The sequence below is a fragment of the Cervus canadensis genome, chromosome 12, assembly GCF_019320065.1.
Source record: "Cervus canadensis isolate Bull #8, Minnesota chromosome 12, ASM1932006v1, whole genome shotgun sequence".
Taxonomy (NCBI): Eukaryota; Metazoa; Chordata; class Mammalia; order Artiodactyla; family Cervidae; genus Cervus; species Cervus canadensis.
In genome coordinates this window covers 23,519,470-23,584,262 of record NC_057397.1, presented here as the reverse complement: position 1 = coordinate 23,584,262, position 64,793 = coordinate 23,519,470, and the positions used below count along the sequence as shown (strand labels likewise).

At 40.3% G+C, this 64,793-nt stretch overlaps 1 protein-coding gene and 1 non-coding gene across 2 annotated transcripts; both read right to left on the bottom strand.

The window, feature by feature from the left end:
- Positions 1-4,563: 4,563 nt before the first annotated feature.
- UBXN2B (UBX domain protein 2B) lies at positions 4,564-32,089 on the bottom strand. Its single transcript, XM_043483810.1, has 8 exons — positions 32,005-32,089; positions 25,228-25,331; positions 17,754-17,904; positions 16,873-16,956; positions 15,444-15,553; positions 12,943-13,080; positions 9,602-9,763; positions 4,564-8,486 (listed from the first exon to the last, which is right to left on the bottom strand). Exons 1-8 carry the CDS (start codon positions 32,086-32,088, stop codon positions 8,324-8,326), a joined length of 996 nt encoding a protein of 331 aa, XP_043339745.1. The 5' UTR covers position 32,089; the 3' UTR covers positions 4,564-8,323.
- A 22,442-nt stretch (positions 32,090-54,531) lies between these two features.
- TRNAW-CCA lies at positions 54,532-54,603 on the bottom strand. Its single transcript has one exon. It is a non-coding gene; the product is annotated as a tRNA-Trp (tRNA).
- Between the last annotated feature and the right edge of the window lie 10,190 nt (positions 54,604-64,793).

Sequence of the window (64,793 nt, the reverse complement as noted above, 5' to 3'; positions counted from 1 at the left end):
AGTTAACTCATTCAGGGAGACCCATGAAATGGAGGCCACCCCAGGGATAGCCAATGTCACACATCTAAACCTCAACCAGCTTGCTTTTATGGAAAACACTTGAGAAGGAATCTTGCCGTACACCAACCACAATCCTCAATTCAGCTTCAATGAGCTCACCTCACCCTAGAAAATGGGATCTGCCAGCCTTGTAAGGAAGCCCCCAGCTCCTAACCAGCCAGGCCCTGCTTCTGGGTGGCATCTCCTAAACTTTGTAAACTCGTTTGCCCCAATTCCCCCTCACTGTTTGTGGGGCCCTGTACTCCCCAACATGGATCGTTTTCTCTTGGATAACAGACATCACACTCATCACTAAGTTGTTTTGGTTTTATAATTTGATAGAGGGAATGAACAGGAAAGATTGTCTGAATCTTAGAAGTTGGGGGTAAAAATCAAATAAATGGACACAAATCACTGGTATTGGCTTCTCAGGTGGTACTGTAGTAAAGAATCCACCTGCCAAGGCAGGGGGCACATAAGCCTCAGGTTCGATCCCAGGAGGAGATGGCAGCCCACTCCAGTATTCCTGCCTGGAGAATCCCATGGACAGAGGAGCCTGGTGGGCTACAGTCCATGGAATTGCAAAGAGTTGGATTCGACTGAGGATGAGCAGACACAATGCTAATAGTAACAGGGCAGTGGGAGTGAGAGAGACAAGGGGATGATTTTAGGTTGAAGCTGAAGTGGGGGTGTGGGGCTCGCTGGAGAAAAATCATATTTAAGCTTAAGTCTGAGTCCATATAGTCAAAGTTATGGTTTTTCCAGTAGTCATGTACGGATGTGAGAGTTGGACCATAAAGGCTGAAGGCCAAAGAATTGATGCCTTTGAACTGTGGTGCTGGTGAAGACTCTTGAGAGTCTCTTGGATTGCAAGGAGATCAAAGCAGTCAATCCTGAAGGGAGTCAACCCTGAATATTCATTGGAAAGGCTGATGCTGAAGCTCCAGTACTTTGGCCACCTGATGGGAAGCGTTGACGCACTGGAAAACACCCTGATGCTGGGAAAGATCGAGGGCAAAAGGAGAAGGGGGTGGCAGATGATGAGATGGTTAGAGAGCATGAATTTAAGCAAAATTCAGGAGATAGTGGCATGCTGCACTCTATGAGGCTGCCAACAGTCGGACATGACTTAGTGACTGAGCAACAACTGAGGGACACTGTAATAGAGTGACACTGACAGACCATAAGTAGCATGCCGCCTTCCAAGCACAGAATTCTGCTCTGAGTGAGCCCTCAGTAAGTGTTACACCCAAGTAGTTATCTCCCACATATGCAGACTTATCGCCAATGACTCACACACACGCTTCATGTTAAAGAACATAAAATCAGGGACTTCCCTAGTGGCCCAGTGGCTAAGACTCTGCGCTGCCAATGCACGGGGCCTGGGTTCGATCCCTGGTCAGGGAACTTGATCCCATATGCTGCAACTAAGAGCTCACATGCTGCAACTAAGACCCAATGCAGTCAAATTTTAAAAAAAAGACTATAAAATCAGATTAGTCATAGGACACCGATGGACACAATACTTCAAACAGTAACATTTACTGATTTACTGACATTATCAACATTTATGATAGGTCTTCAAAGGAAAAAAAGCCTCTCAGCCTTGGTGTTTTTATCATGTATTTACAACATGCCAATATAAAACTTTTATTTGAATATAATTTCACTACATGAATAAAAGTGACCACTTCACCTCAGGCAATGTTAAATCTGATTCATAGGAATGATGAACATTTCTTTCTAAAGAATGTTACTTCACCCTGCTCCCTCCTGGGTTCAAAAGCCCAGACTCAGTTAAAAATTCCAGGCTGGGGGCAGGACTCCCACTTGTATTTACTATGTTCATGTTTTCACTTCCAAGCCTACCGATGTTGTGAATATTTGTAGTATTCGTAGTTGCTACTTCCTAATCAACATAGACTCTGATAGGAAACTAAAACATACTTCCTACCATTCTTGATTCTATGATTAAAAATGATAAAATCTGTTAACAATATAAGAAACTAGCCTTTCCTACAGATGAAAAAATGAAAAACAAAGCAGCAAAGACATTAAATACACAAACTACCATGTAGAAACTTTTATAATTAACAAAGTTCTGAAAAGGACATTGAAAGATGCCCTGTGCGGACAAAGAAAATACAAACCAAAAAGCAGACATGAAGGCATAAAGTCAAAGGACATTCACTCATTTTAAGAACTCTTGTATCCCCAACGTTCAGTAAGGAAAGTCACTGATGCAGATACAATGGTGGACATCTACACAGATAAACAGCAGGGCTGAGCAAATTTACACCCAAGGAAGGAACAGGCAGAAGAGAATTTCCGGAGGAAAAAAAACCCAGCTGCCCCACATCTTTAATCTCGTGGGCCTCTTTTATTGTTGCCTAACTCACACACATACCTTCACTCAAGAGAAGTGCCAACTAAAAACTGTCGCTGGCTACCTGGTTTTACAAGGATGAAGTCAATGGTCACTGCAGCCACTGACCTTTAGCAGCCACTGAAAGGAGTTAGGGAGATCAGGATTGAGGCATCTGCAGTCCAGGAAAAACTGGCAGAAAGGCCTTCGGATAGTTCTTTTCAAAATAACATTTTAGGAGCCCAAAGGCTCGCATCTCTTCCTATCTGGAAAAGCACTAAAATTCATAAACTGTGACACCTGCCCATGACTAGCAGCAAGCCTCTGCCAAAATGCATGCTTCACTGTACATAACCCCCAAAACCATACACACACTGACCTTAAGCCCCTCCACTAAAACCATACATACACTCACCTTAAGCCCCTCCACTAAAACCATACATACACTGACTTTAAGTCTACCTGCTAAAACCATACACACAGACCTTAACCCCCTCCACTAAAACCATATACAGACCTTAACCCCCTTCACCAAAATCACATATACACTGACCTTACATATACACAGACCTTACGTATACACCATATATATACACCAAATATACACCAGAATCACATGGACACATTCCTCAGAGCTGAGGTGCTGCCTCCCAGCTACAGTCATTTTGCCCAAAGCATGTAACTCTCATGTTGTGTGTTTTTTTTCAGTTGACAGAAGTCAACTGAAAGCCTATCACATTGCCGACTGTGATGTCTCTTGTGTGGGTGCCCAGTCGTGTCTGACTCTTGCGACCCCATCAACAGTAGCCCACCAGACTCCTATGTCCATGGGATTCTCCAAGCAAACTTACTGGAGTGGGTTACCATTTCCTCCTCCAGGGGTTCTTCCTGACCCAGGGATTGAACCCGTATCTCCTGCATCTTCTGCATTGCATGCGGATTCTTTACTTACTGAGCCATCAAGGAAGCCCCTGTGATGTCTCTTAAGTCCATGCTAATAAGTTGGTTATTTCCAAAGAAAGCAAGAAATGCTGTGATCCACACTTACTTCCATCTTTCCTGTAGCTCTCCTCTGAGTGGCCTAAGAAGTCATCTGAAACCACCTAGTCAGGACTCAGGAAATTTTAAGGTTGTAGCTCTTCAGAATGACTCTGAAGGTCTCTGCTACACATTTTGTGAAAAAACAAAAATTCAAACGAATAATTTCAAAAATCTTGTAGGTTTTACTAAACAATTCACGAATGGGCACCATCTAATCTAGCAAACAGAAAGGAGCTCCTAGAAGCTGTTGAAACTGACAGACATTTTTTAGGCAGAAGAGGGAGGGAACAGGAAGCTAACACTAGGCAAAAAAAGTTATGGCAAGGTCACTTTCTTGAGGGGCCAGCAGGGTTTATCAGACAGATGACCCATTTAGTGTTGATCAGATTATCGAAAGACTCATTGAAGATTCCATTTCTGGGATGGCCTCTGCTGTAATTAAGTCAACATTTGGTGACATTAGCATTTAGGGGTTCCATTATGGACTATACTCTTGTTTTTAACATGGAAATACTTGTCTCAAAGAAAATAAACCATCAAGTTCAAACTTTCTAAAAAAAGCCATCCTCCCCTTTCTTCAGAGCTATCACAGCTATAAATTCTAAAGAGGCCCAATTGTTAAGCATAAGTAAATTATAACTAGTTGTTACTTATGGGCTACATGAGTAATTTACACGTGCTGTACACACACATACACACACGTATGCAACAGGACTCCTTTTACGTAATGTTTACTTGGAGTTAAAAGATACTTTAAAATTAGAGGATTACAGAAAATGTTTCTTAGCCTTTGTGACAACATTGGACACATTTATTTGCATCACTGGCCAGGGATAAAAACTCTTAAGGAGAAATCCTGAGGCACTTTATCAACAACACATATCATGACAATGTTTTCAGAGGTCCACTGTGGTGAAAGTGAAGAAAAATCTGCACTTTTTTTTGGTGGAATGAAAACTGAATCTGTGATGGGACACAGAGATAACACTGCTACAACTCAGAACCTCCTGCTCATCAAAAAGATGCATGTGGAAACGTTACTGACATTTAAAATACTCCATTAAGTCACCTGAACAAAACTGTACATCAAGGAAATTATGAAAAGGCTTCTCAATGACTTCCAGTGAAAACATTCTTTATTGGTAAGCACACACTTGAAACTTTCTTGATTACACACATCATGCAAAACTGACGTCACACATGGTTGTTTGTTTATTGTAACAATCTCTTCTGATGGGATTATAAATTTTAAAAAGTTACAGTGACCGCAACAGTAAAAAGAATTCAGGAGAACTCTGAAGGAATCAAACACTTCGTAGAACACGTGAAAGTAATGTTCATCCCTCTGGCTGTTTAATTCTCCCTCCCAACGAGAATCTATTTTGGAAAACTGTTATATACAAGAACGGCAGTCATTCATGTATGTGCATCTATAGGCACTCCACCTGATTAAAAAGGAACTACAAGAATAAAACTTCAAATAATTTTACAGGTTTTCTCCATTTTGTTAATCCCAAACAGGGCAATGCCCTTATTTAAAATGTTCACCTGTTTCAGGAGATTATTTCCATATGGATATGACTCTGCTCCTTGAAAACATAGCTTATACCTGGTAATCCTTCTGTACGGAGACTGACTTTTTGAACTGTCACTTCTGCATTTTCCAGGTTGTTTTCAACCAGCGGGAAGGAACAGAGCTTCCTATTCTGAGAAGTCTCAGGAATATGCTGCTTCTTTTATGACACTGAGCACAAGTTTTCTCTGCGGTGGTGAGGCCAACACTTGCAGGTGGGTGGGTGTGGGAGCCCTCCCACTGTCCGCCTCACATAGGCAAATTCAGCTCCTTGAAGAGCCCCCAGTGAAACGTGACATCCAAAGCTCCTACTGGCACATTCTGGTCAACTGGCAGAGTGCAGTTTTCCATAGACCAAGAAGTGAGTGCTGCCGTTAACAAAGACACAGAAGTGCACGAGTGGCCTTGGAAAGAGGCTGGAAGAATTCAAAGGAGTGTGGCGGAGAGCCAAAGCAGTGGGGCCATGGATGGGAGTGGCAGCGAGGGCTCCAAGGAGGTGAGGGGTGTGGCAGAGAACAGCTATGTGGCTGTGATGACATGGTTCCTGGATAAAAGGACCTTTAAAAAAGTTCAAGAGGAAATGAGGCCTGTGCTGAGGGAAAGTGAAGGGAGAGAGATTCCAGCAAATCAGTGGCAGGAAGCTTAGCACTGTGACCGCTGTGTAGAAAGAAAGGGGCGTGACAGAAACTCAAGACTCTCAGCTGAAGAGATTTCTAAGTGGTGTGGCAGGGGCAGCCTGCTTTCTTCTTACTGATTATAGTCTAATGTGAGAAAAAATAAATAAGTTGAGGGAAGGACTGTTAAAAAAAAAAAAAGGAAACAGGACTTGATGACTTGGAAATCTTTAGCTTGTGGCAAAGATATTAAAATTCCAAGATTTACTGTCAAGTAGGCCTGCTCTAGGGAGAGATGAGACTGTGGCCTACTACCTTCTGCTTATACCTGAGAAAGATAGAGAAGGTCACAGAGAGCCAGAAACCGCTGGGTTACCTAGGAAAGCTCTGGAAGGAGCCTGTGGTCTAATGGAGTGAATCTCTGTAACACACAGAAGATCCACAGGAGTCTCAAGAATGTTCCATCAGTAGACACTGCTTTCTTAAAGGGGACAGAGACAACATGAAATGAAAAAAGATGGCTGAGCCTCCTACAATTACACAGACATTACAAGCCGATAGAACTACTCGGCTGCAAATACCTGCTGCCTTTCATGAGAAAGGAAAAAAAAGTCTCTGAGAGAAAGTCACACACCTAGAAAGGCTGCTGTGAGTCACAGAAGGCTGTTTCCAGGCCTTCAAGCCGAGAGTAGCTGGCTGATTTTATAAAGTGCTTGGCACTGGCAGCTCCTGTTTCCACCCCATTTTCTAATTTTCTTAAACAGGAATGTTTTTTAACAGTTATTCTATGCCTGTTGTGATTATATAACTGGTTTTCTAGGTTCACAGATGGAGAGAAACTGTGTCCCAGGAATCACTCATACCAGATGTTCACTCATACTTGGTTTACATAATTTAAATGAGATTCGGGACATCTGAGTTCATGAGATCCAGGTAAAACTTTGCACTTTCAAGCTGCTGCTGCAGTGGGTTGAAGCTCTTGAGCACCTTTCAGGGTGGAATGTGGATCTTCGGGACAGGAGTGGACTGCAATAGACAGAATGACCTCCCAAAATGTTCATGTTCTAATCCCGAAGCCAATGAATTTGTCAGCCTATATAGTAGAAGAGATCCTGCAGATGGGGTTAAGTCACACATCTGAGGCGAGGAGATTATCCTAGAGTATCCAGGTGAAGCAAATGTAATCGCCAGGGCCCTTAGAAGAAGAAATGAGAATCAAAGCTGGAGGCAAAGGCCGTAAGGATGACAAGATGAGGGGCTTGGCCACAGTGAAGGGATGGATGCCAGCTGAAGAGGCATGAGATGAGCCCTGGTGCACTGGAAGGAACCTGTGATCCACCACCTTTCACGATCAAAGGGACCTCAAGGATCCAGTTACTATGGACCTTACGTGGGGAGAGTATCCAGGATCACCTGGTAGACCCAACAAACAGAATCTTTCCCGGCTGTCTTCCAAGAGATGTGATGACAGAGGAGTCAGAGGGATAGTGTTGCTGGTTATGGAGACACAGAGAGGAGGTCACAGGCCCAGGCATACAGCATACAGGCTGCTCGAAGCTGGAGGCAAGGACACACATCTCCCCGAGAACCTCCCAAGAGGAACGGTGCCCTGCTGACACCTGACTGTAGCCCAGCGAGGCCCATTTGAGACCCAGAGAAGCACAAGAAACCTGGGCTACTGTGAGCCACCATGTCTGTAGTGATTTGTAACAGCAGTGATAAAAGACGAGCCGGGAGAGGTGACCAAAGGTGAAATGGTGTTGGGGAAGAAGAATAAGCTTTTCTCTCACTCCTGCTGCACCTTCCCTCACTCAGCAAACATCTGGCTCCAGCAGAAACACGGACATTTACGCTGGTGACTCTTCCAGTTCAGTCTCTCTGATGGAATTCACGCTTCCATTCCTACCCTTGTTTGGTCTTGCAGTACAATACATTCTGGGTTGAGCACTTACAACAGTGTTTAGTTTACATAGTGGGTCCCCCAGAAACACTTGCTGAATGAATAAATGGGGGTGATCAAGACAGGCGCTGCCAGGGACTGTAGTTACTCTCCTTTAAAGTGCAGTTGAACACACTCCTCAAGAACTGCTGACCTTTATGTCTTTGCTTCTGGTTTATGATGGTCATAAAACACAAGGCAAAACCGTATTTTCTGACATGACTAAAATAGCTAAATCAGCAAGTAAAAAGGAGTTTTGTATCTTAATAGGAGAAATGACTATTATATGATCCAATATTTAAATATCAGAATACAGACACACTTCCCAGTATACATTACAGAAAAAATTTCAAAGTGTTTGATCAGAAGATTTCTTAATGGCTGCTGATCAATGCAGCATCAAGAAACTTTAGTGCAAATTTTACCAAATGCATTTGTCAAAAATGGGATTTTGTTCATTTTCTCTGCAAACAAGTGCTGTTACATTAACTCTGAGCATGTATCAAATTGGTTTGTCTGAATATTTAAAAGCTATCAATGGAAGCCAGCCCTTTTGGCTAAAACTTCAAACATATGTTACCTTAAGATCTATTCCTAGTCCAAATTTGTCTATCCTAAAGCTGGAAGATTGAAGAATTAAACCAAAATTTATCTGTATAAATAATAAAAATAATTTTTTACATTCTTAAGTATTTTCCTCACTAATATGGCACATTACCGTTCCTACATGCTACTGCATGGGTAGGACAGTATCATTTTAGCTGCTGGAGTATCACAGTGTTAAGAATATCTGCTTCTTGTAGTGTCAGGCTTTCATCTGTTAACACTTTGTTTGGAAACGAAGTCACGAGAATAAAGTCAAGAGTTGCAAATTCAGGACGAGACTGTACGATAAAGTCCCGGACATCCAGGATCCTGAAGAAGTAAGATGAAAATAATTTGTGATATGAAAGTTTTGTCGTCATTTAAGCTTTTTAGCTAAGATTAGATAATAATTGAAATAAATCACATAGTCTAATCCTTATTTAAATGTGCTACAACCTTCTTTAGTTTCAATGGATGGATTTATCTTGACTTTCAGGTAAAATGTGAGGATTAACTCTGAAGAGTACATAACAGTTACTTTCACTGTAAATACACACAATCTCCAGGTGAGTCATTCTATCAGAGAAACATTAACAATGCTACTACACTGAACTACAGGGCTGATTTTTTCAGAGTATGAAATATCTTAGTAGCACATGATCCAGAAAAAGGTACCTCAGATGAGCCTATGTCAACATGAGTCTGTACCTAAGAAAAGTGTTAAAAAAATTACTTTCATGTAGACACAGTAACTCAACTAAGATCATAAATGTATCTCTTAGTGGGACACAGTGAACAATAAAAATAGTATCTTATTAGCATAACAAATGAATGCTAAAATGACATTTAAAACTGTTTATTTGAAATACTTGATAACAGCACAATTAAACTTTATTTACACTACAAATCTCTATGTAGATTATTAATCCTACAGGGTTAGGGCTTCCCTGATAGCTCAGTTGGTAAAGAATCCGCCTGCAATGCAGGAGACATGGATTTGATCCCTAGGTTGGCAAGATCCCCTGGAGAAGGGAAAGGTTATCCACTCCAGCATTCTGGCCTGGAAAAGTCCATGGACTTCTGTATAGTCAATGGGTCGCAAAGAATCTGACACGACTGCGACTTTCACTTCCAATCAGGGTTATCATAAATTTTTAACGGAGTAAAGTCCAAATAAGGTTTTACTAAAGTAAATCAAATCTGATTAAACTTTTCCTGGTTTTAGCAACAGCGCAAAATGACAGCTTTTAACAATTTTCTTTATTTCTAAGTAGTATCTGCATTAGTATTTGGACAGTTTACGGAGGATGTTTAAGTACTAATTGTTTGACTTATTTCAAGTTCTTCTGTCAAAAAATTACTTCAAAAGGAAACCTAAGCAATTTCATAATTTTCCTGACTCAAGCTGCACCCAGATTTACAAAGATAAGTCACCCTGAGCTTACCTGTGTGTACTGTTGAATCTCTGTATCAAACGGCTCCCGTCTGCTAACCTGATCTGGATTTTGGTGGTTGGCATGGAATCGTCAATAAGAACCACTGCACTGAATAGTGACTTCTCCTCCTCTTCTGGGGAGGAAGGTGTACTGACTATTTCAGGTGTGAGGCTAAGAAAGAAGAATTAAAGAGTCAGAACGTAAATATGAACACGTAAGGTGCAGGACACACTGCAGACAGTAGAAGCACCACTCAGACCTACAGCTGACTCTCTAGGCGTCCTGCCATCACATCTGCACCAGCAAGAACACAGCTTCCTTTGGGATATCCTATTTTTCTTGCAAACTCTTTTATTAAAATTATTCTGGGTCCTACAATTCTAATTTAGTTTATCCAACTTCTTTTGAAAGCCTAACTCTGGATTTCTTCCTCCTTCATCCCTTTGAAATTTCATGAAACTGTTGGGCACAACAGTCTTTAGTTGGAAACCCAAGCAACTTGGAGTTTATGTCCAAGACTGACCATGAGCACAGACAGATTTCAGATCCCAGCTTTGTCAATTTGTGTGAACTCGAGTATGTAAATTAATCTTTGAATCCCAGTTCTATCATTTATAAAATGGAAATAATAATGTTATGAAAGTCTGTTCTAGTAATACAGTGCTTGAAACAGTGTTTCAAGAGGTTATCAGCTATATGTGTACATATCATCAATACTAAGCTATTAATTTAAACTTAGTTGATACTACTTTAAACATCTGATTTAAGTAGTTACTGTTTTACAAAAAAGAGGTAATGAGAAATTTAATATATGGTGATGACAGTGATACATAAACAGACTCTGTATGATTTCAATACCTTTAGACCATGAAATTTTTGCATCTTGTTTTATACCCCTGGATATATGTTCCAGTGTCTCCTAGTTTACAGTCTATGGGGAACCTGAATAAAATTTGTATCCTACTGTTATATGAAAACTGTATAAAACTTAATTACATTGAGTTGGTTCATAGTGCTTTTCAGGTCTACTATATAATTCTCCTTCTCTGTATATTCTTTCTATTAATTTTTGAGAGTTTGTTATTGAAACTTTAACTAAAGATCTTACTTTATCAACTTAATATATGGTGATGAGTATATAATGAGCCTTGTGTGATATGATCTCTTACCGGTGGACCATGGTTACAAGTGACCACAGTGCCTTCTAATGCTAGCAGGATGACCCGTAACTGTAAGCTGAGAGTGAACGTCAAAAACAGAGTGCTCTTTTTGGTTAAGCAATTAAAACAAATGCAGCCAAGTTCGTTAAAGACATCACATCTTAATCTTATCTCAGTTATCTTTTAAGGGATCTTTTGACAATCTTGATGTTTATTCTTTCAAATATTCAGACTTAGATGGGTCCCTATCTTACTTTTGGAAAGAAAAAAGAAAAACAACCCATATATCTGTTAGTATAGAGGCCCCATGAGCATTTGTGCTTTATTCTAGTACAAATCGAGCTCATTATGGCTCTTCTTCCCACCCAAAAGCTTTCTCAACCTATACATCCAAGCGGGACAAGTAATTGGCACTTCCTGCTACAGTTTGCCTTTCCTTAGCTACCTCCTGACACATATTACAGAACCAATTTCAGAATGTATATGATAAAGATATGGAAAAGGAGAAAATGATGATCTGCAGTCACTGCTTAGGTAGTATTAAGGAATTTCCTGTCAAGTTTGTAATTCAGGGTTGAAAGAGCTGTACCACCAAGGTGGGTTACTGTGCCCACAGGAGGACGGGAGGCAATGAACCAAGGGGCCTCTTCCCTCTCCCTCTGCGTCCCTATTCCCAGGTCTCCACGCTGTCTTCACCACCAGTAGCACATTCAATTTCTGGAGTGAGGGAGGCGCCGTGGCTAACAGCATGGATCCAGGAGCCTGACTCCAGGGCTGATTTTGCCACCTGTCAGACATGTGACTGGCAGCAAGTCGCTTCACCTCTCTGTGCCCAAGTTCCCTCAGTTGTAAAACAGAAACAGCTGCACTACTGCAAAGATGAAATTAATTAGATCTTTAAGCACGTCAGTGCTTCTATATAGTTGGCTATTAATATGTTTTAACTACTGTCCTAACAACAACCAGGGGAAGAAAAGGTGCCTGTCACCCCACGGGCAGACGGGTCTGGGCTTCTCTCCATGATGCCAAGCTGCCTCGCAGTGCTCCTTCTGTGCTTTAATGCTTTCTGTTTAGAAAGATTCAGACCAGCTAAGCTACTTCCCAAAACACGAGAATATAAAGTGCAGGGTGGGAACTCTAAGAAGAAAAGCTTTCATGCATTTCTTTGTATGATGTGTGTGTGTGTGTCAAAGTGAAATTACATGGAATAACAGTGAAAGACAGGTATAAGGAACTGACACTGAATTCTTCCCTATGCTGAGAAACGAAAGGGGAAGAGAGAACCACTGTGCACAAGGCAACTGAGAAGAACTTGGAAAGGAAGGAGGCACATGGACAGGAACACAGGGCACCCTAGAGGGCGTGGTGGCGACACAGCCAAGGCCCAACTCAACATACCACCTGCAACGACGCGTGGACAATGGAAGGTCACGTTTACCAGGACACATTATTACGTTTACGAACAGTCCAGTCATAGCTACTATAAAGGAGTTCATCATACACCATGCCATACTCACTGGTTTCTAAACTGTGCTCAGCAAAGTCCTGGGGTTCACTGTCTGGAGATATCCAAGACAATCCCCTCTTTCTGAAATCAGAGTTCTATATGTGTTTCCATAACCTGAAGAGTTTGGCTGCTTAAAATATACTGAAAATAACCAACTTAAGGACACTGCTTTGGCTGTTAAGAGCTTAAGAATTACTTACAGCAGAGAGATGCTTAAAGCTATGATCTAAGACATTTACTGTTTTATCTAATCAATAATTTCCCCCTGTGAACCCACATAATCATAATCATAAACAGGCAGGATGGAACAGTGGTAAAAATCATGCACTCTGGAGACAGAGTGCCTGGTCTGAACCTCACACTCTAACCACTTCCTGGCTTAACTACTCTGAAAGAACTACTGCACTTGCAAATGGAGTGGTGACAGGCGCTATGTCAAGGAGTTGCTGTGAAGACGAAACGGGTTCATGTCTGTAAAGGTGCTGACAGAGTCAGGGATATGCAGATAACTGCTGTCTAAGTATTACCTACTAACACTGTCACCAGAATTGCACATCTGATTCCATCAGCGAGGAGTCTTCACAATTCGTATCTTAGTTTTTACTTTCTAGGTTATTTTGCTCTCATTCTCAAAGAAAATTCATGTTGAACAAAGACAAGTGTCTTTCTCACTATGATTTTACCTTCCAAGTTTCTGTCCTTCTCCACTAAAAGCCTTGAACCTCAACCGAGGCTTTACGTATTCTTGATCCTGATGGTCCTCCATGTCCAAATTCAAGTGTCCTCCATGAACCAGTCGCTGAAGCTCCAGGGGAATCTCTCTTAAAAAAAGAAAATCCACAATGAGATATGACCGCACATCTGTCAGAATGGCGTTCATCAAATAGAGCACAAATAACAAGTGCTGGCAAGGGTGTAGAGAACAGAAAACCTGTATCCTGTTGGTGGAGTGCTTCTGACAGTTAGAGCACTAAACTGTGGGATGGCATTTATACCTCAGTCAGCAACAGAAAATCCCCATGAGGACCTAACAGGTAATGTGGTATTTCTTTCTAACACCCTGGTGTAAGGCTGGAAGTTTGACAGGGGTGGTTTTGATTATCGTCTGATTCGTGTGTGCCACCCTCCTGTAGGCAACTGTTGTTTTTTTTGTATTGTATTAATATACTTTGAACTTCTCAGGAACTCACCTGCCATATAAACCAAAGAAAGATTGTACTTTGTTTTGTCTGGAACTTAGTCTAGTCTAGTCTAGTATAGTATATAGTATAGTATATAATATATAGTATAGTATAGAGTACACACATATACGATAGTATATGTATAGTAATTAAGTTGCTAACTTCACACACTGCACTACTCCATTATTCTCATTTGTCATATCTACATGATAAGTACGAGGCTGCAAACAGGTGTGCAGTCTGTGTGTATGCGTGCTCAGTTCCTCAGTCGTATCCAACTCTTTGAAACCCCATAGACTGTAGCTCACCTGGCTCCTCTGTCCATGGGATTTTCCAGGCAAAAATACTAGAGTCGGTTGCCATTTCCTTCTCCAAGGGATCTTCCCAACCCAGGGATCTAACCCGAGTCTCCTGCATTGACAAGTGGATTCTTCACCACTGAGCTACCTGGGAACCAAGCTATCTACTTTGTTATATTTTGGTTATGTTATGAAATATGTGTAATTTCATGATAAATTACCTTCCTTTACTTTTTCACCATATTTAAGATAAATGTTACATGAAACTTGTAAACATAATATGCATAGACTGATTATTTTATCTATAAACACTTCCTTGAGGATAGTGAAGATGGTGTTTAAAATATGTCATAAAGCAGGGGGCAATGATTATACAGCTGACAAACACTATCTGACCATCAATCATTTTTTTCAAGGCACCTTTTCTAAAATTGTTCTTGATCATAATTTGAACTTGAGGATACAGTGTGGCTCAAATGAAAACATTCCCTTGGTATTCCAAGACTGAATGTTAGCCTACAAAGTTCATGGAGTATTTTCATTTAATAATAAATTAGTTTGGATCTTTATGACAGCACACTCATCACTGACATGGTCCTTCCTTCTCCCATCCTGAAGTAAGCGTTATTTCAACAGTCCTGTTGATCTGCACCAGGCAGAAGAGCACTCCCCCAGCCCCAGCTGCTCCCAGCCTGCTCACTGACTCTGCAAGCTCCCAAGCCCATGGCCCTGACCTCACCTCTTGACCTTGCATTTACCACCAGCACACACTGCCTGCTGTAACAGCCTCCCATCTTTCTCAACAACTTCCTTACCAATTACAGCGTGTCTTACGAAACCTTTTTCGGTATTCTGACATCATCTGGGAGAATTCAACTTCAAAATCCAAGCAAATTAATGTCCTAAAATGCCTTTCCTTCAGAGTTCCACCTCCACTCCCCTCCTACCACTCTGCTAGGATAAATTTCACCGCCTGGAAAAGCCCCACCTTCAACTCCTGGAGGGAGAGTAGCCTCTTGTTCTGGGCCCTTCACTGCTACTCACATTACCCAGCTCATAACCAGCCTGATGTCTTTCTTTCGCTGCATTCCTACTTAGGGGTGATCACTTATCAGCTAGTGAAAATAAACAGCTCCTGTAGCAAAATCACTCGAGTCCTTGTCCTTCAGCCACAAGGGCTGGTGAGTTACAACGTTCTTTAGATGGGTCAGGGCACTGTAAATCTGGTTTCAAAAATTTTAACTTCAAACTAACCTTCTGAATTCTTCTGCCAGCAGTAATGCCATTTAAAAAGATTTCTAATATAAGCGGCTTTCAGGCATACATGCAGTGAGTCACCCTGTCAACAGTAAGCAGGACAGTGGCTTAGCAGATGGGCAGACACCTACTGATCAATTCACAAATTTATGACACTACGATGCTGCTTCTCAGAACTGGGACCATGGCTTCATCAGATTTTAAAAGGAACCAACGTCTACTGCTCCCCCCACCAAGTTAAGAACCAGTGACTTACAGATAGAAATGTGTCCTTTATATACTTAAAAACACCCTTCCCCCCAGCAACCACTTACAGAATATATTCCCATATTTCACTCTTAAAAACAAGTGGAGCACTACTGACTGGTGGCCTGTTTAAAAAAACAAACAAACAAACAAAAAACTTCTACCCTCAATAACAGACAAAATCTAAGTAACATATCTTACCCTCTCTTAACAGACTCCAGAAACTGGGCATTTGTTGGGTCACTGTAAGGTCTCAATTCTCCATCATCCAAGCTGAAACCATTGCTCCACAGTTTAAGCAAAATTTGAACCTTTTGAGCATAGAAAAAAGAAATACAAGAATGTGTCTGCATTAAACAATTTTAATTTTCAAACACATTATTTACTACTTATTTACAGTATGAAGTACATACTTCCCTGGTGGTCCAGCGGTTAAGAATCTGCCTGCCAATGCTGAGGAAATGGGTTCGATCTCAGGTTGGGGAGCTAAGATCCCATGTGCTGTGGGGCAATTAAGTCCATGTGCCACAACTACCGAGTCCAAGCTCTAAAGCCTGTGTTTCACAACAAGAGAATCCACTGCAATGAGAAGCCTGAACACCGAAACTAGAGAGTAGCCCCCATTTGCTTCAACTACAGAAAGCCCGTGCAGCAATGAAGACCAGTGCAGCCAAAAATAAATTAACAACAACAACAACAAAAAACAACCAAATATTTAAAAAATATACAAAGCTTTTTGTACTATCCTTTACTTTTTTCAGGTCAAATGAGGACATAAATGGAACCACGCGTGCTTCCTGAGATTTGTATTTGGCTTAACAAACTGACAATGGCTAAAATATCAAAGGTGCCACTGCTGGAGCCTGGCCTTGAAGTACAATTATTTCTAATTCACTGAGAAGACCAAAGTTGTGAGAAGCCACTGCCACTCCACATCCACTCTTCCCCTTCATCTGTACTCATATTCTTCTCTGCTTCAAGCCAGGGAGCACAATGGAATCTCCAGTGACCCTCCAAAGTAAAACTATTCCTCATGTTGAAAATGAGACGGTTAACTCCAAAATTTCAAAAAGCAAAAACAAAGACCGACTTTAGGCATTTCTATGTTTGTGCGTGTGTGTTGTGTCCAACTCTTTCTGACCATGTGGACTGTAGCCTGCCAGGTTCCTCTGTCCATGGGATTCTCTAGGCAACAACACTGGAGCGGACTGCCATTTCCGTCTCCAGGGGATCTTCCCAATCCAGGGATCGAACCCACGTCTCTTGTGTCTTGTATTGGCAGGTGATTGTTTATGACTTGGGCCACCTGGGAAGCCCAATGTTTCTATGTATATAACTCAGCTAATTCTATACCATGATGGTATGCCATTTATAATAATTATTATGACATTTATGTAACTCATTTTGACAGTGAATGATACATTCTTTCACAAATGGTCATAAATCTCTAAGTGCAAGGCACACCTGAGATACAAAACACAAAATCTGAACCTGAAAACTTACACATTAGTCTTTTTAATCAATACTTCAAAAATAACAGAAAAAGAGGTTTTCAATTTTTAATTTTATAACAAACAGTAGTAACTAGCGGCAAAAATGGACAATTTCTCATTTTTATTATTGTACCTACATCTTGCAACTGATTTTCTCCATAGATGTATTCAGACTGCTTACAAAAGGAATTACCCAATCTGTATCCTCCACCTGTAAAAGACTAAAAGCACACAGCAAGTGGGTTAAAAATTCAGTCTTATTAAAGCAAAATGTATGATAATGTATGATATGTATTTTAAAACTAGATCAATTATAATTAGCCACACTGGTTTATACTTTCCAGGAAATTTTTACATTAAAATAAACGTTCTATGTTACAGAGATGTATACTCTAGTAAATTGCTTTCTTCCCATAAAAACATTAGTGACTCAAAAGCTGAAATAACTTATGCCAATCTTAAATTAGGAAATATATTCATACACTGAAATAATATTTTTAAGTAGAAACAGACTTTTAAAACTCACCATTAATATTTTATAACAAGTCTTATAATAAAATTATAATTCTTGAATCATATTTGACAAAGCATTAAGAGCTTCATAGAGAAAGGAAGAATTTAATAAAGTGAGTATAAATTACCCTGAAGAAAAGCTCCATACTTATTTTATAAGCAGCTTTGATTCAACTATAACGAATCAACTGAACTGCACTTTTTATTTTGTTACACTAATTACAAGCTCTTCTATTTTTCAGGTGAGGTAGCTTATGAAATAAAAACGCCATTCCTTTTAATTATTATTCACATCATATATGGGTTTTTAATCACCACATTCACAGAAATGTTAAGAAACTGCTTTAACTTTTGATTAATAGAAAGATTATAGACTTTGAAAAATAATGGAAATATCTGAAACAGAAATATACAGTTAGAGAAACAGTGTTTGCAAATAATATAAAAATCTACAGCAGATCAAGTATACTGATAGCATATTTAGTTTTAAAGCTTCAGTCCTTACCTTAGATTTGTCATCACCCGAGGCTCTTGTGGCTTCATTTAGAGGGACGGCCCCATGTTCCCTTGCCTCTCTGAAAAGTTCATTCACAATTTTCCCAGTTGAAGGTTGAACTATATGTAATCCACTGCATTCATGTTCACTTGAATAGAACCTTTAAACATTGTAAAGTTCATGAATAAAAACAGAATGTAAGCATACACTACTTTAAAGCAAAAGACTACACAGTCTTAGGAAATGACTTTTATTTAAAAAGAGCCATTTCTGTGGCTTTTGTGGAAGTACTTAATTTTAAAGTCAGGATCAAGGAATTAAGAAGTAAAGAGTTCATTCATCTACTTTCTCATGGAGTTTGCAGAAATGCTGGTAGCAGGCTCAGCATCCCACCTGAGAACTAGCTTGCTTCTTCCTCCCTCCTCCTTTGTGACTGCTGATCTGTCAGTGTGAACCTGGGAAAGCACTGCTGACAGCCAGAAGCTAAGTCTCTTCCCCAGAGGAACCCACATTTCATAGGACTTGGTTAGTGAAGAACCCTCTAGATTTAGACAATGTGAACATCTAAATTCACAGGTCTACACATAGGTTATTCCTCAGGGAGCTCTGACTGAAAAATTAACCTCCCCCTCATGTTAAAGGTTGTAATTTCCCAGTGTTAAAGGGTTTCCTTGGTGGCTCGATGATAAAGAACATGCTTGCAATGCAGGAAGCCTGGGTTAGATCCCTGAAGAAGGGCATGGCAACCCACTCCAGTATTCTTGCCTGGAGAATTCCATGGACAGAGGCACCTGATGAGCTACAGTCCATGGGGTCACAAAGAGTCGGACGTGACTGAATGACTAACACTTTCACACTTTTTCACTATGTTAAAGGTAAATAATTCAGACCACAATTTTCTCAATGTGTTAACTATGCAGTGAATCATTTCTCCTCTCTTCAATCTCCCCCTAAAAGCTTCCTTCACATAAATTAGCACACTATTTTATCTTTCAAGATTTCTTCCAACCAAGAATGTCAGAAAATATAACCAATGAAATATAAACATGGCGACTTTCAGAATAAGATGAAAATCAAAGCTCATTTCCTGAACTACCCATACCCTCCAGTCCAGTTCCCCATCTACACTGAACTCAGACTCAGAAAATGAAATAGAGGGGGGAAATTCTATCAGCACTGAAGACCAGGGACAGAATCACCTTCAAGGCTTTCTCCAAATGAATACATGCAAAACGAAACAGGAAAAGGAAGGGAGGCTCTGCTCTCAACTCACTGTCCGTGAAGGAAAGATCCAAGAGAAGAACAGTGGACACCAGCAGACCCCCACTAACAAGGCTGGTTCACAGCTGGGGCGGCTGGGCGGACTCCAAGCTCCTAGTGCCCTGGGGAGGGACCTAAGGCCCAAATTTACCCAGAACAGGAGCCAACCGAAGCCCTCCTGCCAAGCTGACTCTCAGAGGTCCCCGTGCAACAAAGCAAGGCCAGGCACTGCCATGGCTGGCTTTAAGACTAGGGTCAGTGCAAGAAGCCAGTAGTCACGTAGGGATGTGAGAGCTATAAAGAATGCTGAGTGCCAAAGAATTGATACTTTCAAACTACGGTGCTGGAGAAGACTCTTAAGAGTTCGCTGGATAGCAAGGAGATCAAACCAGTCAACCCTAAAGGAAATCAACTCTGAATACTCATTGGAAGGATTGATGCTGAAGCTCAAATACTTTGGCCACCGGATGTGAACAGCTGACTCATTGGAAAATGCTGGGAGAGACTGAAGGCAGGAGGAGAAGCGGGTGACAAAGGATGAGATGGTTGGATGGTATCACCGACTCAATGGACATGAGTTTGAGCAGACTCCGGTAGATGGTGAAGGTCGGGGAGGCCTGGCATGCTGCAACTGATGGGGTTACAAAGAGTCGGACATGGCGACTGAACAACAGGGCAAGAAAGAGCCTGACAGATATGCCTTAAATGGCAGTACGAGAAGGAAAGGGGGAGGGAGGGAGTGGGGAGCTTCTGCTGCAGGCTCTCCCTGTTGTCCCCGGTCCCTTATCTCAAGAGCCCAGTCACAAAGCTCCTTCCTCTCAGTCTTGCTGAGAAAGACCTTACAGGAAAAACCGGGCACAGGGAAAGATTTACTAACTTCTTTACGGTCTCTGAATTTTTATTACCGGTGTAAGAAATCTCTGCCTGCCTTGAGGTCTATTTTCTTCTAGAAATTTTATTGTTTCCCTTTTATATTTAGATCCACAATCCATCTTTCGCCTCTTTCATAAGTATGCCTATATACTTACTTCTCTCTTGTTCTATTTCAACTCATCTGATCATCGTTTGTCCCTGCCCAGAGATAACAACTTCCTCCGTAGAGATGACTCTCAAATATAGGTTTTTAGAGCCTCTTCCTTATGATCCACTGCTGCACTGAAAAGCACCTACTTGAATCCAGTTTATCTCTTCCCATGAATGATCACATTTTCCTTAGGTACTAGGATTAAGAACTTTTCAGAGTTCTCTCCCACTCTCTTACTCTCTTTTCCATGTCATCACATTTCTATTCCACATCATTATGTTTCTACAATAAATTCTTGAGAAAGTATCCACACCAATATCACCCTTTCTCCTCCATTCCACTGACACCACCCTAATCCTAGTCCTAAATTTTACCAGCATAAATTTGGATTACTGCAGTTGTTTTTTTCTTGATGTCTTCTTATCCTGTTTTCCCCATTACTCTTTATTTTATATGGTCCTGCCAGTCCTATTTGTCTAAAGGTATTATAATAATAACTAACATTTATCAAGTGCTCATTTAATCCTCATAAAAATGGCATTAACTCCACTTTACAAATAAGAATTACTGAAGTTTAGGGAATTAAAAGACTTGTCCACTGCCAAAATCTTATTAGAACAGAGAGGAGAAAAACAGCTGAGGTGCGTCTATGACTAGAAACAAAGTTTTTATCACTATAAATTTTATTGTAAAATTTACAGTACAACCATATACTGGCTTTCCCCTTTCCACATAAGCACAGCTTTCCCTGGCCTTCCAGGCTGGCTGTGCTGTGGCTGCATCCAGGACTGGACATGTAATCTGTGGGCCCAGCACCAAAATGAAAGTGGGAGTCTCCTTGTTCAAAATGTGTTAAGAATTTCAAGGCAGTAAGAGCAAAGTTTTCCAGCAAATGAAAACCAGAAAAGGTCAGTTTTCATTCCAATCCCAAAGAAAGGCAATGCCAAATAATGTTCAAATTACCACACAATTGCACTCATCTCACATGCTAGCAAAGTAATGCTCAAGATTCTCCAAGCAAGGCTTCAACAGTATGTGAACCAAGAACTTCCAGATCTTCAAGTTGGATTTAGAAAAGGCAGAGGAACCAGAGATCAAACTGCCAAATCCAATGGATCATAGAAAAAGCAAGAGAAGTTCAGAAAAACATCTACTTCTGCTTCACTGACTACACTTAAGTTTTTAACTGTGTGGATCACAACAAACTGTGGAAAATCCTTAAAGAGATGGAAACACCAGGTCACCCTACCTGCCTCCTGAGAAATCTGTATGCAGGACAAGAAGCAACAGTTAAAACTGGACTTGGAACAATAACTGGTTCCAAATTGGGAAAGGAGTACGTCAGGGTTGTATATTGTCACCTTGCTTATTTAACTTATATGCAGTGTACAGCTAGCAAAATGCTGGGCTGGATAGAGCACAAGCTATAAGCAGGATTGCTGGGAGAAATATCAATAACCTCAGATATGAGACGACACCACTCTTATGGCAGAAAGCAAAGAAGAACTAAAGAGTCTCTTGATGAAAAGTGAAAGAGGAGCGTGAAAATGCTGACTTAAAACTTAACATTCAAAAAACTAAGATCATGGCATCTGCTCCCATCACTTCATTGCAAACAGATGGGGCAACAGTGAAAACAGTGATAGACTTTAATTTCTTGCATTCCAAAATCACTGCAGTTGGTGACTGCAGCCATGAAATTAAAAGACACTTGTTCCTTGGAAGAAAAGCTATGACCAATATAGACAGCATATTTAAAAAGCAGAGACATTACTTTACCAAGAAAGGTCTGTATAGTCAAAGTTGCGGTTTTTCCAGTAGTCACATATGGATGTGAGAGTTGGCCATAAAGAAAGCTGAGCACCAAACAATCGATGCTTTTGAACTGTGGTGTTGGAGAAGACTCTTGAGAGTCTTGGACAGAGAAATCAAACCAGTCAATCCTAAAGGAAATCAGTCCTGAATATTCATTGGAAGGACTGATGCTGAAGTTGAAACTCCAGTACTTTGGCCACCTGATGCGAAGAACTGACTCAATGGAAAAAGACCGATGCTGGGAAAGATTGAAGGCAGGAGAAGAAAGGGATGACAGAGGATGAGATGGTTGGATGGCATCACTGACTAGATGGACATGAGTTTGAGCAAGCTCTGGAGTTGGTGATGGACAGGGAAGCCTGGCGTGTTACAGTACATGGGGTTGCAAAGAGTTGGACACAACTGAGCGACTGAACTGAACTGAAGAGCAAAGCATTAAAGCAAGCTCGAGGCCCTTCCCAGTAGGTTCTCTGGATGCACACAGAGGCCCCACATCCTTGAAGTAGGCCCTGGTAGCACCCCGCCTGTCCATCCTCACCGGCCACGAGGCTACCAAAGTTCTGCTGCTCCTCTTCAGCTCCCTCCTGTCACTTCTATTACCTTTTTCTTCTAGGCCTATTCTGCCCCTTGTCTTCTAATCATCTTTAAAGGCCCAGCCAGGTACCCACACTGTGCCAGATATTGTGAACACCTGTCTAACTAAATTCGTAAAACCATATTAGGATCTAATGACTTGCAGGGAACATTTTTTTTAAGTTCTTGTATTTTTGAAGAAGAAGAGTTACATTTTTAAAGTCCTATTTGTGACAGAGAACCTTTTGTGGATGAATATGTAAAAGCAGGTGTCAGGCTGTCTTCTGTGAACTTTTCTGTAGATCCTGTCCCTCCTTTTGTTTAAAACAGATCAAGTTATGTCTAGACTACAGAAACTTCACATGATGGTCACACTGAAAACATACTGGCTTAAAACAACAATGAACAGATGAATGTTTTGATATTTAAAGTTGCCCAAGAAGGTGGACCATGAAGTAAGTGGACCATTTCTGTACCAGACAAAGCAGCAGACAGGCAATGAAATCAGGCAGGTGTCACTGCCAAATGTGAAGCCAACAGAACTGCATACTTTCTATTCAAAAAATATCACACTTAGCAAAAAGAAAAGATGGCCAATAATTTGGTTCGCAATTGTATTTTAAGTGGATCAAACATAGCATAAGCCTCAATATATTTAACACAGCTCCTCCTTTTGGACATGTAAGTAATTCTAGAAATCATATCGAGGCACTAAGTCCTTAAAAATTGCATTATCAAATTGTAAACATTAATGGCAACACTGTGTCAGCATAAAATAAAAAATGATTCATTGAAATATTTTAAGGATTATATTTGAATCTTTAAGGAAAACATTAATGTAGTAATCTTATTTTAAGAAGTCAAATATTTTGATTTTTTATACCAGCAAATCAAGTCATTCAAAAACTGGTTCAAATTGGGGAAGAATGGTCAAATAACTCACGAGTAAAACTTTGGTACATTAATATTTTAAGCACTTTCAAAGTTTTGGATACTGTACAAATTAAGGAAGCAGCTAAAATATATATATGTCTGTGTATATATAATACATATGTATTATGTAAATGTGTATACACAATACATATATAAATGTCTATATATAATACATATATATTATATAAATGTCTGTGTATAATACATATTACATAAATTTGTGTGTATATATATCACACATATATATACATACATACATATATAATACATATATTATACATATATCTGTGTGTGTATATATATATCAGATAAACTAAAGTGAAAGGGAAGGATATTCAGACTATGCCAAGATGACCAATCTGCAGACAATAAAGGAAAGACTGTACCTTCTGGTGGAGTGATGGTGGCGGTCAGCACCCTAACGGAGTGAACAGGGCGCCAAGAGTGGGGGAACCTGAAACCATACGGCTCCTGGTGTAACATAATACACAGCAGAAAATATCACTAAGTAGTACTCTTGACAAGCATGTTTAACGAGAATCTAATTGTGAGGAAACAGTGACCTTGAATGTGGGACACTTTACAAGACATCTGGGCCCAGCTCTTCAATGTCAACGTAATAAGCTTTAGATTAAACAGATGAGCTAAAAGCAGACAATGGAAAGGTAGGAAGAATGCTCTGGATTCAGATTTAAAACAGGCATCATCAGTGAAATGTATGGCTCCTAAATCCTCAAAGCCTCTAAGAAAGAGTATCTGATTATGGACTATGTATTAAATAACATGCAGTTAGCGCTCATTTTCTAAGGTGTGAGACATTATCAAGGAGTGTTTGCATCTTATTGGGTGCGGACTGCAGCCTCTAGGGATGAGGTGCTATCACGGCTGCAATTTATTTTCAAGTGGTTGAGTAACAGAGAGTGTGTGCACCAATGAACTGTTACAGCATATAAACAACTGGTGAATATTGGAGCAGACACAGCATATGTTCATTACCCTAATCTTTTGACTATCTATGTATTTGAAAAATTGCAAAATAAAAAGTTGGGGTGAAAAAAAAAAAAGTTGGGGTGAAAATTATAAATGTTATTCTTTCCATTCAGGTCTGGAAGGAAAGATAGGTCATTTTATCTCCCCTACAGGAAGAAGGAAGGCAGAATAGTGACAAACAAAAAAAGTGATTTCCAGTGAATTTTTCAACTTCTGGAAAAGTAAAAGACTTTCTGAGAATGAGATGTAATGGGGAAATTCAAGTTTCTCCCTAGTAATGAGATTTGTGTACTAAAAAGACATTAATGAACATATACATGGAAATAAGAAAACTCATGACAATAAAATATACCTGGTTTCCATCTCTTAAATCTTCACTGTTGGTTCTTTTTATAGTTCAGGGATTTTAACAACAGCAAATACTATCTATCACTATTAGATGTGTCATCATCCAATGGAAGGAAAGACAGAGTCCTGAAGTCACAGATTCTTAAATGGAGAACAAAACACACAGAGGGGTTCCAAGTCTGGGCTTTAAGAAACACATAAACCTTTAAAATTGACTGACAAAGCTGTACATAAATGTTGTTCTAGAGGAAAGAGGGTATAGCTTTCATGAGATCCTCAATGAGTCCTATGACTCAAAATAGAACCACAGTGCCCAAGAAAATTACTACTCAGTATATTATGCTATGTGATGTCTATAGAAACATTAAGTATTTAAGACAATTTTCCCACAATTTTCTTCTCACTTTCTATTATAGTTTCAGAAATAGTATCTAAAAATATTTAAGAAATTATAGTTAAAAAATTCCCAAGGCCATTTAAAATAATGTGGGATTAGTGAACTAAAAGGGATACAAGTTTGAAAAACAAAACAAAACTTACCTTTGAGGTGCTGTCTGTGGGCTTTTGAAGGCTGTAGCTTTAGGTCTATCAGATCTGGAAGCTTTGCACTTCACTTCATCTTCATATAATTCTGCCAAGGCCAACTACAGAACAACAGATTTGTTATAAAGTATAAAAACACTAGAAATAAACTCTCCATACAAACAGTTAGGATTAGAAAATTAACTTGTAATTGAGTAGTCAAGATTTTTAATGAAAAATGAAGGCTGCTATTTCAGAAGATGACTTCCTTCCAAAATAAAACCACTGCAACTCTCACTAAAATGTCACACATAGTAGCATAAATTAAAGTTACAATAATAGCTTAATTACTTTCAATGAACTATTCAACAGTTTCAAAAACAATTTGGTAACAGATTATTTTCAAAGTTGGACCTATAATTATTTTAAAAATACTTGAAGATGTTTTACACTAATGTCAGCTTGCTCTCATTAGACCCCATAAAAATATTTCATTTCGTTCTTCAAGTTTTCAAAATCTGAGTACATAAAACAATTTCAAAATTATTTAAGAGTTTACCAGACATATAAACTTCTACAGTTTAGGAAAATAAGCTTCTAAAAAATAAAAGACAATGAAATATATATATATATACAGTTTATATAACTGTTAGAAAGCAGTATTACCAAATTATGCTTTATAGATATATGGCTGGATATCTTCTTCAAAATGAAATCAACAAAGCATACTTTTTGAAACTGGAATTTAAAGGAATTATCAAAATATTTCATTATTGTATAAGTTATATTGTTCCCACTTTTGACATCCTTGGACAACTCAAAGACTTTCCTTAATGGCCCTTGTGGCTATTCAATTAAAACTGGCATGACCTTAATCTTTGGAAAATTAAAAAAAACCAAGAAACAACTCTCCTGCAAAACTCAGAGGAAGTACTCCTAGAAACAGGAGAAATATGAAACTATTTCCAGGGATTCTGTCCTCAGTAGGAAAAGAAAAATAGGGAACTGGGGCAAAGTTAAATTTTCTGAAGATTCTATTAATCAACCTTTAAAATATGCAAGAAACAAGAAAACAAAACTGAAAGGCTTTATTTTTCCCACCTAACTTTTGAGCACCACTTCATACACATATGTCAACTTTCATATTTCTATCATGTTAATATTGCAGGAAACCTTAATTATAAAAGTGTAGTGTAGCCTAAAAGAATCTTATTAAAATCCTAACTTAGGTTTTTACTGTGTGAGCTTAAGCAAATTATTTAACTTCTCTGAGCTTTAGTTCCCTCATCTTCTTATGTCCACAATAAAGGGATTACATAATGTATGTGAAGCACAAGGGAAATGCTCCATTCCCAGAAGGCAGTATTAAAAACTGCTCAACAATGATTTCTATCACTGTTTCATTTTCCCCAAGATCTTTCTTCCTGCAGTATTTATTATCTATACATCTTCTATGATCTTTTCCTACTATATCTTCTCCAAAAGGGAGAAACAAACCAACCACCCCCACCATGCACAAAAAATAAATGAGAGAGATGGACAGAGACAGACACTCTAATTACCTGGAACCAAGGTTTTCAGAAATTTTTACCTTCAAAAATTTTCTTCAAAACCATATTCCTTTATGGATTTCCTCATGAGATGATAATATTGTTCTATGAATTATTTTTATGCTATTCCTCCATCAATGGAAATGGTTTATGTATGCCAAAGGTCCATTATAGTCATCCTTTACAAAGCCTTTTCTAGTTTTCTTAAGTGATATATCTTTTCTAAATCCTTATAGCATATGGCATTCTATTATTGACAAATATTAAATATTACATTCTCATCACTTGTGTACTTTTCTTACTATTTCATCCCCCCTACTATAATTTAGGCTTCTCAAATTGTTTCTAACGCAGAACTGGACAGGCACCCAAAATATTTTTGTTAAATTATGTAGACTACAACACAACAGGAATCATAGAGAGACATGGGTAGATAAATTATGCTACAGATTTAAAAACTGAGATACTGAGTTGGCCAAAAGTTTGTTTGGGTTTTTTTTCATAAGCTGTTATGGAAAAATCTGAACGAACTTTTTGGCAAATTCAAAATTTCCTGTAGTTTTGTACCTTGTTTTTTGCTTGAAGATTTGAACAAACCCTGTCAGTCAAATAATCTATAAAATAAATGAATAATGCAAACAATGCCTTCTGGCTCCATGAAATGTGGAACATATATTAATAAAATAGGAATATGGAGAAAATTACATCAGACCAGGGAGTCCAGCTAGCTGAAAGGTCCTAGTCATTATTGACACATCATTAACTTAGAAGAAAATGAATGATATTTAAAGGGAATTAATGCCAGGATCCATGATGTCCCTATAGCATCATATGGTATAAATTCATTAGCTAATTAATGCTATTTGACATGCAAATGACACCACATCTGAAGAGAAAATAAACTGATGTACTGGTTAAAACCAGTAGAAAACGACAGAAAAATCTCAGTCAAATAAAGGGATAAAAATATATGCATTGTGAAATAATTATGACTGTGAATTATCAGGACAGATTTCCATGAGCTAAACAACTAAATTATGTGATATTCCAATTACCCAGAGAGAATAAAGTATGTAAGCACTGATAATTTTTTCTCCAGAAGTGGAAATGTAACGAATGTGTGAAAAGGACCTGAAACTGTGGGTAAGAATATCAACAACATAGCAAAAGATTGAAAGTACTGGAACTCCCAGTCTTAGAGAGACAACTGCCAGAAGGTATAATGTTATTGTTTAGTCCCTCAGTCCTGTTCTTTGTGACCCGGTGGACCTCAGCCTGCCAGGCTCCTCTGTCCACGGGATTTTCCAGGCAAGAATACTGGAGTGGGTTGCCATGCCCTCCTCCAGGGGATCTTCCCAACCCAGGGGCTGAACCAGCATCTCCTGCACTGGCAGGCAGATTCTTTACCCCTGAGCCACCTGGGAAGATTTAACAGACTTAAATCTAGAAGAGCAACATCAGCATCACCTGGGGGCCCTTTAAAACTGCAGGTGCTCAAGCCCCGCCCTGGACCGAAAGAATCAGAAACTCAGGGTGGGGCTCAGGAACCCGTGCTCAAGCAAACCTTTCAAGCGACTCTGGTGCAAGTGAAAGCCGAGAACCAAGGATAAGGGACACTGACACCAAGCGGATGAAGGGCCCAGACTACTCTTCTCACTGATGGAACTCTCTTCTCTGCCCGGCCCAAAGCCTATTCCAAACCCTGGTAAGTACTTAAGTTACCCCAATTTCTCCCAAACTCCAACCTATATGGAAAGAAAGAAATAAAAACAGAAATCTTTTTCTTTTGATATCATTCTGGAGGAAACCTGGAACAGAGTGTACCTAATCTGTTAACTCCATGTGTGTGGATAGAGGGAAGGGCAGGACAAGAGACAAAGGGCTCTGAAGATGTTCAGAACTACTAATGAACACTGAGGTTTTGGGGGTGAGTACTGTCACTTTGTCATTACTTTGCAAACAAAGACCTGAATAGTCAAAGCTATGGTTTTTCCAGTAGTCATGTATGGATGTGAGAGTTGGACCATAAAGAAGGCTGAGCGCCAAAGAATTGATGCTTTTAAACTGTGGTGTTGGAGAAGACTCTTGAGAATCCCCTGGACTGCAAGGAGATCAAACCAGTCAATCCTAAAGGAAATCAACCCTGAATACTCATTGGAAGGACTGATGCTGAAGTTCAAACTCCAATACTTTGACCACCTGATGCAAAGAGCTGACTCATTGGAAAAGACCCTAATTCTGGGAAAGATGGAAGGCAGGAGGAGAAAAGGACAATAGAGGATGAGATGGTTGGATGGCACCACCGACTCAATGCACGTGAGCTTGAGTAAGTTCCAGGAGTTGGTGAAGGACAGGGAAGCCTGGCGTGCTGTGGTCCATGGGGTCACAAAGAGTTGGACACAACCGAGTAACTGAACAAGTGTCACTTAACAGGGGCTTCCCAGGTGGTGCAGAGGAAAAGAACCCACCTGCCAGTGCAGGAGATAGAAGAGACTCGGGTTAGATCTCTGGGTAGGGAAGATCCCCTGCAGTAGGAAATGGCAACCCACTGCAGTATTCTTGCCCGGAGAATCCCATGGACAGAGAAGCCTGGTGGGCTGCAGTCTATGGGCTCTTGAAGAGTCGGACACGACGGAGTACCTACATACTGTCACCAACACTCCTGTCCCAAGCTTCCGCCTTAAATGTTCCCAATTCTGGAGGAGGAAGGAAGATAAAATCTACTCTCAAGGTGGGACCCACAGGAAATTTCTGCTTTTAGAGAGTCAGAGGCTCACTGTGCTGGGAGGCTTTTGGGGGACAACCATCCATCTTTCCTGGTGTGGTAAATGAGGAAATCTCTCCTAATTTAGAGGCTGACAAACGCTACTCTGCACGGCAGCTAAGAAATAGGCACTAAGCGGTACTTCTGCTTGTTCCAATTAGTAACACATTACCCTTCTCCTCAATAATACTGTAAACGACTCTTAGAGCAAGCTGTCAGGAAAGTAAGAAGTATCTACTGAAAACTGAACTAACTGGGTAATACTTAAAATAAGCACAGCTAGATTAAACAATAAAAGATAATCCAAAAATATTTACTATCCAAGAAACCAGCTGGGGAGAAGAACATTATCCAATTCTTTTAAACCTTTGATACACACACTATTTCTTCATATGTCATTACTTTGGTTGTTCTGGGGTTTCTTTGCAAATTCTTCACATTCTTATTAAATTCTAAAAGAAACATTATTAATACTTAATGTATTTGAAATACCAAATCACATTCATAAAAAAAATCAGTTATCTACCCACCAAAAAGTAGATAGGAGACTGGAAAAAAAAGTTTATTTTCTAATTTATGGTGGGAAGGCATTCTCACAATTAGCGACATCTACAACAACATCTCCAACAAGTAATCATATCTTAATCCAGTGGACTCAGTCTAAATTTGACAAGTATCAGGTGATCATTAACCAAGCTGTTCTCATTTTTCACATAATAAGAAATAGATTTAAATTAGACAAAGGATATTAGGTCACATAGTTTTAACTTAATAGCATTAGATGGACTAACCAGTGAAAGTTACAGTATTTTTCTCCTTTAAGGGAAAAAGAACCAAATATTTAGTAAGCAAGTCTGAGCCAGGGTAATACCAGACTGAAGAGGCACTTTATAGACATTCCTTTATTTCATCCTTGACACCTATGATCAACATAACCCTGAGTTTATGAATAAAGACACAGGATCAGAGAAGTTAGGACATTTCTCCCATACTCAGGTAACCACTAAGCGGCAAGGTCAACAAGCAAGCTGAAGTTGTCCTGACCAGAAACACCACTCTTCCGCCAACAGCACCTGTTGCCTCTTAGTGATGCTGGTCTTTAATAGACAAGATGAGGTAGATGAAACCTTCCTACTCCTCGATTCTGCTTACTACTACTAAATTGAGTCATAAACACTGCAAACGTTTTATCAATACATTGAGTTCCTTTCCTAAGCTGACACTGATCACTCCATTCTTCAAATTCATCACTGTATGCACTGCTTATCTTGGCACTCAATCATCCTCCACCTTAAAAATTTTATGTTAAATACACGTGTATCTTATTTTGGCAAACAATGGGTAGAAATGCCTTTCACGCTTCTAGGCACTTCCAGTGTCCCAGCACCAACTGTGGATGGTGCTATTTATCCACAACTGTGGATGTACTATTTATCTCTGCATTCCCAGAGCTTAGTAGTAAGTTACAGAGCATACAGGGCATACGGTCAATATACATTCGTTTAAAGAAGCAGAATGAAGGTGTGACGATAAAGAATTATAATACTCTTTTCTACCAAGCCTTGCAGATGGAGTGACATTCATGTTTAACTGTAGTCCCTATAGGCGTTTGGGGTTTCCCAGCCGTCTCAGTGGTAAAGAATCCACTTGCCAATGAAGGAGATGGTGGTTCGATCCCTGGACTGGGAAGATCCCCTGGAGAAGGAAATGGCAATCCACTCCAGCATTCTTGCCTGGAGAATCCCATGGACAGAGGAGCCTGGCGGGCTACAGTCCATAGTGTCGCAAACCACGACTGAGCGACTGAGCACACACAGATCTTTACTTTTTGAATTTTATCAATCATCTTACAAAGGGATAGTTAAAAAAAACACAAAAAAACCCTAAAATGAGTAGCGTGAAGCACCTGGCAGAGCAAGATTCGGGGCGCCGGTACTGAGGCCATTAATGTCAATGTCCTGTAGCATTACAAAGTTTTACATCCCTGTTTCTTACGTGCAACGTTTTCTAGACTATAGCAGTTACGACTATGGTGCGAGCCGTAGGGTGAAATACTTTTTTAGTTCACTCTGAAAGGGAAAAGCTCTCTGATAAAAAGGAACTATTTTTATATTTAAATAAGCCAGAAACAGCATTCGAGAGAAACAAGACCAAACCGGCTTCCTTGTGACTCGACTTCCCCACGGCCACCTCAGAGCTTCCTTCTGCAGAAGTCTGACCGGAGCGTCAACCAGTGAAGCATTCAACTAGCCCCTCAAAGAAGCCATTCAGAATCAATAGCTGCTTCTTAAACGGCAAGAGGGGTGGAGGGGAAACGCCGCCAGGACACCCGAGAGCGCGGGGCGCCGACACTCGTTTCTCCCGACGCCCCTGCTCGGAGTGCAGCCCGAGGGAGACCCATGGAGTCCGAGTTCGGTCCCCGGGCGGGTCTGAGGAAGCTCGGCCGCGACCCGGACGGCCCCACACATTCCCCCGCCGCACCTGCAAGTCCCGCGCGCTTGGGGGCCGCGGCCCCGCCGCCCTCGGCTCCTCCTCGCCCGCCTCTCCGCCGCCGCCCTCCGCCATCTTTCACCGCTCCTAGCGCCGCCGCCGCCGACGCGCCTCCCGCGACTTCCGGGGCCGGTTGCCTGGCAACGGCGGGGCGGGGCGGGGCGGTCCCTGTGCGCCCCCCACCTCCCCCGCCCCCGCGCGCCCCTCTTCCGGCGCCCGCCCACCTGTCCGGTCCCTCTCCTTTCCTTAAAGGAAGTTGGCTCAGAGTTTCCCTTCCGAGAAGTTTTTGCATAAACTCGGAGGTTCCAGGGATGGTGACCCCCTCCCAGGAGGGCAGCACGGACTTGCGAATTTCTTTACCGCATGGTGACAATGTCTTCTGGAGAATTCATCTGATGGAAAGTGCCACCTTACTTTTCCAATCTCGGTTACATTCTCTCGTTTCCCTGCCAAGAATTGGGTGGTGCGTCGTCCCCAAAGCGTGAAGTGTTGAGGAAGAACCCCGTAAACTCTCTTTGCGATTAGAGCTGCTGCTGCTGCTAAGTCACTTCAGTCGTGTCCGACCCTGTGCGACCCCATAGACGGCAGCCCACCAGGCTCCCCGGTCCCTGAGATTCTCCAGGCAAGAACACTGGAGTGGGTTGCCATTTCCTTCTCCAATTCATGAAAGTGAAAAGGGAAAGTGAAGTCGCTCAATCATGTCCGACTCAAAGCGACCCTATGGACTGCATCCTACCAGGCACCTCCGTCCATGGGATTTTCCAGGCAAGAGTACTGGAGTGGGTTGCCATTGCCTTCTCCAGCGATTAGAGCTAGAGACTCCTAAATTCTCTTCATTCATCTGAAATTTGTTCAGACTCCTGTCTTATCCCAGGTTTTTTTTTTTTTTATGACCTCGGACGCAAAGGTAAAAAGAAAGTAGTCCTGGTCATTATAAACCTTACAGTCTAGCGGAGGAAAAGAGATATAAACAGAGTAAATGCCATTTGCAGTAGAACTTTGCAGGAAATGTTAGGAGTGGAATATGGGTGTGAAGGGAAATACTCTGTTGGCACCTGCTGCCTGCACCATGCTGGGTGCGTTCTCCTGTCGACCGCTGTAGGAGGTGAGTATCGTTATTCCGTGTTATACCCGAGGAAAACTGATGACAAGTAACCACTAAATTCACCCTGTTGTGAATGGCGGTAGCGGATACTAAGCCTTGCATTTGCTGGTTATCCCAATGTTCTTTTTAGTACAATATTTGTTGTTCAGCCGCTCTGTCGTGTCGCACTCTGCAACCCCATGGACTGCAGCACACCAGGCTTCCCTGTCCTTGACCGTCTCCAGGAGTTTGCTCAAACTCGTGTCCGTTGAGTCGGTGATGCCATCCAACCATCTTGTCCAACATCTTGTCCAATTAGTACAACCATCTTGTTCAGTTAGTACAACACTCTGCTTTAGAAATCCCTGGATCTTCCTTATATCCCATAAAACCAATGGCATTTTGTCCCAGTCTTGGAGGATAAGTACTCCTGATAAACTTTGAACCTAAAAGGACCACAGGGAAAGGCATGGGTTTGAAATACCATGTTCATGCTGGTAAAATACCACATGGCTGAACCTTAGGAGAAGTGATAACAGATGGTTGGGATTGGGGCGCATGATTGCCATCTAGCCTGGAGATGCAGGACAGGTGCTGAGGGGTCTTGCCTTAGTGAAGAGATCAAATATTATGCCCTGGGCCAGTGATTCTCAAGGCTCATGCACAAAGAACTCCCCTCCCATTCCCAATGCAGGAACTCAGATTTAATTAGTATGGGATTCCAGTCAGGCATATTTTTTAAGATGCTCCCCATGTGGACTTTGTTTCTGGCCATGACAGTGTTCCTGATACTGGATTTGTCTTCCCCACCCAACAATGAAAACACTAGACAAAATATATGAAACGATTATTTTCAGACACTGAACCACAGGCAGTACAGATCTGTGCTGTGCCAGAGAAGGGAAACAAGCGAGATGAGCTATGTTTGTCCTGGCTTTCTGCCTGGAACTCTCCTACAATGCTGGTGAAAATGGAGAATGGTGCAGCTACTTTGGAAAATAGTTTCTTCTAAAGTTAAATATTCAGTTATCTTAAGACCCAGCATTGACACTCCCAAGTATTGACCCAAGAGGAGTGAAAGCACATGTTGACAAAAATATTTGTACCCAAATGTTCATAGAAGCTTTACTCATAATAGCTGCAAAGTGGAAACTATCCAAATGTCCATCAACAAATGAATGAATAACATTTTGAGAAATTTCATAGCACAGACTACTACTCAACAGTAAAAAGGAAGAAATTACTGATTCATACACCATGACTGAATCTCAAAGCCATGATCTTGAGTAAAAGAAGTCAGATGCAAAAAAGTAAATATTGTCTGATTCAATGTGTACGAGATTCTAGAGCAGGCAAAACTTATCTTTATTGACGGAAAGCTGGCAGTAAATTGCCTGGGGTCAACTCTTTGGGAAATGATAAACATGGGGAATTTGACCGACAAAGGATATATGGGAACTATTTGAGGTGATGAAAATATTTTATATCTTTATTGGTAGTGATAGTTACATATATGTGTGTGTTTTTGTCAAAAACACATTGAACTATATACTTAAAATGAGTGTACCTTATTATATGTAAATCATACATTTATACAATTGGTTGAACCCCCACCCCAGATAATTCTGTTGCACAGCCATGGTTGAGAACCACTGGTCTAAGGCAATTGGGAGCCATTAAGTGATTTGTGATTTAAAAAGATAACAGAAGCCTCAGTTGAATAAGAATGAAGATAAATAAGAATGAATAAGAATTCATGATGATTTCTTAATTCTTAATGAATTAATTCGTCTTACTCCTAAGATGAATAAAAATCACAAAATTAGCAGGTTATTACAACAGTGAGGGATGAGCAGGATTAAAGAACTTTTCTTTTTTGGCTGTGTGGCTTGTGTGATCTTAGTTCCCTGATCAGGGACCGAACCTGGGCCCAAGGCAGTGAGGGGATTCCCAAGGTTAAAGTTTTATCAGTGGCAGTGGGTAAAGAGAAGCAATAATTGGTAGAGATTTGGGGTTTGGGACCTGGGCCAATTGGTGCTGGAGTCTTTCATGGGAAATATAGGAAAGAAGGAGGGGTAAAGAATGACACTCAGGGTTTTGGCTAGGTGATTTGGCACATAGTGCCTCCTATAAATCTTTGAGTTGAAAAGGAAAGGCAGACTTCAAAAGAAAAGAACAAGTTTGTTATGGACACACTGGGGCTTTGTTTTGCTTTGTTTTCTTCCAGTTTTATTGAGATATGACTGACGCCTAGTGCTGTGTAACTTTAAGGGGTGTACATAATGATTTGACTTACACACATCATGGAATGTTTACCCCAGTAGGTTTAGTGAATATCTATCAAATTGCATAGATATAAAATGGAAAAGGTCACTTTGGAGCTCATCAGCTTAAATCATCCTATCTTAATTTATATAATAGGTGGCTGTAAGTAAACCTCACGGTACCTAAAATTTGTAATAGATACACACACACCCACACACACAAAGAGGGAGGACTCCAAACATCACACTGAACATAGTCATAAAATTACAAGGGAAGAGAGTGTTACAGACATTTTGAACGTGAAATTTTTGTGGGACATGGGGAAAATACCTCATGGAGTAACTGCAAATGTGGGTCTAGATACTAGGAGGCGAGGAGAGGATTCTGGTCTGAAGATAGAGAATTGGTGTTGACTGCCCATGAGTGATAACAGGGTAGGTGAGGGTTTTGGAAAAGTGTGAAATGTGATAAGATTCGAGGACCAAGAATACTCGGAAAAAAAACAACCCTGAAAGGCTCAGCTGGTAAAAGGAGAATATTCAGAGGAGACGCTGGAAGTAGTCAGAGAAGAAGGATGAAGACAAGAGGCTGGACAGACTAGTGAGAACGCAGTTTCCAGGAGACCAACAGTGCCATTTCCTATAGATAATCAAGATTATGGTTAGGATTTGGCGCTTTCACTGCCTTGGCCCAAGTTCAATCCTGGATCGGGTAATTAAGATACCACGAGTCTCTCAGTAAGGCAAAAAAAAAAAATTAAAATTGGAATGTGTCCACTGGATTAAGAGAAGAGGCTGCAGTACCAAGGTCACTATGAATTTCGTAGAGAAGAAAACCCACATTTTAGCAGTTTGAGAATGACAGCTGGGACACTGAAACTGTGTTTTCGAGGTGCAGGAGGTGGCTTATCCTGGCTCAGGAGAGCCTGTGGTTAATTTTTCAGGAGTTTTAAAAGCAGTTGTTAAACACAGCCATTATTAAAAATTAAGGGCAAAGGGGAAGGGATAAATCAGGAGTATGGGAACTCACAGATACTGTAGCCTGCCAGGCTCATCTGTCCATGGGATTTCTCAGACAACAATATTGGAGTGGGTTGCCATTCCCTTCTTCAGGGAATCTTCCAATCCAGGGATTGAACCTGCTTCTCTTGTGTCTCCTGCATGGGCAGATAGATTCTTTACCACTAGCACCACGTGGGAAGCTCATAGAAGCCCCAGATATCCACTGCCATATATAAAGTAGATAAACAATAGGAATTTTACAATGTAGCATAGGGAACCATATTCAATATCTTGTAATAACCTATAATGGAAAAGACTAGAAAAAAGATATATAAATGTATATATGTATAACTGAATCATTGTGCTGTACACCTCAAACTAACACAAACTAACACAAACCTAATCAACTGTGCTTCAATGAAAAAAGGAAAAAAAAGAAAACAAGTAAATTACATAAACTTAATGAAGTCATATTAAAAACCAATGCAATCAATACTCAAGAGATTATTTCCAAATTATTTAAATACACTTTATTATTATCCATACATCTGTTGTATTTACATGATGAAATACCATATAATGGTCTGCTGTGGTGACAGCATGTTGGTAGCTTGAAACTCACCAAGGTGGGAGTATTTACATCTCAGAAGTTGATAAATGCCGCACATCAGACATTGATTCATTGTTTTGTTCATTGTTTAAATTTAAGAATATAGTGGAGAAAATGTTTACAAGGCAGTTAAGACGTAAAATGTGCTGTGTCTGTGAATAGCACAGGCGGTAAAAAAAAAAAAAGAGAGAGAGAGACATTCTTTCAGCATGTGACAAGCTCGTTCAGGCTACCTTCGGCCTTCTGCTCAGTTTCTTGGACTTTTCCTTAGGTCCCCACAGCTAAGGCGCTGTTGAGGGATTGCAGAGGAGTTTTGCAGATGACTTGGGGTTCCCTTTCTTTGGCAACCTCTTTGCTAGCATTGGGCTTCCTGGTAGCTCAGACAGTAAAGAATCTGCCCGCAATGCAGGAGACCTGTGTTCGATTTCTGGGTTGAGAAGATCCCCTGGAGAAGGGAATGGCAACCCACTCCTGTATTCTTGCCTGGAAAATCCCATGGTCAGAGGAGCCTGGCGGGCTATAGTCCATGGGGTCGCAAAGAGTTGGACACAACTGAGCTAATAATACTTGCTAGGTTTCCTCTTCTTAATTTCCAGTCCCGAATTCTGACTGAAAATAACTCCCGATTGCATCATTGCCTCCCCTCTGCTTTTTCTAGTTGAAGTGTATAATTGATGCTTGAACAATGTGGGGGCATAGTCTGCATAGTCAAAAATGTGCTATAATTTTACATTGGTGGTTCTGGATCTGAGCATCAACCCATAGATCATGTAATTAACTGTAGTATGTATTTATTGAAAAAAATTCACGTCTAAGTTCAGTCCTGTGCAGGTCAAGCCCATGTTGTTCAAAGGTATTCTGTTTACCTACCAGCTGTTCCTTTATTCTCCCCAGCTGTTCCTTTTAAAGACAATCATTAGATCTACCTATAGAAGTAACAACCTTTTATTTTATTGTAATCTTGAGTACTAGATAATCTAATTTCTTATGACCATGTGTGAGATAAAATACCCATTGATATGGGAATTCTTCTAAATGTACAATTAATGTATGTGTACACGCCAGCCAGGAAAGGTGATATTCTGGTAACAAATAGTCCACAGGTCTCCATAGTGTTTATAGACCATGGGGTGAGGATGAGTCAGTGGCGATGTCTCTGTCTCATGTTAGCCTCGCTTAGAGACCCCGACTGACATCACTACCTCCACCCTCTGGAACAATCTCTGCTGTCACGCAATGGGGGAGAAAATTCGGCAAATCATGCTCAGATCTTAAAGCTGTTGCCTGGATCTGGCACGTGATGTTCCCACTCATGTCCTTGGCCGAAGTGAATCCAGCGGTCCTGCCTCACTGTCCAGGACTTGAGGGAATGAAGTCCCACCATGTGGTCTGAGGAGGGGAGCTGGAGATGGGACAGCAGGAATGACTATTTCAGTGTGATTCACAGGTTAAGAGCAGGGAGCATTCAAGTCTTTTCCTGCACTGGTTCCGAATTCCTGGTCCTGGAGTAAACAGTCACTTGCATCTTGTTCTGAAATTGTGACAGAGACACTGTACAGTGGACTAGGAGCTGTAACTATGAAATGTAGTGTTGTAATAGTCACTACATGATGCCCAGAAAGCTGCTCTTTTAATATCTGAAGCTACCGAGGTTTTCCCTCTGTCATCGCAGTTAGAAAAGTTAAAATTGTTCTCAGATAGTGGCTTCAGAATTATGCAAGGCTTCCCAGGTGGCACAGTGGTAAAGAATCTGCCCACCATTGCAGGAGATGCAACAGATTTGGGTTGGATCCTTGGATCAAGAAGATCGCCTGGAGGAGGAAAGGCAACCCACTCCAGTGTTCTTGCCTGGAGAATTCCATGGACTGAGGAACCTGGTGGGCTACAGTCCATGGACTTGCAAAGACATGACTGAGCAACTCAACATGCATGCATGACACAAGGACTTCCCTGCAGGTCCAGTGGTTAAGACTCTGAGCTTTCAATGCAGGGGGCATGGGCCCCTGGTCGGGGAACTAAGATTCTGCATGTTGCGCAGTGGCAACCAAAATAGTAGAAAAGAATTATGAGGGCATGGCATCACTCTTAGAAATGAGCTCTGCTCTCCACAGGCATTTCCCCCTTCATGCTTCCTTCCCGGTTCTCAGCTGTGTCACACGTAACTGTTAGTGAAGTATTCAGACAAGAAAGCATCCCCAGGTAGAGCAAGGAGAAGAATAAAAGAAGAGTAAAAGCCACTGGAACTTCAGCAGTTGAAGTTCTGTTCATCCGTGCCTGAAAATGGGGCGGCTGAGTAAATGCACAGAATTTAGCAGCTCTGTGGTGGCCAGCCAGGGAGTGTTCAATAAAGGACCAGATGCCAGTATGACCTGATGACACCGGACAGCAGGACCGGAGGGATCGATTTTAGCTGTGGTGAAAGACCAGGTGCAGGCCTGGGACCTCGGTCTTGTTTGGGGGTAGTTGTCACTCATGCTGAAGGGCAGGTCCTGGCTGCTCCATTGGCCCATCGGCAGTCTCCCTACAGCACACCTTCCCCGTGTGCCCTCAGGAGGCTGCACAGGTGCGGAGATGCTGATACCTCTGAGGTCGTGGGAAGCAGCCCAAGGTCTGCGGTGCCCTGGCCCAGCCCCTCAGCAAGCGGCATCCTTGTCATCACTTCCCATGCTCGCCTGGCTGGGAGGTGCTGGCCTATAGCTCTGCTTTGGTCTCTTTTCAACCATGTGCTGTGGTGTTGACTCAGAGGTGTCCGGGCTTTACGAGTTGACACATTGCTCCAGTGAAGGGCCATGGTGCCTCTCCTGATAACACTGGGCTTCTGCATTCAGCTGTCCCTTCAGACTCTGTGTCTGTGTCTCGCAGCCCTCTGCCCTCCTCAGCCCCCCACCCCCAGATCACCCAGGTCCCAGAGTTCAGCTTCTTTACTGTTTTCCACAAGAGATGGACAGATTCCTCTATGCTGAAGATTTGAAGGGTCCAGGGAAGGACTTAGCACCTTACATTGTTCAAAATGAACTCTTTTTATTTAGCACATATTTTCTGTGGCCTCTGTTCTTTCATGCTACCCTGTCCCCAGGATGAGGGTGAAATTTCTTTCTTCCCAATTCCCAAAGGCAAACTCCCTGTCCTTTATCAATCAGGACAAACATTAAAAAATAAAAAAATCAATTACTGCTGATCAGTCCTTTGCAGTTTTAGCTGCCACTCTGAGCTGTTATCAAGCCACCTCTTTGTTTTTTTTTAACTCTATTTATTTTTTGGCCCAACCAAGCAACATGTGGGATCTTACTTCCTCAACCAGGGATTGAACCCATGTCCCTTAAATTGGAAGAGAAAGTCCCAAGCCACCCCTTTTAAAAAGTTCCCTGACAAGAATTCTGGTGAAGACAATCAGCTAAATAAGACTCATGCGTTTTGGATCATTCAGAGGTCATTTGAGATGACTTCCTGATTGTTCTTGGCTTTACGAGATGTTTCTTTCCTGTGAATGAAGTACTCCTGCATTTAAAAAACAAAACAAACAACAAAAATATCCCAAACAATAAAAAAGCATATGTAATGTGAAAAATGTCCATCAGAGGGAGCACTAGCCCACAGATTCCAGCTCTAAATTGTGATTTCTGACTCCAGCTTCCTCTCCATCTTTGTTGAACAAAAGAAGGTGAAATTCTCAGGAATGCAGTGTTACATACAACACACGCTGAGAGAGGGTTAAACATATTTTTGTGGTTATTTTTTATGTAGAATGTAAAATTGAATTTAGTAAAAGAAAAGGAGAGCTGCTGATGTGAAATTTGCAGCAGTTGTTTCTAAAGGAGGTGACACAAGACAGCAGAGTGGGGATCGGGGTGGCATAGGCTTCTGGCTGGTGCTGTGGCCCCAAATTTAGTCTCCATGTAGATTATTCTACTACAACTACTATAATTTTGGATAGAGGAGTTTATTTACCTGCTAAACCATCCAGATGGAAATAGGAGCAAGGCAGACATGTGTGGACCAGTTTAGGTTTAGATATTCACCAGATTGGACTATTTTAAAACATTTAACATACAACTTTTTAGCATAAGAACAAAACAATCTATGAAAACTGACTTCCAGAATTTTCCAAATTATTTTTTAACACATAATTTCCCCCTACATTTCTGTATCAATTTTGAGGGAGACAAGATGGTAAAGAGTCTGCCTGCAATGCAGGAGACCTGGGTTCGATCCCTGGGTTGGGAAGATCCCCTGGAGAAGGGAATGGCTATTCACTCCAGTATTCTTGTCTGGAGAATCCCATGGACAGAGGAGCCTGGGCTCCTCTCTACAGTCCATGGGCTCGCAAAAAGTCAAACACAACTGAGTGACTAACACTTTCACTTCACTTTCAATATCACCCAAAATACCAAAATTTCACTTTATAACCTAGTTATATAAGAGTGCCCTAAACTGATACTGTCCTCTAAGCCCCAGGTTTATATCTTCCATTTAAAATCTGTAAGTATCTTTATTTTTTTAGATCTTTTTTGATGTGGACCAGTTCAAAAGTCTTCATTGAATTTGTTATGATATTACTTCTGTTGTTTTATGTTTTGGTTTTTTGGCTACAAGGCATGCCAGTTCTTAGCTCCCCGACCAGGGATCAACCCTTGCATTTGAAAGTGAAGTCTTAACCACTGGACTGCCAGGGAAATTCCATAAAATATATAAGTATCTTTAAATCAAATTGTCTTTGTCAAAGGTCTGCTAGAGAAAAAATTGTGAGTTAAGCACCTATAACTCCATCTTTATGTCTGATATAATGTAGCAGTTTGTCATCTAACCTGAAAGGGTCTATCAGGTGGGAAAGGCTGAGTTTCTTATTTTCTCAGAATACTGCCGGGAGCCAACACACGAGACCCTACCCCTAAAAAGGCCATAACGGAGAAAACCTGACGGGCAAGGCGGATCAGGTTTTCAGGGGTTTCAAAAAAAAGTCACCTCATGAGACCCTACCCCTAACAAGGCCATAACGGAGAAAACCTGATGGGCAAGGCGGATCAGGTTTTCAGGGGTTTTCGAAAAGGCCAGCTCACGAGATCCCACCCATGACAAGGTCACAAGGAGAAAGCCTGACAGGCAAGGCAGATCAGGTTTTCAGGGATTTCGAAAAGCTGCCCCCGGCTCTCACCTTAAAGATGATATCTGTCTTTCTGATGCCTGCCTCAATGGACTACTCCCTAATTTCTCTGACACAGGCAGGAAGGCCTTCCCCAATCTCTTCCCAAATAAGAATCAATTTAGAACTTTAATCAATAAGTTTCCCAGGTGGTGGTATTTTATGAGATTATTCAGGGTGAAAGGAGTGTTTTAATTCCAACTCCTTTGCTGGTAGTTTGTTAGCCAAATGCATTTATGTGCTTGGTACTAATATGCATGATTGCTTATAATATCCTAATCATAAAATAGCATAAAGAACCTGGTTATATAAAAGCCCTAATAGACATAGAGCCTTTTTAAGGGGTAAAGGAGTCCTATTAGAAAACATAAGAAAAATTATTCTATAGGTGGTTATTGGGTTAACATTTGCTATGTTTTGCTTGTTGTGTTTTTGCTTTTAATATGCTAAGGTTGTGTTATAGAAACCATTGTTAATATAGTTAAAGATCTAGAGAAATAAGGACTTAGCCCTAGTGTGGTAACAATGAGATGGTTGTTAATTGTCAGTCAGGAGTGCTAGGCAGAAGCTGCCTCACCAAAGTCGCAGAGTCAGTATGGGGTAAACTTCTTAGATAAATGCAACTGACAACTTTTGCAGAAAGATTAATTTTTGTATTAACAAGAATATAATTCTACTCTGTACTATTTCCCTATGACACTGTTACCTTTCAGTTAAGGTCACCATAAAAACAGAAAATAGGTTTACATTCACCTGACCTGCAAAAATGTTAATAGGCCCCAAGGCCAGAAGATAATGTACAAGACCCTCATAAACAAAGAAGTATGCAGAAAACACCCTGGTTTTGTGAAGGACAAGCTGATGTAATGTTAAACTATCTTCCCCTTAGAAATGTACTAACTTAGGGTATAAAAGCTATAGTAAAAAATAAAGCATTGCCAGACTCTGCCAGACTCTCTGCACCCCCATCTGGTTATTCTCTCTCTCTCTCTCTCTCTCTCTCCCTCTCCCTCGCAGACGTGGCCCTATCAAGGCTGGTCTCATGTGTCTTCTATCTCTCGCCTACGCCGTTTGTCCTGAGGGTACCCCCTGGATCCTGTTGGGGCTGGACCCCGGCAGAATACCCGACTGCAATTCATGATGTACCAGCATCTCCAGTTCTTCATGAATTACTCCTCGCTGGGGAAGATTCTCACACAAATATTGGAGACCGCAGCCTGACCCAGTTTCAAGTGACTGAGATTCTCATGCACTGATACTCTTGAAGGTATTTTTCAAATATTTCCATTCTTCAAATGCACTGTGTTTAACATTTTCTTGAAATTCACACTTTTCTCTGTTGAAGATACTGATTTCTCTGAGAAGGTCTGATTGTTTTCTTACCTCTTGAGTCTAAGACATTTTACCCCACTGTAGCTAGAATGAAGGGCTGACCTTGTTTTCCTCAGCGGTCCTCATGGTGTTCACTCACACGCTGTTTTCTCTTTTCCCTGTTTACTTATTTATTATTTATGCATGTTACTGGAGCATAGTTGATTTCCAATGTTGTGACAGGGTGTCTTCTGAACTCCTGGTGTGGGGCCGGTGGATCCACTCAGGGTTGTGCAGTGCTGAGTCACAACTAGGTCCCATGGACCTTCCATCATGGTTTGCAGTCTTGGTTCACCTCAAGGAAAGGGAGCTTCCTGCTCCACAGCCCCAGCCCATGGGGAGTCCAGCTCTCTCTCATCCAGGCTGCCGCTCTCTGCATCCCATCACCCCCTGAGCGCAGAGAGCTGGGAGCAGCCTGGCCAAGCGCCATCCCACCCCAGTGGGGGCGCTGGGTGGGCGTCCATGTACATCCATGCCCAGGGTTGCCATGACAAGTTTCTGCAAATGGAGTGGCTTACAATAACAGAAATGTATTCTCGTTGTTCTGGAGGCTGGAAGTCTGACATCACAGTGTCCCCAGGGTGGTTCCTTCCATTGCTTCTGATGGAGAGTCCACTCCCTGCCTCGCTCCCAGCATCCTGCGGGGCCCTCGTTCCTCCTGGGCTTGTAGGTGCTCTCTCTTCAGTCCCTGCCGCTGAACTCGCATCACCTTTTTCTCCGGGTCCGAGTCTCTCCCCTTCTGTCTCTTCTGAGGATACTTTCACTGGATTTCGGGACCACCCGAATCCAGGATGATTTAAACCTCATGTTAACTACATCTGCAAAGACCCTTATTCCTAATAAAGTCATATTCTGGGGTTCTGGGTAGACATGAATTTTGGGGGGACGTTATTCACCCAGTATACCACATGCACAATAATTCTGTCTGCTTGGGGCTGACATGCCCTCTTAGGGGCATCCAGATCACTTTGAGGATCCTTGCTTTAACAAGGCACACACCTTTTTGCAAATTTGAGATTTAGGTGGTGAAATACTTGTTATAGAAATGTTTGATCACTGGAAATCCATTCATGTCACCAAAGAAATTTTTTCATCACACTTACCAATGAAAGAAAAGACATTAAAATTGAAAATAGACTTTCATTGATGTTAAAATTTTTGCACAGTTGTAAGATAATAAAATTTTTTTGTGGTATATTAGGGCAAATAAGTTTTTCATCAATGGTGGTCATCAAGAAGTAGCTTTAATCATTTTGAAAGGTCTTGATCAGGGATTGCATGTAGACATTTCAAGTATAAAGTCATATTTTAAAAAATTATATTAGAAAAAACTTAGAAATACATCAAATATTCAAAAATGATATTTGAAGCTTATATTTAGTATTTAAAAGTGTTCCAGATACTATATGGATTTTATAATAATTTTGTGCTATAAAAAAAATCATGATTTTTTAAAATCAAGTTGTACATAGATGCTTCTAAATCCCCTCTAGTTTTTCTCAGAGTATAGGACAGTGTTTTTGCTATGTGAGTCAGAACTTGAAAAAGATGTAACACATCACCTTAAGAACTTTCTATGCATTAGCAAATGCATGTATTTATTAATGTGTATATATGTATATATACAGAGAAGGCAATGGCAACCCACTCCAGTACTCCTGCCTGGAAAATCCCATGGACGGAGGAGCCTGGTAGGCTGCAGTCCATGGGGTTGCTAAGTCAGGCATGACTGAGCTACTTCACTTTCACTTTTTACTTTCATGAATTGGAGAAGGAAATGGCAACCCACTCTAGTATTCTTGCCCGGGGAGAATCCCAGGGACAGAGGAGCCTGGTGGTCTGCCATCTATGGGGTCGCACAGAGTCAGACACGACTGAAGCGACTTAGCAGCAGCAGCATGTATATATACATGTATATATACTTAGCACACACATATATACACACATTTATCACATATATTTATAAAATTATATTTATGTAAAACCATACATTAATGTTTTTTAAATTGTAAGCATTTATAAAAGTCTATATGTTTATGCAAGTGGGTTGATAGTACACATATAATGCAAAAACTGGCCCTTTTTCTTTAAACAGAAAGTTTAGTTATCTTTTCTTATAAGTATGCTTAGAACTCTGTTATTTTGAAAAACGACTGCACAGTGTTCCATATGGTATGTCTGTCATCAATGCCCTATGTTTTGTCAGTCTCCTATTAATAACATTTAGGTTGTTTCCAAATTTATTTCGCTTTTGCTATCGCCAGTAATGCTTCAGTAATTATTTGTGTAGAAATCTCAGTAGACTAAATTCCTAGGAGTGGAATTGTGGCATCAAAGTCTATGTGACTTAAAATTTTTATGGATACAGGAGTCCCCCTTACAGTCCTGTGTACAGGTATACACAGTGGATGTGTTGCAAGACCTTCTGAAACCACAAGTAGTGTATCCCTGCATATACTATGTTTTTTCCTATGTATACACACTGATGGTAAAGTTTAGTTTAAAAATTAGGCACAGCAAGGGATTAACTTACTTATGTAATAATAAGTAGGGCTTCCCAAGTGGCGTTAGTGGTAAAGAATCCACCTGCCAATCAATGCAGGAGACATAGAGACTCAGGTTTGATCCCTGTGTTGAGAAGATCCCCTGGAGAAGGGCATGGCAACCCACTCCAGTATTCTTGCCTGGGAAACCCCTTGGGCAGAGAAGCCTGGTGGGCTGGAGCCCACTGGGTCACAAAGAGTTGAACATGACTAAATTCAGTAAATATTGTTATTGATGAGGAATTCCAAGATGAGAAATTGTTCCTACCTTAATTTTCCAGTAGGTGGTGATATTATAACATTCAAAATAGTTACTAACCTAGTAACTAACTGCAGTTCTCCCTGTAGGAGTCAGTATTTCATATTTAAAAATATTCTCTGCCATTGTAGTAAAATTCTAATGTTATATACAAAGAGTGCATTTTAAAATCTATTATGTTGCATTTAATATATTCACTTTAGTTGTTTAGTCATGTCCAACTCTTTTGCTACCCCATGGACTGTAGCTCTGTCAGGCTTCTCTATCCATGGGATTTCCCAGGCAAGAATACTGGAGTGGGTTGCTGTTTCCTTTTCCAGGGGATCTTCCCAACCCAGGGATTGAACCCAAGTCTCCTGCATTGCAGGTAGATTCTTTACCACTGAGCCACCTGGGAAGCCCAATATATTCATTTATGATATCAATTGATTGTTAATTTGTTCTTTTAATGTCTATAAAATCAGACTCCAAATCTAATTACCTCAGACATGATTTCCAATCTGTTATATTTCTTTAATTCAGGTAATTTTATAAATAGTTTCAGTTTTAATTAATCAATTTGTTTAATTAGAAGACTAAGAGTGGATACAGATTGAACTTTGTTTATCCTACTAAAACTGTAAAAATCTGACCTAGAAGAAATAAAAAAGAGTCAATTAAAAATGAATAATGCAATAAATGAGATCAAAAACACTCTGGAGGGAACCAACAGTAGAATAACGGAGGCAGAAGATAGGATAAGTGAGGTAGAAGATAAAATGATGGAAATAAATGAAGCAGAGAGGAAAAAAGAATTAAAAGAAATGAGGACAACCTCAGGGACCTCTGGGACAAGGTGAAACACCCCAACATTTGAATCATAGGAGTCCCAGAAGAAGACAAAAAGAAAGGCCATGAGAAGATATTCGAGGAGATAATAGCTGAAAACTTCCCCAAAACGGGGAAGGAAATAGCCACCCAAGTCCAAGAAACCCAGAGAGTCCCAAACAGGATAAACCCAAGGCGAAACACCCCAAGACACATATTAATCAAATTAACAAAGATCAAACACAAAGAACAAATATTAAAAGCAGCAAGGGAGAAACAACAAATAACACACATGGGGATTCCTATAAGGATAACAGCTGATCTTTCAATAGAAACTCTTCAGGCCAGAAGGGAATGGCAGGACATACTTAAAGTAATGAAAGAGAATAACCTACAACCCAGATTACTGTACCCAGCAAGGATCTCATTCAGATATGAAGGAGAATTCAAAAGCTTCACCGACAAGCAAAAGTTGAGAGAATTCAGCCCCACCAAACCAGCTCTTCAACAAATGCCAAAGGATCTTCTCTAGACAGGCAACACAGAAAGTTTGTATGAACGTGAACCCAAAACATAAAACCAAATGACAACGGGACCATTCTTATCAATAATTACCTTAAATGTAAATGGGTTGAATGCCCCAACCAAAAGACAAAGACTGGCTGAATGGATACAAAAGCAAGACCCCTATATATGCTGTCTACAAGAGACCCACTTCAAAGCAAGGGACACATACAGACTGAAAGTGAAGGGCTGGAAAAAAATATTTCACGCAAATGGAGACCAAAAGAAAGCAGAAGTCGTAATACTTATATCGGATAAAATAGACTTCAAAATATAGGCTATGAAAAGAGACAAAGAAGGACACTACATAATGATCAAAGGATCAATCCAAGAAGAAGATATAACAATTATAAATATATATGCACCCAACATAGGGGCACCGCAATATGTAAGGCACATGCTGACAAGAATGAAGGGGGAAATCAACAATAACACAATAATAGTGGGAGACTTTAATACCCCACTCACACCTATGGACAGATCAACTAAACAGAAAATTAATAAGGAAACACAAACTTTAAATGACACAATGGTCCAGCTAGACCTAATTGACATCTATAGGACATTTCACCCCAAAACAATCAATTTCACCTTTTTCTCAAGTGGACACGGAACCTTCTCCAGAACAGATCACATCCTAGGCCATAAGCCTAGCCTTGGTAAATTCAAAAAAATTGAAATCATTCCAGTCATTTTTTCTGACCACAATGCAGAATGCAATTAGATCTCGATTACAGGAAAAAAAAAAAAAACGATTAAAAATTCCAACACATGGAGGCTAAATAACACACTCTGAATAACCAACAAATCATAGAAGAAATCAAAAAAGAAATCAAAATATGCTTAGAAATGAATCAAAATGAAAACACAACAACCCAAAACCTATGGGACACCGTAAAAGCAGTGCTAAGGGGAAGGTTCATAGCAATACAGGCTTACCTCAAGAAAAAAGTCAAATAAATAACCTAACTCTACACCTAAAGCAACTAGAGAAGGAAGAAATGAAGAACCCCAGGGTCAGTAGAAGGAAAGAACCTTAAAAATTAAGGCAGAAATAAATGCAAAAGAAACAAAAGAGACCATAGCAAAAATCAACAAAGCTAAAAGTTGGTTTTTTGAAAAGGTAAATAAAATTGACAAACCGTTAGCCAGACTCATCAAGAAACAAAGGGAGAAGAACCAAATCAACAAAATTAGAAATGAAAATGGAGAGATCACAACAGACAACTCCGAAATACAAAGGATCATAAGAGACTACTACCAGCAGCTCTATGCCAATAAAATGGACAACTTGGATGAAATGGACAAATTCTTAGAAAAGTATAACTTTTCAAAACTGAACCAGGAAGAAGTAGAAGATCTTAACAGGCCCATCACAAGCACGGAAATTGAAACTGTAATCAGAAATCTTCCAGCAAACAAAAGCCCAGGACCAGATGGCTTCACAGCTGAATTCTACCAAAAATTTAGAGAAGAGCTAACAGCTATCTTACTCAAACTCTTCCAGAAAATTGCAGAAGAAGGCAAACTTCCAAACTGATTCTATGAGGCCACCATCACCCTAATACGAAAACCAGACAAGGATGCCACAAAAAAAGAAAACTACAGGCCAACATCACTGATGAACATAGATGCAAAAATCCTTCACAAAATTCTAGCAAACAGAATCCAACAACATATTAAAAAAATCATACATCATGACCAAGTGGGCTTTATCCCAGGAATGCAAGGATTCTTTAATATCTGCAAATCAATCAATGTAATACACCACATTAACAAATTGAAAGATAAAAACCATATTATTATCTCAATAGATGCAGAAAAAGCCTTTGACAAAATTCAACATCGATTTATGACAAAAACTCTCCAGAAAGCAGGAATAGTAGGAACATACTTCAACATAATAAAAGCTATATATGACAAACCCACAGCAAACATTATCCTCGATGGTGAAAAATTGAAAGCATTTCCCTTAAAATCAGGAACAAGACAAGGGTGTCCACTCTCACCACTACTATTCAACATAGTTTTGGAAGTGTTGGCCACAGCAATCAGAGCAGAAAAAGAAATAAAAGGAATCCAAATAGGAAAAGAAGAAGTAAAACTCTCACTGTTTGCAGATGACATGATCCTCTACATAGAAAACTCTAAAGACTCTACCAGAAAATTACTACAGCTAATCAATGAATACAGTAATGTTGCAGGATATAAAATTAACACACAGAAATCCCTTGCATTCCTATACGCTAGCAATGAGAAAACAGAAAGAGAAATTAAGGAAACAATACCATTCACCATTGCAGCAAAAAGAATAAAATACTTAGAAGTATATCTATCTACCTAAAGAAATGAAAGACCTACATATAGAAAACTATAAAACACTGATGAAAGAAATCAAAGAGGACACAAATAGATGGAGAAATATACCGTGTTCATGGATTGGAGGAATCAATATTGTCAAAATGGCTATACTACCCAAAGCAATCTATAGATTCAATGCAATCCCTATCAAGCTACCAATGGTATTTTTCACAGAACTAGAACAAATAATTTCTCAATTTGTATGGAAATACAAAAAACCTCGAATAGCCAAAGTAATCTTGAGAAAGAAGAATGGAACTGGAGGAATCAACCTGCCTGACTTCAGACTCTACTACAAAGCCACAGTCATCAAGACAGTATGGTACTGGCACAAAGACAGAAATATAGATCAATGGAACAGAATAGAAAGCCCAGAGATAAATCCACGAACCTATGGACACTTATCTTTGACAAAGGAGGCAAGGATATACAATGGAAAAAAGACAACCTCTTTAACAAGTGGTGCTGGAAAACTGGTCAACCACTTGTAAAAGAATGAAACTAGAACACTTTCTAACACCATACACAAAAATAAACTCAAAATGGATTAAAGATCTAAATGTAAGACCAGAGACTATAAAACTCCTAGAGGAGAACATAGGCAAAACACTCTCCGACATAAACCACAGCAGGATCCTCTATGACCCACCTCCCAGAATATTGGAAATAAAAGCAAAAATAAACAAATGGGACCTAATGAAACTTAAAAGCTTTTGCACAACAAAGGAAACTATAAGCAAGGTGAAAAGACAGCCCTCAGAATGGGAGAAAATAATAGCAAACGAAGCAAAAAAGGATTAATCTCAAAAATATACAAGCAACTCCTGTAGTTCAATTCCAGAAAAATAAATGACCCAATCAAAAAATGGGCCAAAGAACTAAACAGACATTTCTCCAAAGAAGACATACAGATGGCTAACAAACACATGAAAAGATGCTCAACATCACTCATTATCAGAGAAATGCAAATCAAAACCACAATGAGGTACCATTACACGCCAGTCAGGATGGCTGCTATCCAAAAGTCTACAAGCAATAAATGCTGGAGAGGGTGTGGAGAAAAGGGAACCCTCTTACACTGTTGGTGGGAATGCAAACTAGTACAGCTGCTATGGAGAACAGTGTGGAGATTCCTTAAAAAACTGAAAATAGAACTGCCATATGACCCAGAAATCCCACTCCTGGGCATACACACTGAGGAAACTAGATCTGAAAGAGACGCGTGCACCCCAATGTTCACCGCAGCACTGTTTATAATAGCCAGGACATGGAAGCAACCTAGATGCCCATCAGCAGACGAATGGATAAGGAAGCTGTGGTACATATACACTATGGAATATTACTCAGCCATTAAAAAGAATTCATTTGAATCAGTTCTAATGAGATGGATGAAACTGGAGCCCATTATAGAGTGAAGTAAGCCAGAAAGATAAACACCAATACAGTATACTAACACATATACATGGAATTTAAAAAGATGATAACGATAACCCTATATGCAAAACAGAAAAGAGACACAAATGTACAGAACAGACTTTTTAGACTCTGTGGGAGAAGGTGAGGATGGGTTGTTCTGAGAGAACAGCATTGAAACAAGTATACTATCAAGGGTAAAACAGATCACCAGCCCAGGTTGGATCTATGAGACAAGTGCTCAGGGCTGGTGCACTGGAAAGACCCAGAGGGATGGGATGGGGAGGGAGGCGGGAGGGGGGATCGGGATGGGAAACACATGTAAATCCATGGCTGATTCATGTCAATGTATGGCAAAAACCACTACAGTATTGTAATTAGCCTCCAACTAATAAAAATAAATGGAAAAAAAAGTGATTACAGGTTTTTCTATTAAATTGTAGTTTTGATAAAAAAAAAACTGTAAAAATCTGTATAAGAAGTTATTTGAAGGAGAGCCTCAAATAAAGTCCTTGGATATCTTTTTAGAAAGTCATCTTTTACTAACTGTATAATATACAGAAGACCAAGGACATTGAAGGTTCACCAAAGTTGCAAGATTTTAATTTTAAGTCGTGTAATTTTCAAAAAATAGATTTCATATATGCAGTAACAACAGAGTTAGAAAATAAAATGTGTAATAACATAGCAAGAAAAGCTTTGCATTAATGGATAGTCATTTATCTTTTAACATATGACATCTATTAAAGAACTATAATAAAAGCTTATTAGGAAAAATAAAGGAAGACACTCATAATTTCAGAGGTTAAAAATAGTAAACATGAAAATAGCATTTAAGGTAAACATAGACTAAATGTAAATATTTATTAAGAGCCTGTATGGAACATTTTATACAACTTGACAAGTTAGTAGTAAAAATCTTTCAGAAAAATCATCAAGCAAGTGCATAAAATAATTTTTAAAAAATCATAATAATAAGACTTCATAAAATAGATGGGGAAACAATGGAAACAGTGACAGACTTTATTTTCTTGGGCTCCAAAATCACTGTAAATGGTGACTGCAGCCATGAAATTAAAGGACACTTGCTCCTTGGAAGAAAAGCTATGACCAACCTGGTGGTGGTGGTTTAGTCGCTAAGTTGTGTCCGACTCTTCTGACCCCATGGACTGTAGCCTGCCAGCCCCCTCTGTCCATGGGATTCTCCAAGCAAGAATACTGGAGTGGGTTGCCATTTCTTTCTCCATTGACCAACCTAGACAGCATATTAAAAAGCAGAGATGTTACTTTGCCGACAGAGGTCCATCTGGTCACAGCTATGGCTTTTCCAGTAGTCATGTATGAATGTGAGAGTTGGGCCATAAAGAAAGCTAAGCGCCAAAGGATTGATGCTTTTGAATTGTGGTGTTGGAGAAGACTCTTGAGAGCCCATTGGACTGCAAGGAGATCAAACCAGTCAATCCTAAAGGAAATCAGTCCTGAATATTCATTGGAAGGACCGATGCTGAGGCTAAAACTTCAATACTTTGGCCACCTGATGCGAAGAACTGACTCATTTGAAAAGACCCTGATGCTGGGAAAGATTGAAGGCAGGAGGAGAAGGGGATGACAGAGGACAAGATGGATGAGACGGTTGATGGACATGAGTTTGAGCAAACTTTGGGAGTTGGTGAAGGACAGGGAAGCCTGGCATGCTGCAATCCATAGGGTTGCACAGAGTCCGATACGACTGAAGTGACTTAGTAGGCACGCATGCACAGCTCCTTTTATCATATAAAAATATCTATCTTAATACAAGACACTTCTACAAAAATTGACCCTGATGAATGCCACTGATGAATAACCAACACTAATTCTTAATATGTAGGTTAGAAGACCTAGAATCATTTTGTGCTACATGGGAAAGAAATCTTTGAAACTTTGCTTTGTCTTTAAAAAAAAGAGAGACTTGGGTTAAGAATAAGGAATCAGAGAATAAATTATTGCATGATGTTTCTTTAGCAAGACATAATCTTACTGTAAAGTTTTTAAGTAGGTCGGACAATGCTCTTAGTTGATTTAGGTGATTATTATCTGAAATAAAGGCTAGAGAAGCTGTAAATTTAGGTTTTCTTTTTTTAAAGAATGAATAAATCCTAGCTATCAAAACCCTTCCTAGTTGAACAAAGGAACCTAATAGACTTGGATAAGTGTATTTAAATCCTCATAATCTGGAACTAAATAGATAAAGATAATAAAGATTACAGATTTGGGCAAAATTGAAAGGAGAAAGGAGCCTAAGAAAACCAAAGCCATTTTGTTAAATGCAGAGAGGTGCATGCAGGCATGAAAGTGATCCTTTGTCCTGAGCACAAAGTTGGGCCACTTCTCCTAACCTGCTTTGAGGGTCACGTGGGTGCGAGTGAGTTCAGCCTTTTAAGCCAGCCTTAGAAAACCTCCTGTGTGATCCTCACCTGCTTTCTCCACCCACTGGCCAAGTTCAGAGGAAGTAATTGGCCAAGGGCGCCGTGACCTAAGGGATGGTGGAGCCACAGTTGAAAGGAGGCTGGTCGTTTAGCTGATCCTTACCTGGAATATTTGTGTTCAACTTTGCACAAATGAAAAATGAACTTTCCTTGTGAAATTTTGGAATTCATTTTATAGCAATGAGTTCTACTTATTCTAACTAATACATGTAACTGAATTTTTATTTCTGTCAGATTACATTTTTTAGTTGAAATTAATGTATGATTGATATTTTACTTGTTACTTTCTTCACTTAAGAAATTTCCATGAACTTACTTTCATATGTAAAGAATGTTGACATACTAGTGGAGGTGACGGAATTCCAGCTGAACCATTTAAAATACTAAAAGATGATGCTGTTAAGGTGCTGCACTCAATATGCCAGCAAATTTGGATAACTCAACAGTGGCCACAGGACTGGTAAAGGTCAGTTTTCATTCTAATCCCAAAGAAAGTGAAAATGAAAGTAAAGTCGCTCAGTCATGTCTGACTCTTTGTGACCCCGTGGATTGTAGCCTACACCAGGCTCCTCCGTCCATGGGATTCTCCAGGCAAGAATACTGGAGTGGGTTACCATTTCCTTCACCATGGGATCTTCCCTACCCAGGGATCGAACCTGGTTCTCCTGAATTGGAGGCAGACGCTTTAACCTCTGAGCTACCAGGGAAGCCCCAAAGAAGGGCAATGCCAAAGAATGTTCAAACTACCATACAGTTGCACTCATTTCACATGCAGGCAAGGTTATGCTCAAAATCCTTCAAGCCAGGCTTCAGCAGTATGTGAAACAAGAACTTACAAGCTGGGTTTCGAAGAGGCTGTGGAACCACATGTCTAATTGCCAACATTTGCTGGATCACGGAGAAAGCAAGGGAGTTCCAGAAAAATATCTACTTCTGCTTCTTTGACTATGTTAAAGCCTTTGACTATGTGGATCACAACAAAATGTGGAAAATTCTTAAAAGACTTAGGGGTACCAGACCACCTGTATGTGAGTCAACAAGCAGTAGAACTGGGTATGGAACAACGGACTGGTTCAAAATTGGGAAAGGAATACAACAAAGCTGTGTATTGTCAATTGCTTATTTAACTTCTATGCAAAGGACATCATGTGAAGTGCCAGGCTGGATGAATTACAAGATGAATCAAGATTGCCTGGAGAAATATCAATAACCTCACATATGCAGATGATACCACTCTACTGGCAGAAAGTAAAGAGGAACTAAAGAGCCTTTTGATGAAGGTGAAAGAGGAGAGTGAAAAAGCTGGCTTGAAACTCAACATTAAAAAATCTAAAATCATGGCATCTGGTCTCATCACAATAGAAGGGAAAGAAGTGAAGCAGTGACAGATTATATTTTCTTGAGCTCCAAAATCACTGTGGATGGTGAACACGGCCATGAACTTAAAAGACGCTTGGTCCTTCGAAAAAATCTATGACAAACCTGGACAGTGTATTAAAAGGCAGAGACATCATTTTGCCAACAAAGATCTATATAGTCAAAGCTATGGTTTTTCCAGTAGTCGTGTACACATGTGAGAGTTGGATCATAAAAAAAAGTTGAGTGCTAAAGAATTGATACTTTTGAATTGTGGTGCTGGAGAAGACTCCTGAGAGTCCTTTGGATGGCAAGGAGATCAAACCAGTCAATAAATCTCAAAGGAAATCAACCCTGAATATATATTGGAAGGTCTATTGCTGAATCTGGAGCTCCAACACTTTGGCCACCTGATGTGAAGAGCTGACTCTTTGGAAAAGACCCTGAGGCAAAAGATTGAAGGCAAAAGGAGAAGGCGGTGGCAGAGGATAACGTGGCTAGATTGCATCACCGACTCAGTAGGCATGAATTTGAATGAACTCTGGGAGATAGTGGAGGACAGATGAGCCTAGCATGCTGTAATCTGTGGGGTTGCAAAGAGTTGGATATGACTTAGTGACTGAACAACAGCAATAACAACACTTTCATATGTAAAGAATGTTGACATGCTAACCATCTTTAACACCATATTCCTATTTCATATTGGTAATATTCTCTTGTATTACTTTTCAAACTCAACTGTTTGTCATTAAATTTCCAATTTTCCACCATAAGTTATGCTTCTCAGTACTTCTATACCAATTATTTTGGGGCTTTATTCAAAATGAGTGATGTGGTCAAATAAATGAATGGCTGAAAAAGACAAACGTGGTCGATGGCTATCACACACTCTGTGAATTCCTAAAAATTACTGTGTTGTGCAAAACTGTGTGATAAAAAAACACAACCCACTATAGAAAAAAATAATAAGTTGAACTTGACTAAAATGAAAACTTTTACTCTGTGAAAGATGTTGTTTAAAGAATGAAAATATAAGTCAGATCTTGGAAAAATATATAGAGTTCTTAAAGCTCAGAAATAAGAAGCAACCCAGTTTTAAAAATGGGCAAAAGGTGTGAACAGACACCTCACCAAAGAAAATACACATATGGCAAATGAGTGTATGAGAAGATGCTCACCATCATATATTACTAGAGAATTGGAATTAAAACAAGCTAATGCTACATATCAATTAGATGCCTAAAATCCAAAACACTGATAGTACCCAATGTGGGTGAGGGTGTGGAGCAACACGAACTCTCCTTTACTTTTTATGGGAAAGCAAAGTGTTATAGCCACTTTGGAAGACAGTCTGGCCATTTCTTAACAAAACTAAATGTGCTATTACCATGTGATCCAGCAGTCGTGTGCCTTGAGTTAAAAAACTTAATTGCACTCAAATGAGTTGAAAACTTATGTCCGTGCACAAAAAAAACCTGCACACACTCAACAGGGAGGGGATTTACATGCACATATAGGTGATTCAGGCTTTCCTGGTAGCTCAGCTGGTACAGAATCCGCCTGCAATGCAGAAGACCCTGGTTCAATTCCTGGGTCAGGAAGATCTCTTGGAGGAAGGCATGGCAACCCATTCCAGTATTCCTGCCTGGAGAATCCTCACGGACAGAGGAGCCTGGCGAGCTACAGTCCATGGAGTGGTAAAGAATCAGACACAACTGAGCAACCAAGCACAGTACCGCATAGGTGATTCACGCTGCTGTAAGCGGAAATGAATGCAACATTGTAAAGTCATTATACTCCAACTGAAAATATTTAAATTAAAATGTAAAAACCTGCACACAAATGTTTATAGCAGGTTTTCTCATAACTACCCTAACTTCAAAGCCATCAAGATGTCCTTCAGTAAGTGATTGGAATCAAACTGTGGTACATTCATGCCATGGAATATCATTCAGCACTAAAAATGAAATGAGCTCTCAAGCCACAGAAATACATGGCAGAATCCTACATGCTAAGTGAAAGGATACAGTCTGAAAAAGCCACACACTGTGTGAATCCAACTGTGTAGCTTTCTGTAAATGGCAGAGCTCTGGAGACAGTAAAGGGATTAGTGGTTGCTAAGGGCTCAGGGGGAGGCCAGGGTGAATCAGTGGAGAACAGGGGATTTTTGGAGCAATGAAACTATTCTGAATGACACTGTGATAGTGAATACATGTCATTATATATTTGTCAGAATCCAGAGAATGTACAACACACAGAGTGAACTGTGGACCTCGGTTAATAATAACAATAATGTACCAGTGCTGGCTCATCAGATGTAATGAGGTACCACACTTAACGCAAGGTGCTAATAATAGGGCAGCTATGTGTTTGGGAACTCTGTGCTTTTTGCTCAGTTTTTCTGTAAATGTAAAATTGCTCTAAAAAATAAAGTTGATTCAATTAAAAAAAATGAGCAAACAAAACAACAAGTAAATACAACAGGGCAAAAATGGGATTAGGGGCATGAAACTCAAATATTTTATGAATGACATACATGAATTTGACAGCTAATAATTTTGAAATAATATTAAAAGCAAATTCCAGGCATTGTTTTACCTTTCCTGTATGTCTGACCCCATGGACAATAGCCTGCCAGGCTTCTCTGTCCATATTATTTTCCAGGCAACAATACTGGAGTGAGTTGCCATTTCCTTCTCTAGGGGATCTTCCCTACCCAGGGATCCAACCCATGTCTCTTGCATCTCCTGCATTGGCAGGCAGATTCTTTACCACTGAGCCACCTGGGAATCCCAATATGAGTACTCTATTAATATTTATTGTGTTTTAATATTTTACATTTATTATATTTTTAAAAATCTGGGTAATAGTGTTATAGATCATGGAAATACTGTTTTTATAGCTTACTATATGAAGAAACAATGCTGTTATTTATAAAAGAATAAAACACAAGCTACTAGTGATTAACCAGAGAAAAAGAAATAATATTTTAAAAATCTTTTTGTTAAGAGCAAAATATTCAAAATACTAAAATTGTCAATGTTGGTGTTACAAACAGCTGGACTTATTTATTGCTGCTCATCTCCATGACTAATGTATAGTCATAATTAGAGATGGGGATGGGTGTGGCTTGTACACCTGCTGCATAGAGGTAGTTGGTAGATAACTGATGAGAGGGTGTGTTTCGTGTTTTCCTGCCAAATTTAGCGGGCTTCCCTGGTGGCTCTGTGGTAAAGAATCCATCTGCCAATGCAGGAGATGCAGGTTCAATTCCTGGGTCGGGAAGACACCCTGGAGAAGGAAATGTCAACCCACTCCAGTGTTCTTGCCTGGGAAATCCTGTGGAGAGAGGAGCCTGGTGGATTACAGTTTGTGGGGTTGCAAAGAGTCAAGCACGACTCACTGACTAAAGAAAAAATGACCACTCAGTTTATCTGATGCAGTATTTCTAGTGCTTCCTTCAGACAAAATCACACATAAAGAAATGGGAAATCTCAATTATGCTCAAATTGTTCACAAGTTAAATAACTAATTGTGCTAGAAAAAATGTGATTTTCAAAGCCAGCATTTAACCAAAGGAGCTGTAGTATTAGAAGGCTTATAGAAAACAGCATTCTTTTGTTCTACCCTGTCCATTCTCTTGTCTGGCCTCCAGATCCGTGACTTTCCACGTTTTGTCTCTTTCTTTAGGTACTTCAGTTCAGTTCAGTTCAGTCGCTCAGTCATGTCCGACTCTTTGCAACCCCATGAATCACAGCAACCAGGCCTCCCTGCCCATCACCAACTCCTGGAGTTTACTCAAACTCATGTCCATCAAGTCGGTGATGTCATCCATCCATCTCATCCTCTGTTGTCCCCTTCTCCTCCTGCCCCCAATCCCTCCCAGCATCAGGGTCTTTTCCAATGAGTCAACTCTTCGAATGAGGTGGCCAAAGTATTGGAGTTTCAGCTTCAGCATCAGTCCCTCCAATGAACACCCAGGACTGATCTCCTTTATGATGGACTGGTTGGATCTCCTTGCAGTCCAAGGGACTCTCAAGAGTCTTTGCCAACACCACAGTTCAAAAACATCAATTTTTTGGCGCTCAGCTTTCTTCACAGTCCAACTCTCACATCCATACATGACCACTGGAAAAAGCATAGCCTTGACTAGATGGACCTTTGTTGGCAAAGTAATGTCTCTGCTTTTTAATATGCTATCTAGGCTGGTCATAACTTTCCTTCCAAAGAGTAAGTGTCTTTTAATTTCATGGCTGCAATCACCATCTGCAGTGATTTTGGAGCCCAAAAACATAAAGTCTGACACTGCTTCCACTGTTTCCCAATCTATTTCCCATGAAGTGAGGGGACAAGATGCCATGATCTTAGTTTTCTGAATGTTGAGCTTTAAGCCAACTTTTTCACTCTCTTCTTTCACTTTCATCAAAAGGCTTTTTAGTTCCTCTTCACTTTCTGCCATAAGGGTGGTGTCATCTGCATATCTGAGGTTATTGATATTTCTCCTGGCAATCTTGATTCCAGCTTGTGCTTCTTCCAGCCCAGCGTTTCTCATGATGTACTCTGCATAGAAGTTAAATAAGCAGGGTGACAATATACAGCCGTGACATACTCCTTTTCCTATTTGGAACCAGTCTGTTGGTCCATGTCCAGTTCTAACTGTTGCTTCCTGACCTGCATACAGGTTTCTCAAGAGGTGGGTCAGGTGGTCTGGTATTCCCATCTCTTTCAGAATTTTCCACACTTTTATTGTGATCCACACAGTCAAAGGCTTTGGCATAGTCAATAAAGCAGAAGTAGATGTTTTTCTGGAACTGTCTTGCTTTTTTGATGATCCAGTGGATGTTAGCAATTTGAGCTCTGGTGCCTCTGCCTTTTCTAAAACCAGCTTGAACATCTGGAAGTTCATGGTTCATGTATTGCTGAAGCCTGGCTTGGAGAATTTTGAGCATTACTTTATTAGCATGTGAGATGAGTGCAATTGAGTGGTAGTTTGAGCATTCTTTGGCATTGCCTCTTTGGGATTGGAATGAAAACTGACCTTTTCCAGTCCTGTGGCCACTGCTGAGTTTTCCAAATTTGCTGGCATATTGAGTGTAGCACTTTCACAGCATCATCTTTTAGGATTTGAAATAGCTCACCTGGAATTCCATCACCTGTTAGCTTCGTTCGTAGTGATGCTTTCTAAGACCCACCTGACTTCACATTCCAGGATGTCTGGCTCTAGGTCAGTGATCACACCATTGTGATTATCTGGGTCATGAAGATCTTTTTTGTATAGTTCTTCTGTGTGTTCTTGCCACCTCTTGTTAATATTTTCTGCTTTTGTTAGGTCTATACTATTTCTCTCCTTTATCGAGCCCATCTTTGCATGAAATGTTCCCTTGGTATCTCTAATTTTCTTGAAGAGATTTCTAGCCTTTCCCATTCTGTTGTTTTCTTCTATTTCTTTGCATCAATCGCTGAGGAAGGCTTTCTTATCTCTCCTCACTATTCTTTGGAACTCTGCATTCAAATGGGAATATCTTTCCTTTTCTCCTTTGCTTTTCGCTTCTCTTCTTTTCACAGCTATTTGTAAGGCCTCCTCAGACAACCATTTTGCCTTTTTGCATTTATTTTCCATGGTGGATGGTCTTGATCCCTGTCTCCTATACAATTAGGTCCCCCCCCCTTTTTTAAAGTGCTTAAATTGCTATTTCTTCAGTAGTAAATTTTAAGATTTTTTGATGTAGGCTTCTCTGGTGGCTCAGTGGTAAAGAATCTGCCTGCGATGCAGGAGATGCGGGTTTGATCCTTGGATCAGGAAGATCCCCTGGAGGAGGAAATGGCAACCCACTCCAGTATTCTTGCCTGGGAAATCCGATGGACAGAGGGGCCTGGTGGGCTTCAGTCCATGGGGTTGCAAAGGGTTGGACACGACTTAGCGATTAAACAACAATAACAACACAACAATTTTTAAAGTTTTAAGGAATTGGTTACAATATTGCTTCTTTTTTATGTTCCGATTTTTTTTTGGCTGTGATGTATGCGGGATCTTAGCTCTGTGACAAAGGATCACACCCAAACCCCCTGCATTGGAAGGTGAAGTCTTAAACACTGAACTTCCAGGGAAGTCCCTAGTAGTAAATGTTATTACTGCACACACTTAGTCTTTTCCCATCTCTCACAACCGCCTCCACATTCACCAGTGGTCATGTGGGTAGACTCTGTGTTATCGTAACTTTGTAAATATTGTTTGACATTAAGTCAAGTGGTTTACTGTGAATATCTTTCCTTTCCTGTAGAGTTTTTGTCTTTAACTTTGACTCTTGTTATTTGTATTTATTGTGCTTGGTTTTACAGCTGTGTCTGTGGTAACTGAAATCTATTTGATTTGTGTTTCTTTCCTGCCTCCAAGAAAATGTGAGCACTGACATTATTTGTATCAGTTCTTTATATATTCAGAATGTTAAACTTTTATTAGTTATGTTGTCAGTTTGGGAATTTCATTGCTTTCTTTTTAAAACATTTATCTGTGTCATTTTACACGTGTATCTTTCTGTTTTTTCTGACATAGTTTTAATGTTTGTTTTACACTTTAACTCATTTAGAATTTATTATGGTGTATGATGTGACATTTGGATCTAATTTATTCTTTCTTTGTACCAACATCCAGTACTCCAGACATTTCATTGCCAGTAATTTTCCCCTCATTGGCCTTGTTTTATTCGTTCATTTCTAGAATTATGTCCAGTTAATTGGTCATGTCATTTGTCCTCTCAAAGCCTGCACTATTCTCGTAGAATTGGTGGTTTGTCAATAATATCTATCCTGGGATTCTCTTTCTACTCAGTTGAACTTTATTTCCTGGAGTACTGTTTTCGTGCTGGTGACTCTGTTTCCCCCAGTATCTCCATTATTTAGCAGTTGGGTCGCCCCCGTTTTCCTGTCTCTCTCTGCCACCATCTGCTTGAGTTATCAGCTGGCAGTCGAGTTGGTTGTGCTTACAGTTCTCCCCCCTCATCCGGAGTTTCCTTTTCCATAGTTTCAGTTGCACATGGCCAACCATGATCCAGAAATACTAAATGGAAAATTCCAGATATAAACAATTCAGAAGCTTGAAATTGCATGCCGTCCTGAGTAGCCTGATGAAATTTCGTGCCACCACGGTCCTGCGTCATGCCTTTGTTGGGTGTCTCCTGCCCGCTGTCGGGGTTATCAGATCAATGGTTGAAGTACCTCAGGGCTTGTGTTCTAGTGACCCTGATTCTACTTAATAACGGCCACACGGTGCAAGAGCAGTAAGGCTGGTGGTTCAGATATGACAAAGAGATGCTGTAAAGGTCTTCCTTTGATTGAAAAGGTGAAAGTTCTCAACTTATAAGGAAAGAAAATAAATCGTATGCTGAGATGGCTAAGACCTACGATAAGAATAGATCTTCTATCCATGAAATCGTGAAGAAGGAGAAAGGAATTTGTGCTAGTTTTGCTGTCGTGCCTCCTGCTGCAGAAGTTACGGCCACAGTGTGGAGGAATGCTTGGTTAAGATGGAAGAAGCATTCAATTAGTATGATAAGATTATTTTTCTTTTTTACTATGAGGTAACTTTAATGGCAGTAAACATTTAAGAAGCAAATAATATGCATACAAGGCATAGAATAAATGTAAAAAAAAATGGAAGTAGTGAAATGTAGGGTTAAACTTTTTCATATATGTGTGTGTGTGTTAAGTTGCTTCAGTTCTGTCTGACTCTTTGTGACCCTATGGACTGTTGCCTTGCAGACTCCTCTGTTCATGGGATCCTTCAGGCAAGAATACTGGAGTGGATTGCCGTGCCCTTCTCCAGGCGATCTTCCTAACCCAGGGATCGAACCCACATTTCTTACGTCTCCTGCATTGGCAGGCAGGTTCTTTACCACTAGCGCCACCTCGGAAGCCCATTAGAAAGCTGTAGTTTCTTTCATTATGTTCACACACACACACACACACACACACACACATCTTTCTTGTTTTCTCATCAGGGATCTTTGCCGACACATCCGATTTTGTGACTCCCAGTCTGCCAGATCAGGTGTGACACTGTTGCTCACTTCTGCCTAGGAGAGGGTCTCAGAGGGTCTTGCACAGCATGTGTCAGCTTTACAGCTCTCTTGTCTTTCTCCATTTTGCAGAATTGTACTTTTAGGGATGTTTTTCTTCTCATAGCAAGACACACAGGAAGTTCAAAAATACATCTATAAATGTACTTCTCAGAAAGTGTTTTGGCATGCAGGATCACTGATTGGAAGCAAGCTCTCTCCTGACTGCAAGAATATCCTGATTAGATGGCGTTATTTCCTTTGTGGCTTAAATAACCATATATTAATCTAAATTTGAAACCCTGGGTTTCAAGCTCTTTTTAAGTTGTTAGATATTGCCAACCACTAGCTCAGTAACAGGGTTAAAATGAAATTCGTTGTTTGGTTTTTGAGGTTGCAGCATAAATGAAACTTCAGAAACAAAAGATAAATTTGGCTTTTGTTGCACTGACTGATGGAAACTGCTCAGTCCAGTGATAGCAGCAAAAGTATACAGTTAAGATGATAAACCAAGGTTATGATTGAACAAGTAACTTCACAACAGAGGAAAACTTTACAGGGTCACTGCATAGCCCCATAAGCATTCAGGGTAGAGTTATATTTCTAGGGAGTTTCTAGTCGCTGTTATTTAAAGATGAAGATCTGTTTGCTTAAAAAAAATCTATTTAATTATTCAGCAAGGTTTTTGACATTCTGAAAGAACTTACCACAATGTCACAAAGAAATAGATTCTTCCAAGACCATATTTGGAGGATGACTTTACAAAATGATCCCACTTTCCTAAAATGCCCCTTCCTCTCCATCCTCCAAAAATGGACCAGTCCATTCATGCTTTCTCTTGCTAAGCTCTCATGGGCACCAGTGGAAAGCTTGCACAAAAGAAGCAAAAGGTCTGGACTTTGTTGAAATGGAGTCACTTTGTACATATGTAAAAACTACATCCATTTATTTTGTCAAGCCAAAATGACTGTTTAGGAGCCAGAAGAGGTAGGAGTAGTGGAAAGCAGCATTTTGGTGCTTACGCATGAATCAGCATACGTCTGTACCATGTTGTTATTCAGTCACTCAGTTGTGTCCGACTCTTTACGACCCGATGGATGGTAGCACTTCAGGCTTCCCTGTCCTTTATCTCCTGGAGCTTGCTCAAACTCATGTCCATTGTGTCAATGATGCCATCTATCACCTCATCCTCTGCTGGCTCCTTCTCCTCCTGCTCTCCATCTTTCCCAGCATCAGGGTCTTTCCCCACCATCAGCTCTTTGCATCAGTTGGCCAAAGTATTAGAGCTTCAGCTTCAGCACCAGTCCTTCCAATGAATATTCAGGGTTGATTTCCTTTAGGATTGACTGGTTTGATCTCCTTGCTGTCAAGGGACTCTCAAGAGTCTTCTCCAACACCACAGTTCAAAAGCATCAATTCTTTGGCACTCAGCCTTCTTTATGGTCCAACTCTCACATCTGTACATGACTACTGGAAAAACCATAGCT

Excerpts from the sequence above, each read along its gene's own strand:
- UBXN2B (XM_043483810.1), bottom strand. The coding sequence starts at position 32,088 with ATGGCGGAGGGCGGCGGCGGAGAGGCGGGCGAGGAGGAGCCGAGGGCG. Across the intron at positions 25,332-32,004 it reads CAAGCGCGCGGGACTTGCAG|TTGGCCTTGGCAGAATTATA; the intron begins GTGCGGCGGGGG and ends GTTGTTCTGTAG. Across the intron at positions 15,554-16,872 it reads GAGAAAATCAGTTGCAAGAT|GTTCAAATTTTGCTTAAACT; the intron begins GTAGGTACAATA and ends TATGCTCAAAAG.